General features: G+C 37.1%; 2 protein-coding genes across 2 annotated transcripts; both read right to left on the bottom strand.

Annotated features, from left to right (window-relative positions):
- Positions 1–18,583: 18,583 nt before the first annotated feature.
- Positions 18,584–24,804, bottom strand: LOC150099164 (uncharacterized). The gene is made up of 2 exons (XM_090403842.1): positions 24,661–24,804; positions 18,584–20,447 (listed from the first exon to the last, which is right to left on the bottom strand). The coding sequence occupies exon 2, from the start codon at positions 20,348–20,350 to the stop codon at positions 19,220–19,222; it is 1,131 nt and encodes a 376-aa protein (XP_090259968.1). The 5' UTR covers positions 20,351–20,447; positions 24,661–24,804; the 3' UTR covers positions 18,584–19,219.
- Positions 24,805–45,894: 21,090 nt separating this feature from the next.
- On the bottom strand, positions 45,895–71,780 carry LOC150099163 (uncharacterized). The gene is made up of 2 exons (XM_090403596.1): positions 71,682–71,780; positions 45,895–48,926 (listed from the first exon to the last, which is right to left on the bottom strand). The coding sequence occupies exon 2, from the start codon at positions 48,813–48,815 to the stop codon at positions 47,448–47,450; it is 1,368 nt and encodes a 455-aa protein (XP_090259722.1). The 5' UTR covers positions 48,816–48,926; positions 71,682–71,780; the 3' UTR covers positions 45,895–47,447.
- Positions 71,781–72,089: the final 309 nt, after the last annotated feature.

Here is a 72,089-nt window from a genome sequence, read left to right as displayed (position 1 = left end):
TGTGTCCAGAACTGGCAACAAATCAATGATTTTAAAAGTGCGTACCTGACTTGTTAAAAGTCAATCCTCCATGTTTGTTTTTCGATTTCCGCCAAGGACATAGTGACGCTAGCGACAACACCGGATGCGATTTCATTGTTAATCTCTACACCCGACTGCAATCATGCATGGTAGTTAAGTGCAATTTGTGATAATGGTCACACAGTAAAGAGTACGGACAGAAAAATCGCGAATTTTTTGTTCTTCATGGTTAATTTAAGTAAATCAACGAATATGACAAAAAGACTGCAATTTCGGAAAAATAATTATAATTCGGCTTTGAAATAATGCTGGATTGTATATCCACTTGATTTTTACAATTTTGGCATTGCCAACTGAAGCCTTTTAGCTCTTTGTTTTAGTAAATGAAAAATATAAACCAGTTAACGCCTTCTATTCCCTAATAGGGAGTAGGCGAGGCTACTATTGAACTACCCTATCTAGTTTTTGGAGACCGAGTGGGCAGTTCAATATCCACTGGTAGCCAATCAGAGATAGCTGGCATATGTCTATCACTAATTATAGGTGGCTACTGATGAAGAGACCAGCAAATAAGTGCCGCCATCTCTTGGTGCTTAAGCCTAACAGGATATGTTTTTGTCTGAAATAATGTGGGTACTACAGTCGATTTTCTTGAGTTTACGGGACGAAAACCCAAGTTTCTGGGAGGAAAAACCTGCCTGCCCGTGCCAGAAATCGACTAACTCGGGAACCGGTAGAAAAAAAGGATTAGAAAAATTTCCTCCAGTCAGCGACCAGACTTAAACCTAGGTCTAACTTTGAGCAGCCAAGCACAGAGGATGCAAGTGCCACTTCCACTGAACTACACAGGCCTTTTTTAGTAAACGATTATATATTTTTATTACTTACCTAAAGTATGTAATACATAGAACAATAAATAAATAACAGAATATTCAGGAAACCTAGAAATAAAATTAAATTACTTGAATTAGCTCCAGTCAAATTGGGTTGAACATGAATTTAAACATAACGTAAGTAATGATGAATGACAATTTAGTAGCCAAAAAGGAAGACAGAGAAGTGGAGATGGTATATACATGTTTATCTGGAACAAATCCTAAAAATTAAGGATGGACAAATAAAAAAAATAGGAAAGGATACAACCAGGTTGGATGCTTTTTGAGATACTATTCTGATTACTTTGAAGAGAAAACTTTCAATCAGTATCCTACAGGTAATTGTATATGGAATATAAAGCCTGCAACAATATAATTCAAAATATGACCCACAAATTGAAACTTGTGCTGAGAGAATGACAAAGAATATACTTGGATTGACACTTAAAGACAGGATATCCTAATTGATAAGATCGAGAACAGGGGTACAGGACATCATTTACTTATGCATTGAAACTGGAGATGGGCCAGACACATTGAAAGTTATAAAAACAAAAGCTGGTCTAAATTATTGAACAAATTGGAGAACTGTGGATGGCAGTAGGCAAAGAGGAAGAGATGGTAAGATGGAATTGTCAAGATTGCTGAAATGCAATTTAAGAGAAAAGTTGAAAATAAAATGGAATGGAAAAAAATATGGGAAGACCGTAGTCGAGTATCACTGATACAGATTTTTACTAGAGGAAGGTCTTAAGAGATTATTATTATGTTACAACTTCAAGGATTCATCGTGGAAGAGCATTCCAACCAACCTGCCATGTAACCCTCCATCTACATAATGCATAATCCAGAAGTTATACATCGAGATCTACCGGTACAAATAGTACATTTTGTATGAAAATCGAGTGTATAAGAGGGTCGATTTATTGTATGTGAAGAAGAAAAAGAAAAAGCGTTTCGGGAGGTGGGGTAAATCCTGCTGTCGCTTATGAGATGGACGAATTCATCTTCACTTAGAAAGGTCCACATAAATATTCTTCTCATTATGACGAAGATCGAAGTCAGGTCTTTTCCAATCAAAGGATACAATGATCCATCATTGTATCCTTGCTGCATCCATTAAGCATAATACTCCCCCACACCTAACCCAAGCACAGCCGTATTTATCCCATTCAAGAACATTCTCGGATTGGTAAGCAGTACTACTTTTATCCTATATCAAATGTTTTCTAGAATCGGAGGAAATACTAAAAGGACTCCGATCTATACAGAGTGCATTAGCACATTGGTGTCTTGTTCAATTTTTATATCCAACACCACTGTGTGCTGTGGAAAAAAGGGACGTGGACTACATGCTTTTTGGCATATGTAGGGAGTAATAATAGGTGTCTTGTCAGATTTTGTCGAGATCCATGTACCAGTGCTGAAATGGAGCTGACTTGCTGTAATGCATCGATTGTGTTTTGCTGTTATAACCAATCTGTCTTCATGCTCCATAGTAGAATGAGGGTGACCTTTTAATAAACGGCAGGAACAAATTCCATTGGTTTGAAATGCTGTGCCAAAGCTTGGATATACTATGTGATATTCCAAACTCTTTGATAACATCAGCAATTCTGTACTATTGGCTTCACGAAGAGCTTCCTTCAAACACAATCAGCTTAGCAATAGATTATAATAATAGTGTGGCCTTTTATTATTATTACTCCCTCCATGGAGTCGGCAGACTCATCGTGGGAGGTTCATTCAACTGACATATTTATCATATAGAATCTTAAAATCCTTAACACCCCATGTATTAACATTCCAGTAATGCGTAGGATTCACTGACAATTCTCCATGTAAAAAATCTACTTCTCACACTCCTCCTTACACTTTTAAATAACTTCTGGTTCTTCCCCTCTCATCTTCTACTCTTTATAATCTGAATTAATCTGATAAAATCCTCTCATTAACTTAAACCTCTCTATCATATCACATCTTTTCCTCTTATCCACCCAACTCTGTAATCCACATTCAACCTCTCTCCATAGCCAGCATTCCAAAGTCCTGACATTGCCTTAGTCACTCACCTCTGCACCCGCCAATGTCTCCACATCACATTGAAAACCAAGTGACCAAATTTGAGCACAGTGCAAGTGTGGTATGACCAATGGCTTATACAGTGGCAGAATCACTTTATCCCTACATGTTAGAGTACTTCCTATCATAGCAGCACTACGATGTGCAGCATTTGCAACACTAGCAATATGCCCTCTAAAGTTGTCTACTGCCAACCATCATTCCCAAATCTCTAATATCATCCACTTCTTGCAGTATGGCATCATCGATATAGTACACAGCCTTATATTTCTGCACTCCAAAATGCAACACCTTAATACTTATTGATATTAAAACTACGCCACTCCTTTGTTCATTAAAGTTTATTCAGATCTTCCTGAAGGGAATTAAAATGAGCAGTGCTACTTATAATTCTTCCTAACTTTGCATCATTTTATCCTGTTGAGTGCTACATCACCCTCTGCGTACGATTCGAAAATTTGAATGAATATCCTCTTTCCACTCGAAATCGTCAATTATAGAAATTACCACAAGCTGATTCGTCTGAAGTTGCAGTTGTAACCTTCCGAAATAATGTTCGTCCTTAGGTTTTATACACCAGTGTAGTAGAAAGTTGTCATTATCATTACAGAGCCTCTTTGACGTGAAACTCATTGTGACATGTCTGAAATATGAATAGAAAGTACATGACACTGTAATTTCTATAATTTCTATTCCTGTAATTTCTATTCCCATGGCTAAAAACACCATCCCTGGAATGTTTTGTCCTAACCGAAGAAATAGAACACAATAAAATTATTACTTGATACCTCCAGTGAGTCCAGACTCATCGAGGGAGGGCATCTACTGTACAACTCTGTCATACCACTCAAATCCACCACCACTAGTATTTATACAGACAATCACAAACATCCATGCCCACGGCAGGTTTCGAACCCGCAGCCTTTTGGCTGGAGAGCAGATACACTGATCACTAGGCAACCAATCTGGCCCAGAAATAAAAATACTTAAGAGTTCATTAAAAGGATATTCATATTAAGAAAATTCACACTGAATAAATGAACTCAAGCAAAAGAAACAGAGAAATTATGATTGTGTTAAAGAAAATTCATAAACATGCATAAGGATAAGTAACCAACAAAGATGGAAAGGTCAGACTAACATGGTGGGAGGATTACAGGTGACTCACTACAGCAAACTTATCCCAGGGACAGTTTCTTAATGTGGATATTTTCCTATAGTGAATTTCTTAAGTCCATGTGGTTAGCCTAGTGGCTTTGCGCTTCGCAACCATATGCCTGGAGAAGGAGTGTCCTAGGTTCGATTCCCAATGGTGACGTGAGGAGCTGAAGGATCTTCCTCAGCCATAGCCAAGTTAGCCAGTCTTGGGCATGGACAGCAGGGTTTTTTCCCCAGTTTATTCTGGGGTTTTTCATCCCGCAAAGCAGGCAAACTGGCCTTGAGAACTTAACACTACAGGCCATAGGATATACAGGGGCATAGGGCTGACCACCTTATCCTGTAAATGGATTGAGGTCCGATGATCAATGGACCCTTGACACCGCAAGGTAAAAGAGGGTATAAAGAAGATGAGATGAGATAAGAATTTCTTAAAGAAATTCACTATAGGAAGAAGCTTGGTTATTACTTGTAAATGTAGCAATCATTTAATTATTCTATCATGCTCGATTTACCAGTAAGATTACTGAGAGTTTAGGTTAACTAAAGGTCCACTTAATAGTGCTGCTGTACAAGAAGCAAGCTAGCATGCTAACCAAAGCAATTCAAGGATTGGTTAACTAATAATTTAGTTACACTGCTTGGAAAGAAGTTAACAGATGGCATGGATGCCCATTTTCGGCCCACCTTAATAGATCCTACATCCTATTAAGGTGAACACCATAAACAGCCATGGTGCCCACCTTAATGGGATGCAGGACCTCATTTTACTGCAATGACTGCAGCAATCCTACAGGGCATTCTTTCCACAGGTGCATGGTACTGATCAATGAGAATTTTGGACCATTCTTCCTGTAGGCATGTAAAGAGGTCCTGAGAGTTCTGATGTTCAATAGGGTTGGAATCAGGGTTCTGTGGAAGCAACGAGTGTGTTGATATTCATGTCTGCAAACCAGTTACAGCAGCAACCTTATGATGCAGTGCACTGTCTTACAGAGACAATGGTCAGTTCTGTAGAAATGCCACAAAGTAGAAAGCAAGGCATTATCTGGAATGTTGAAATATTTTCATAGTTCAATGTTCAGTGGCATCACAAGCAGAGGCCAAAGCAGGACCATATCACATCTCCACCTCTGAATTTCATAGTTGGAGTTATGCACTCTGGTAAGAGGCATTCACTAGGCATTCCTAACACCCACACTCATCCATCTGTTTGGTAGAGGGTGTAGCATGATTTGTCAATCTATAGCAGAGCTTTCATGTCCCACTGTACACACTCTTTGCACCACTGAAGATGATTTTTTGATTCAGGTAATGTGGGGCTTGCATATTGCAGTCCTATCATGGAAACCCATGTTGTGAGCATCAGTTCTGAATGTTTTTGTGTAGATTCATGTTCCAGTCGATGCCTAGAACACATTCAACATGTCAGTCGATGAATGGCAGTTTTTACATATTCTTGCTAACAAGAATATATAAAAATGGTCATGTTCAGTGATTGTGGTGGATTTTCCACTGTGGGTAGCATTTGCAGTTGACTCCTTCCACTTCCATTGTAGTATGATATCACTGATCGTTGACCTGTGATGTCCCAATTTGTCAACAATTTACCAAAGATAGGCTTGCAATATGGCACCTATCATGTCTTTTTCAAACTGTCAGTTCCCCTCTCTGCAGCCATTTTATCTGGACACAGTTGCACTGACTTGGGAGCATTATATTCTCCAATATATACCTGCTACAAATACATGACTTGTTACATGGCACAATGCACCTTGTCCATGGGGGTTGTCTGTTAATTTCTTTCCAAGCAAGACAATGAGGATTTAATTAAGGGATCATTGCAGTTTGTTGTAGTGAGTGAGTTTGTTATTGCCAGAGTCAACTGTACATGAATATACTGATTATTGTTAGTTGATTTGGTGTCTAAGAATTGTATTCACATGTTGCCTATCTGGATGACTGTTCTGAATGACTGTAACACATGCAATATATCTAAATTTACAATTCAGTATTGTATTCAAAGTGCTGTGATCCAGCACAACTAAGATTACTACTGTTTTTAACTTTGAAATCAATGAACCAATGACTATATTCCAAAGACTTTTATTAACAAATTATAAACTGATCAAACACTCAATATTAGATTCGAGAAATACTTTATTATGAGGGAAACAGGTCATTACTGTTACTACTCTAACCATTAGTTATCTCATTACTGAAAGCTTTTACAGATACTATTATGTCTCACCTTAAATCTGTCATACCATAACTTAATCCACGATGAGTCTCTGACTCCATGGAGGAAGTCAGATGTTAATAATAATCAGTGAAAATGAATTTATGATTAGAACAAACATTTAAATCAGTAAAAGATAGTGAAGACACTAACATACTTAGTAGAAAATACTAATTATTTAGCATAACTATACTTAATATTAAAAATTACTATTAAACCTCATGTGTCACAAGGATGTATTGAGCTAAGCTGGCAATAGTGTATTCTACTAGCATGGACTCTTAAGTCAGACAGGATGATACTGAGGAACCAGGATAAGAGGATTTCTGAATGGACACAACAGTACTCCAGAGGAAGAACATCCTAAAACAGCATCTGCTATCCATCGGAATGGAGAAAGCTCACTTACTTGGTAACTCAGACAGTGTAGGCTGGGTAGGAACAGAGGCAGTTTACCTATCCTTATGGATGGCAAAAGTGATAATATCAATGAAGGCATTCCACAGCTCTAGTTAGATGGGATACTGCCAATCCTCTCCCAAGTCGATTTATCATCATGAGAAAACAGAAGACAATCCCAAAACAAACAAACATGAATATGCTAAATACAAGAAAGAGCCTACAGTATCTGCCATTGCTGGGCTTACAATTCCTAAAGAAGTTAGTTCGGTAGAAAAACAGAGCTATCAGAGACATGCTACTTCAAAACAAAATACTAAAAGCAAGTGTAAGAAAATGAATATCATTATTGCTATATGCAACTTAAGAACATTAGTAGATGATGAAAAGATAGAAAAACTGGAATATGAAATAAGCAAAATGAAATGGGATATAATAAGACTAACTGAAGTGAAAAGAAAATCAGAAGAGTGCATTACACTAAAATCAGGAAATATACTTTACTGAAAATGAACAGATAACAAGACAAGTAGGTTTTCTTATAAACAAAAGTACAGTATAGCAAACAAGATGACTAAATATGCAAGAATATTAAATCGGGTAGCATATATCACAATGCAAACATCTGAATAGAAAACTATTAAAATAATACAAAGATATGCACTAATATAAAGAAGTATAACAATTCCATGACACACTGGCAGCACAGTCTACACAACAGTGCTGGGAGACTTTAATGCAAAACCGGGAAAGAATAAAAATGAATTTGAAAATTAAAAAGGAAAAAATGGCATAAGAGAACAAAATGAAAGAGGAAATATGATGCTGAACTTTATGATAAGGAACCAGCTGAATGCCATATTTTATAAGAAAAGACCAAAGCAAAAATGGATATTCAAATGAACAAAAAACATGAAATACATTATATTTTATCAACTCATGTAAAAATATTTAAAGATCTTTCAATGATTACTTCACATAGGCATAGGGAGTGATCACAGAATAGTTAGAGGGAAAATAACAGTAGAAGAAAAAAATTACAGGATGAAACAGAATAAAATAAAATATGTAAAGATAAATAATGATGCATTACTAGCCAACAAAATTGCAAAAATTATACAATCAAAGAAATAATGTGAATGAAAACGGAAATCTAGAAATGGATAATATACAAGAATCATGAGTTTTTATTCTTGTCAGTTTTACAGTTACGCATAATTGTGAGAGTGTTTAAACCTATATGTTAGTGCCCTGAAGAAGCCAACAGATAAGTGTGGCGAAACTAGTTGGTCCAGTTAATTAATTAAAATATTGATCAACACTTGATCGGTTAACCAAATATTATTATTTAATATACAAGAATATCTAACTTCAATCATTATAGAAAACACACATAAGATTGCAAATGATTAAAAGGTTAAAAACCTCTCACATGTTTTTATTTAAAATTCTTTAAATAAATAAAATTTAAATAAATTTTAAAATAAATAAAGTAAATAATAAAAATATTAAAGAAGATAAAAAAAAGGAGAAGATGAAATGATACCAGAAACAATCTCACACCGGACAAAAAAAAGAAATATTAATATTAGAAGATGAAAATGTCCGCGTGGTTAGCTGCCTCTTCAACCCAAAAAATCGTGGGTCAGCAAGAGTAAACCATGCTCCTCCATGCAATGACACCATAAACATCCAAACAGGTCACCCTCCAGATCAAAATACCTCACATTCAGCAACACAGGAAGGCACTCGACCTTCATCCATGTCCAAATCTTATGCAGAGGTGGCACGAACTCAGATTCCTTCATCTCAAGAGCAAACAAGCTCCAAACTAACATCAGCTCTAACCGCCTCACTTGCCACAATGCTGTATGAATTCAGCAAAGTGAGCACCTCACCATCTTCCAGAAAAAGATTTTATCTAGAATCCCAATCCATATCGACAGCTCTCTATAATGTTTAAAAAATTCAAACCAAACTCCCTCATGATTATAGCATGGAATGCTAATGGATTAACAAATAAAATTCTTGAGCTGCAAGAATTTGCAAACAGATACAATCCGGACATAATCTTGATCAACGAATCCCACCTCAACAATCAAACAATGTACTAACCAACCCCCAAACTTTAAACCTTGAAGTGACAAGTGTGGAGGTGCACACAAACAATGCAGGTAAACATAAAATCTATGCAGCATACAATCCTCCCAGCATTCTACTATTGACATTAGATTTAGACTCCATCCACGGATTCCATAATTATAGCAGGAGACCTTAACTCCAAACATACAGCTTGGTTTAGTTCGTCAATCAACTCCAAAGGCCGTACTTTATTTAACTACACATCACTCAACTCATCAATAGTAGCTGGACCTACTGAGTCCACCCACTACAGCTCCCATTAGGAAGTTCTGATGTACTAGACAGAATTATCTTATGAACATCAGATATCAATATCAGCTGGAGACATTAGTAGAGCTTAATTCAGATCATAATTCCATCCAAATCAAGCTAGACACCCAACATCAGCTCTCTACTCAACATTCTTTTATAGCATGGGATAAGCTCTCTAAGGTTCTCCCAGATCACATCGGCCCATCTCCTGTCATTCACAAAAAAGAAGACATAGACTTAGCAACCTAACTAGACAAATCGGCACAACAATATCATCAGTCACACAAGCCACTGTCTTCTACACGTCCAGTCGGATTCCGGAAGAGATAATGGATCTGATTAGGGCTAAAAACAAAGCCAGAAAGCGATACCACATTAGAGCCCCGCAAGATAAAACAACCTTAAACAACTTTGAACAAACAGCTTTGAGAAGCTCTCCAGAAATATAGGAATTCCAAATGGGAATCTAAACTTATGGAAATCAACCCAGAAGATAACTCCATGTGGAAATTTCTAAAATCTCTTCGTACCAAAAGACAACCCCTTCCCCCCATGAAGACCAAACTTGGATTTGCATACTCAGATGAAGAAAAAGTAGAAGCCCTAATTGATAATCTGGAAAATCAATGCAGCCAATACGAAAACTTAAATATTAATCTCATTTATAAAGTTCATCATCAAGTCAGAAAAGCCTTAAGACAGCCTAAGGATGATTCAGAAATCATCACCCCCACTACTCCAATAGAAATAATCAATATTATATCCCAATTGAAGAATAAAACGGCTCCTGGCCCCAATGGCATCACCAATAGAATAATAAAATTACTCCCAAGGAAGGCCATAATTCATCTAGTCAATATAGCCAATGCCATATTAAGATACCAATACTTTTCCACAGATTGGAAAATTGCTGACATCATCCCTCTGAAAATGCCTGGTAATAACCCACAACTCTCCCAAAGCTACAGGCCCATTAGTCTTCTTTCCTGCCTCAGCAAAGTAACAGAAAAGGTCATCCTAACAAGACGACAATTAGTAGTGGGCAAACATAAAATAATTCCAAATGAGCAATTTGGTTTCCGCAAAACTCACAACACAGTGCAACAAAATTCACTGATTAACAGAACACATCACCCATTGTTTTAACTGGCATCTTCACACTTCTGCTGTGTTCTTGGATGTTGCCAAGGCCTTTAATAATGTCTGGCATCAAGGCCTTCTCTTCAAACTTATTGAAAACAACATCCCAATTAAGCTAGTGAAACTTATATACTCATACCTTAGAGAAAGATACATGCAAGTAAAGCTTAACGGAATTGTTTCATCAAGACGCAAAATTCTAGCTGGAGTACCTCAAGGCACTCTCCCGGTCCCAATACTTATCACAACTTACGTATCAGACATCCCTCTTAATTCAGGAGAAGTCTTGGAACAACCATTATGGCCCTTTATGCTGACGATACTGCTATTCTAACAAGGTCTCTCAGCCCTCGCCTAGCAATCACTAGACTCCAAGGAGGTATCAACGCACTAGAAAACTGGCTCACCAACTGGAGGATTCAAGTAAACCCCCTCAAAAGCTCATCCATGCTGTTCTCTAGAAAAGAGGTCTGCATTAAAGCAGACATCTTGCTCTATGGTCAAAAGATCCCATGGCAATCAGAGACCAAATATCTTGGGGTATTACTGGATAAGAAACTCCTTTTTAACAAGCACATCAATCTCAATGGCTCCAAGACTTCAAAAGTCACAGCTCAGCTCTACCCAATGATCAACTGCAAGAGCAAATTGAACTTACAAAATAAATTACTACTTTACCAGATGGTCATAAGTCCAGTTATTACCTACGCCTCACCAGCATGGAGTCATACTTCACGATCAAACATTTCAAAATTACAAAGAATCCAAAATAAGTGCCTAAGGATGATCCTAGATGCTCCATGGTTTATCAGAAATTCACAGATTCATCAAGAAACTGGCATTCCATACATCTCCTCCCTTCTTCGTGATCTCACAGAAAAATTCTTCGTCAAGTCAAGTTCACATTCAAACCCGCTCATCGTACAAGCTGTCAATTACAATGAAACAGATTACTACAAATACAAAAGACCGAAGGCTATTCTACTACCAACTGATCATACCTAACACAACTGCCCCCAGAGGGAGAGCTTAATTGCTCACAAAACTCCCTTTCCCAAATAACTCTTATTACAGACACAGGGGAATATGAAAAGCACTTGTGCTTCACCCATCCTGACAGTAGCGTTAATGGTAAATGGTTAGCCTAGTGGCTTTGCACTTCGCAACCATATGCCTGGGGAAGGAGTGTCTTACGTTCAATTCCCTTCGCTGACATGAGGAGCTTGAGGATCTTCCTCAGCCATAACCAAGTTAGTCAGTCTTGGAAGTGGACAGCAGGATTTTCCCCAGCAGTTTATCTGGAGTTTTTCATCCCACAAGCAGGCAAACTGGCCCTGTGAACACACACAGAACTCTACAGTCATAAATACTTAATCCTCCCCATGAGGGACTCAACTCATCCCAATAGAGGCAGAGGAGAAAAGGGAGGAAACTCCATATGCATAAATAAATAAGAAGATGAAGATGGACAAGATATCAAAGATTAAAAAGACACAGTAGAAAATGCCAGACAATTTTTTCAGAATTGTATAACAGCATGAGCATTGTTAAAAACACTATTACATGGAAGCCAGAAGACATGAAGAAGGAGAAAGTATTCCAGAAATATAAAATTTTGAAATTGAACAAGCAATGAAAAGTATGAAAATTAATAAAATGCCAGGAGAAGATGGAATTACAACAGAAATAATAAAAGCAGCAGGAGAAATATAGATAGAAGAAATAAAAAATCTACTTAATAAATACTTAAAACAGAAAAACATACCAAACAGCTGGAACAATACCACTGCGATACTCTTGTTCAAAAAGGGTAATTAAGAAAAAGAAAATTACAAACCTATAAGCTTGATATCCAAGTATATAAAACATTTGTTATTATTATAAAAATAATAAAGAGAATAGCAAATATTGGATGAAGCTCAAACCTAATGAACAAGCTGGATTCAGAAAGAGGTTTTGAACAACTGATCATCTGCAGACATCGAATCAGCTAAGAGAAAAATGCAAAGAATACAATTTACCATTGCAACTTGGTTTTACAGATTGCCTTCGATTTTGAAAAACAAGCAATCCTAATAGCAATGCAGAAACATGGAGCAATCCAAAATTATATACAGCTAATAAATAAAATATATGAAAAAGCAATTGCTAGAATCCACAGCAGTCCATTCTAAATAATTAAAGGGTTACACCAGAGAGATACTATTTCACCCCAATTTCGCTATTTCTTCTTGGCCTCAGTGAACTAGATTGAAGCGACAAAAGATTAATATTATTATTATCATTAGTCTTATTATTAAGAGAGACCTCCAGGAAATCAGGAACTCATCAAGGAAGGCCGAGTGTGTTCATTGAGAGCGTTCATTCTCAAAATCTCATGATTTTTTTTAACCATTAATATGATATTAAAAAAAAAGATGATGTAGAAGGAATATTGCATGCATAGGGATAAAGTGCCCCATCCTTTCACCACACTCCATAAAATGAAAAATTCCATTTACTGCAATTCTGTATTTGAAATTTGCAACTCTCAATCATATCACCCCTCTTACTCCTGTTTGCTAGTATCTGCAGTCTACAAATTCTGAATCTGTCTTCATAATTAATATTCCACAATCCTGACACTCTCCTTTGCATCCAATATATCAGAATCACAATGGAGACCAGACCTGTGCACAATATTCAAGTGAGGTCTTATCAAGGCCTTGTAATGAGGCAAAATGACATTCCTTATATTTATACGTGAATGTTCATTCCAGCAGTGCAGTTATCTTTTGAGTTGTATTTGCAATCTATGCTACATGGCACCTTGAACTTCCTTTTTTAAACACTACTTTGTTCTCTCTTCACTGTATCAGAATCACCACAGAAACCAGGAGATGAGACCTGCATGCAATGGTCCAAGTGAGGTCTTATGAATATATGTCACATGTCCAATACTTTCCAAAGTTCATTTATGTCCAAACTGAACAACAATGGATCAATGACTGATCCTTGAGGCACACCACTGGTTACCTTAAATTTTGCAGATTCACACCCCCATATACCACCTTTTCATGAGTGTCAGTCAGCCATCCACTTATCCATGCTAATATTCTATAACCCAAACCCTCCAATTTACGAGGATGGTCTGAAAAGTTCTCAGCCTAACAATGAAAAAACGAATTTATAATTTCAAAATTATTTTTATTTTTCAACATAATCTCCCTGAACACTAATACGTTATTCCAACAATGCTCCAACACTATTATCCCGTCCCTGTAGTGGTTCTCAGTAAGATCTGCAAAACACCCCTCTAGAGCTGCAATCACCTCTTGATTCGAAGAAAAATGCTGACCAGTGAGGAAGAGTTTGTTTTGGGAAGAGATAGAAGTCAGAGGGAGCCAAATCTGGGGAATAGTGTGGATGTTCCAACAATTCATAGTGCAGATCCCTTAATTTTCCCATTGCCAAAACACCTTCATGGGCAGGTGCATTGTCCTGATGAAAGATGATTTTTTTTCTTCTGCAAACTGGGTCTTCTCATGAATTTTTTTGTCTAGTCTGGTTAAAAAATTGGAATAATGTTCCCCAGTTATTGTTTTACCATTTCAAGATAATTAATAAACAAAATGCCTTTAGCATCCCGAAACACTGATGCCATGACCTTTCCTGCGGATGGAACCAACTTTGTCTTCTTTGGCACTGAACAACCAGCTTCTGTCCACTGTTTTGATTGCTGTTTGGATTCTGGTGTGTAATGGTGAATCCAAGTTGCATCCATAATAATAAATCGACGCACAAAATCAGTTTTATTCTTGTTAAAACACTCCAAACACTGTTTAGAAATTTTCATGCAAGTTTTTGATCTGCTGTTTAGAAAGCACGGCACCCTTCTTGCGCAAAGCCTTTTCATTTGCAATTCTTCATGCAAAATATGCCTAAAATCTCAACAATTTCATGCACTTTGACTCACCGGTCATCCAATACCATATCATGCATTTGATCAATGATTTCTGGTGTTATTACACTTTTTGGGTATCCTTCACGTGGATCATCTTTAAGGCTGGTACAGCTACGTTTAAACTCGGGAGCCCATTTCTTAATTGTCGAAAACGAAGGAGAAGAGCGCCCATGAACTTTGAATGAATTTCTTTTGACGTTAAATCTTCTTTTACAAAGAATTGCATAACCACACGATACTCAATTTTATCTATTTCAAGGGATACAGACAATACTTTTGCTTCCAACAGCTCTATAAAACAAACTACTTGATAGAATGACTTGCAATTTCACGTGGATGTTTATGACAGATGTACCAACTTCAAAAAAAAAAAAAAAAAAAAAACTTGCTGATAGTGTTGCCATCTATGGTCGAGGCAAAGAACTTTTCAGATCCCCCCCCTCATATGCAACAGTCTACCACGCTGTATTCTGTCAATAGCCTTAGCAAAATCGAAAAGTATCATCGTGTATCCATTCCCCTTGTCTAGTTCAATTAACATAATTATAGAATGTGAGCAAGTTGCTAAAACATGACTTTCCCTTAGTAAATCTGCTGTTCATTGCAAAGCAGAGATTCTCTATCAACCCATTTCTGAATGTAAGCCTTAACCTTCTTCTTCTTCAACCTTTTGGTTCTATCCACTGCTGAACAAAGGTCCCCTCCCCCCGTGATTTTCCAGATCACTCGATTTTCTGTCTCTTCCATCCATCTCACTCCTGCAATTTGTTCCAGTTCATCCCTCCACCTTCTTCTCAGTCTTCCTCTTTGTCTTGCTCCATCCATTGGTCTCCACTCTGTTGTTTTTCTAGTCCATCTCCCATCACTGCTTCTGGCAATATAGCCAGCCCATCTCCACTTAGCCTGTTTAATGTATTTTACAATATCCATGACACCTGTTTGAGATCTTATCCAGGTATTTGTCTTCCTATCTCTTAATGTTATTTTTAGCATACGTCTTTCCATGTGATGTTGTGTTGTTCTCAGCTTTTTGTTTACGGCTTCTGTTAAAGTCCATGTTTCTCCTCCATATGTGAGGACAGGAAATATGCACTGGTCGAAAGCTTTCCTATTTAGACTCATACGGATGTCACTTCTGAATATGTCTCTCATTTTCCCATAAGCCATCCATCCAAGGTGAATTCTTTATTCAATCTCTTTTCTTTGGTACTCCTCAAAGGATAACAATAGCCTTAACCAACTTTTCCAAAATCTTCATCACCACCTCTGAGATAGTGATTGGTCAACAGCTGGATACATTGGTCTTTGCACCACTCTGTGCAATGGGATTACCATACATTCTTTCCACGCCTGTGGGATCTTCCCTGTTCTGAGACTCAAATTATATAGTCTCGTCAAGGAAACAGACAGTTCATCTGAACACTCTTTTCTCATCCGTGCTGATATTCCACCAGTTCCTATTGCAGAATTATTATTCAGTTTGTGCAAGAACTCTAGTACTTTCTCCTTGTTCATGAGTTTCCTCATATGGTGAAGAGGAAGTGGCGAGTTCAATGTTGCACATACCAGGTTGACAGCGTTTAGCAAAATGGCTGCTCATTAGTTGAACATCTACATCAATCACCTGCATACCATCTGCATTCAGTCAAGTTATTCTTTCTTTCTTTTACATACAGCATAAAAACTCTTTAACTTGCAGAGCCAGTTTCTTTTCATAATTGGACTTGGCTTTCTGTAAAACACTTGTGACTCTTCTGGCCTGCTGCTTATGATTATCATAACTGACTTCATCCTTATGCACGCAAGATTCTTGCATCATCATCATCTTTTTTTTACTATCATATTAATGGTAAAAAAATCATTTATGATATTATTATTCCTGACACCACCAAGGAGTCCGAAGACTCATCGCAGGAGAACACGTACGCTGATGATATTGTAGTAACAGCAAACAACAAACGAGAACTAGAATAAATGATGAATGAATCAAATGCAAATATCAAAGGAAACCAGATAACAGAAGAACAAACAACAATAGACAATAACAAAATAGAACAAGTACAAGAATATGTATAACCTTAAATGAACTTTTTCATTAGGAAAAACAAGCATTTATGAAGAAATTAAAAGAATTCAGCTAGGCTAGAGCTTTTTTTTTTTTTTGCAAACTAAAAAAAATTCCTGTGCAGTAAAATAAAAACAGAAAATAGAGCCAAATAATTAAAACCAACACATCATCCCAATTATGACACATGGATCAGAGATATAGCCAATGATAAAAAAATACTGAGCAGAATGAGGAAAACTGGAGTGCAGAATGGAGAGAGTCATGCATCAAACTACAAGACAAAATAATTCTAGTAGCAAGGCTTATACGTTGGTCATACATAGCTGGTAATTAGTTTACTGAATTAACAACGCATATAAAGTATATTAATTAAAGGCCTCTTAGCCCTCTCTTTGGAGACATGCTTATGCCTCCAAAGAGAGGGCTAAGAGAGTATTGTACATATGTTCACTCAAAAGCATATCAAACCGACTGAGATTGTTAAAATTAAGTAAACTTTGGAAATCTGTATTTAGAATTGATAATGTGTGTGTAAAATAAGCAAAGGGAAATTGTGTCTCAGGACTGAAATTGTTATTATGAAATGTGCATGAGAGAACTATGTATTAGAACCACGTCAAAACAGTTCGGAGTTGGGGTGACCAATCGGCCGTGGCTAAGAGAATGATGTAGTCACCGAGAGAGGGTGCTCGCATTTGTAATATAAGGCGCGGTGCGAGACTCATACTCTCTTCTTGTTTTCTGCCTGTGTTCCCGTCCAAGTCCTGGATAGCTACGGAAGCTTGCCGCTGGTGCGCAGCAACAATCTCCCGGTTGCTGTTGCACCGTGTTGAGTAAAGTCATCAAAAGAATGAAGTCAGAATTCCAGTAAAGAACTGTTGGTAAGTTAAGCCAACGTAAAGTCAGCGAAGGGCAACCTTCGAAGATAGTGAAAGTAAATCACAGATGCCATGAAAGCATGTGGTGAGAAAATACGGAAGTGAAGTCAGCAAAGAGCAACCTTCGAAGATAGTGGAAGTAAGTAGCTGATGCCATGAAATACGTGGTGAGAAAATACGGAACTGAAAGCGTGGAGAGAAGTCATGGGAACGCCATGAAAAGAAAAAGTACAATTATTCATACTCATTATGGAATTGTAATCGTAAAAAGGAATAGGAGCCAAGGAATTAAGGAGCTCCACACATTAACTTAGCCAATAGTGCCTAAAAGACTACTTGGACTGATTTGTCTGTGTCAAATAAGCTGGTGCCACTCTAAGCTTGTGCTGAGAAAGGAACCTAACTTTCGAACTGTTTGTCAGGAAGATGCCATATGATATAATGTTAGATATTAGCCTGAATTTTAATTAAGTTGTGGGGGGGATAGAGCTTGAGCACGTATTAGAATATTTTTCCATGTTAAAATGCAAGACGGGATATGTCTGACATACTTTGTATAACGTCTGTATATAATTGTACTTAGAGAATGAGCATTGAGTAACCCTTTATGGAATAGTCGAGTCTGAACATAATAATATAACTGAGATATAGGATTGATTCATTTAAACATAAGAATTGAAATTTTGGATATCTTAACCTAAAGAGGGGGGGGGGAGGAGTTCAGAATCTCTAGCATTGAAATTATTATATAAAGTGTATCTATGCAAGTATTTATAATAAATGTATTTCTTTATGTTAAGGTTCATGAGTCTGTTGTTTCTGAGATTGAATTACCACTTATAAAACTTTTGGACCTGTATGAGTGAAGGGGGAAGCAATTTATGTAAGAAAGAAAAGGGGGGCGCCACGACTGCATATCACATGATCCCTTGTTGCTTAGCGTTATTTATTTGAGTATCAGAATTTAGTTGCCAGCTGGCGCAGTCGTTCTAAACAAATATAAATTTGTCGGCAAAACTAATTTTAAGATGATAAATAACAGAAGTTTTTCCGTAGTGATAATTTGTTCAAACACGTTTCAGACCACAGAGATTTCTTTTGTATTAATGCTCTTCAAGGTAGTTTCTTGAGTATTGAAGAAAACAATGTAATGTCATATTATAACAACGTACCATAAGATATATCATAATGCAAATGATCATGCTTCATTTTGGAAACTTTGGATGACTTAACCCCCTTACTGACCTTGACATATTCACACAATTACATAGATGTGAAGTGCCACTGAAATTGAAATAATATTTTGGTGACACTGAAATAACATGGATATGGAGCATAAATTAATCAATTTATTACATCTATATGATCATTTGATGGTTACTGCAATACTGCAAAGTAGAATAATCTGGACCTCCCTACAGGCAATATGTTAACTTCAGGTTTATGGAAAATATCAATACATCAATATCAATATTATAGTTCTATGGAAAATATCAATGCAATTGCAGAATATAGTTTATACACAAATTTCCACATTACGCTCAAATAATATTTGTTGCGGTCATACAATTAAGTATACCAAACATTTATACTTGAATTGGAAGTAATGAAAGATGTTCAATCCTAAATGAATCTTATTTCAATGGGTTTATTTACTAAAGTCTGTGGCTAAGAAAGGTGAGAATCTCCCTCTGAGATAGGTATCTTAATAACATTTTGTACAAAATTTCTTGCTATATGCTGTCAAATTTTGGCAACTTCCATCAATCTTCTAACTTTCCTGCATGCAGGTTCTGCACTTTCCCAATATGGCAACTGGCTAAATATAGCAAATTCAGCAAGACCTCTTATGAAATGATTCTTGTGCAAAAAATAAAACATCATATTCCAATGCTTTCTAAAAGTATCCCAGATAGCTTTATAATGTTTTTATCACATAAAGGTTCCTTATTAATATGAAAATTTTTAGTACATATTAAGATTTGAGAATTGGGAAAATAATTCACTCAATAATCATATATATCACAGACATAGATTTTTGTTAACGTGAACTCTACTTTTATGAGCTCTAAGATTGCAAGCTAGTGAAAATGATTTTCCACAGGTTTCACATTTGTAAGGTTTTTCATTAGTATGGATTTTTTTGTGAGTTTTAAGATTGCAAGCTTGTGAAAATGATTTACCACACATTTCACAGTTATAAGGTTTTTCATTAGTATGAATTCGTCTATGAGTATTAAGAGTACCACTTTGTGAAAAAGATTTACCACAAGTTTCACAATGGAAAGGTTTCTCATGGGAGTGATGTCTTGCATGGTCTTTCAGACGAGACAGCTGCGAAAATAGTTTTCCACAAGTTTCACATATAAAGGGTTTTGCATCACTGTGAATTCCCCTATGTGTTAGAAGAGTAGAAGACTGTGAAAATGATTTTCCACAAGTTTCACAGATAAATGGCTTCTCGTTTGTATGAATTCTGACATGTTCTTTAAGAAGTGAAATTCGTGAAAATGATTTGTCACAAGTTTCACATATAAAAGGTTTCTCATTGGTATGAAGTCTTTTGTGAGTTTTAAGACTACAAGCATATGAAAATGCTTTTCCACAAGTTTCGCAGACAAAAGGTTTCTCATTACTGTGAGCTATTTTATGAGTTTTTAAAGCTGAAATTTGTGAAAATGATCTACCACAAATATCACACTTGAAAGGTTTCTCATTAGTATGAAGCATTTGATGAATTTTGACACTTGATGCATGTGAAAATCCTTTTCCACAAGTTTCACAGAAAAAAGGCTTCTCATTAGTGTGCACTCTTTTGTGCGTTTTAAGAGTAGAAGCTAGTGAAAATGATTTGCCACAGGTTTCACACATAAAAGGTTTCCCATCAATGTGAAGGCTTACATGTCTTTTAAGATTGTAAGCTTTTGTAAATGATCTACCACAAATTTCACAAGTAAAAGTTTTATGAACAGTAGGAAAAAATACTGATTGCTTCACATTTTCATAATACTGGGAAGATATCCCAGATGTATCATGCACAGTTGTTTCATGAGTTAGATCTGTTGTAAATTCATTCCTGTACTCTGGACAGGAAACTGAGTTAGATATTACATCATCACTCAAACATTCCTCCATATTAGTTTCCCATGTCATCTGAAAATGTAAATAAAAGATCTCATAGATTTTAAGAAATATTTTCTCCAATATGAGAGCTGGAATGAACACCCATGTTCCATCTATGAGCTGTGATCTGCTCTAAAACAAAAAAATATATATTAGTTCACACAATTAAAAGGAAATAATTATATTATAGTAATTTCATACAGTCAAAGACTTTGAACTTATCTTCTTTAAGGACCATACATGAAAAAGAAAAAACATCTGAAAACATTAACAGTGAACCATAAATTATATATTTAGTTTAATCCTTTATCCAAGTGTAAGCAAACAAAGTTTGCACCTGAAGTATCTTCAGGACTGGGGAAAAAGTGGACTAAATTTTCATCACTTTCCTTAGTATCCCATAATGCAAAGTACAGCTCCTTGCAGACATGTATAATGCTATGCATTATGGGAAGGAGTCACTACCCAGACTGGTTTCAACCTTTATTGAATGTTCAAGCACAGGTCAAACTCCAAAAACTCAGCGTTGTTCCCCTCAGTAACAGGCTCACCCTGTCACTGAGAAGAACTCTCAGCGTTGGCTCTACCAGCTGGCAGACTCGCCCCACCACCTAGCAGAGCCGCTCATTTGCTCATATGTCATCTGAGGTGTAACAGCATCAGCCGTGCTTCAGTTAACTTCATGGGCTACAGCATTGCCATTCATTACCCCCCCCCCCAGGACCTGAGTGACAGCAACAGCCAAGTTTCAGTTAAAACTTCATGGGCTACAGCATTGCCATTCATCACCTAAGTTTCCAACCGGTTTCGCCCTTTGAGGTTTCATCAGTGGAAGCCAGACCTAGAGGTGATATCAAGGTTGAAGCAATGCAGAACTCATATTTCCATATGCCAGTTGCCAAAAGGTGTCACACCTTATTATTAAATTACACTGGATTAGAGAAAGATGTTGGAAGTTTTTTCCACTTTGTTAGACTATAAATTATATATTTAGTTTAATCCTTTGTGGACTAAGGAAGAAATTAGTCCACCTTTACCACAAGTTGCCCCAGTCCTGAAGATACTTCAGGCACAAGTTTTGTTTGCTTACATTTGGATAAAGGATTAAACTAAATATATAATTTATAGTCTAACCAAGTGGGAAAAAACTTCTAACATTAACAGTGAACCATTCATTATAATTACCTCTGAGCATAAAACTTTGAATTCAACTTTGACTGGAAGTCAACTAGTATATTCCATAGTAATATGGATATTTCTGTAATAGTGTTTTGCTATTATAGGTCCTCATTTCCTTTTTTATTTGTCGCCATTATCAGTGAATTCTTCCTTCAAAGGACTGATAGAATACTACAATAGTGCTGTAGTATATGAAATTTTTGCAGGAAAAGTTGACAATTTTTCAAGTTAGTCTATTACCTGTCAAGTCTGCGCGGTTAGCCTAGTGGCTTTGAGCTTCGCAACCATATGCCTGGGGAAGGAATGTCCCAGGTTCGATTCCTGTCGTAGACGTGAGGAATGTGAGGATCTTCCTCAGGCATAGCCAAGTTAGCCGGTCTTGGGCACAGGCAGTAGGGTTTTTTCCGCCAGTTTATCTGGCGTTTTTCATCCCGCAAGCAGGCAAACTGGCCCTGTGAACATATGCCTCTACAGTAAAAAATATATCCCCCCCAGCGGCAGACCAGGCGACAGGTCGGTTGGGAGTAGTACTAACAAGAAGTCGCATCTAAGTAACATGCGGACCCTGCATAGGAAGCGGGAATAATGCGTAGTGAAAGAAGAAGAGAAGAAGTCTATTACCTGTCAAGACTCTGGTATCATCAGATATTATATTTCAGTCTTTTAAGACACTTCTGACTGCATTAATCTATGTAGAGCTTGGTGTTCCTCTGGATTTTTTTCCTGCCATCACAGTAAGAAACACCTGTTCTGCTAACTTTTCCTCTCCCATTCTGATTAAGCAACAATCACCTGATATTAGCTGTGATTACATATTCCTGTATACTAACCATGTCAAGTTCTTTCCTAAGATATTCATTTTTAATATCATACAGCCATTCTGTTCATCCTTCCCAAATTTTCTTACAACTCTCATATCTAGTCTTTGAACAACAATTTTATTTCTAACCAGCTTTCAAATCCTTAGGTTTAAGATTGGTTCAAACACCATCTTGTACAGTTTAATTTTGATGAATTTCTCTCTTATTCCATTTAAATTTATTCAACTGATTACTTAGGATATTAGCTTTTGGTCATTCTCTTGTCTATTTCTATATTTAATTAGCATCATTACTAAAAACTCAGTCTGAAAAGTTTTTATGTTAAAGATATCAAGTAATTTTATAACTTTGGTTTTAATCCTTTTTCCCAAGTAAGCAAACAGGTAGTCTGTTTGTTCTCTATACAGAAATAATATCAATTATATTGTAAATGGAGACTACTGTCATGGTCCTTTTATTGCTGATTTCAATACCATATTTCTTACAGCAGTTATTCTATTTTGTTAAGGAATTCTGCAAACTTTTACTGAATTTATTTAAGAGTATAACATCATCTGCATAAAGCAGAGATAAAATTAATAGCTCCAATTATGATGTTAAACTTAATAACACTTTCTGTTTAATCTGCATGAAGAGAATGCAGAAAATGTGTTTATGGATTTGATCTTGGGCAGTGTGTCAGAGTGAAATGTTTTGTTTGGTTCCCACTATTATGTATGTGAATATCAGGTGAAAGCAGGATGTGTAGAGAGAGAAAGAGATCTGTTGAAAAAGGAGATGGAAGGCATGAAGGCTGAGTTTAGGGAGGTGAATGAAGAGATTAAGTGATAAAACAGTGCAAGAAGGTGAGAGAATTTGCCAAAACCCCCAATCTATTCTTTATATATACCAAAAAGTACTTTTCTGTCGATACACTTAACGAGTATCAATTCTCCCATCAGACTCCTTCCAGTTGGCATCCATAAGCTGCTATCAAACTTTGTTGTATTCAGAATCCTGTTTCACTCCTCAGGTAACAGACCTATTGTTCCATATTTTATCATGCAAAATCATTAAAACAAGAACCATTGTTGACCAACACCCTTTTACAGTCCATCTTAAAACTCACCAAACAACTTCACTGCCTCCTTTTTCATTTTCTAATTCCATCCTTTGGAACACTCTCTCACTCTGCCTTCCCCAAAGATTACAATCCTCAGCTGTTCAAGCAAAATGTGAACAGATTCCTCCTTTCTTCTATTCCTCTTGCCTACACACACAGCACTAATGTGCTATAGGTTTTGTGGCCTTTCATGCATGGATCAGATTTATATATATATAACTAAATCACCAACTGCTTGACCATTCCTGCTCTGACCACATGATTTTAACTAAATCATTATTGTCCTGGTCATTCTTGTCTTCTTCTCACATCATTTGAAGAGTAATTCTTCATGCTAATGATGGATCCTAAATTCTCAAACTTGCTGTCCACTTCAATCATTTTCCATATTAAGTTACATTTCCTACAAAAGTCCTTCTTCGACTAGATAATTTTTTTTTTTTTTCAAGTATCCAGATTGGGTAAAAGTCTCAAACTCTCATTAACGCTGTTCAGAATTAGTTCTAGTTTTTACCAATCACTACAGAATAGTACTGCATCTAGGGCCGACTCTACCGACCGTGCAAGACGTGCATTTGCACGAGGTGACAAGTTTTTCTGGGGCGGCAAAGTTGGCATAAACTATACGAAAAATAAGGGAGAAGAGGCCGCAAAATATGCTACTGCACGTGGCGGCCCTGACTGCATCATCACCGTATCTTGGGTTATTGACCTGTTTGACATTTATTCTAATTCCAGGCTTCAGCTCATCCAATGCATGAGAAAGACTATTAACTTCTAACAGGTGAAGTGAAAGTAATCTTTCTTGACTGCTCAGTTGTTTTATAATTCTCCACTGGATACTCAAATGTTAATAATGCCCGAGTAAACATAACTTACCTCCATACCCAATGTGTACTGTGATAAGGGTAATTCTCTACATTTGCTCAGTACTAAAACCTTTCAAAAGGATACTTCTAAGGAGTGTTCTCTTTATTAGCTTAATTGGTTAATACATTTTTGTAAGAATAATTATTTTATTCTTTCTCTTCATGATTATTCGTCAAGATACTATATGAAAGAACCTATTACATCCGCATACGTAAACAACGCGCTCTTTTCGAACTAATTTTTTTCACTTATCTCCACAAATGACGATGTGTTGATTGCATTCGATAATCTGAAAAATTACCAGACCTAACCTTCGGAATGTTTTTACCAGTAGCACGGATCAGATAATCCAATGAAATACTGCATACCTGGGTACAAAGCATACAAAAATTACCACTCGATTCTCAAATAAATATATTAAAAAACCATTTTACATAAGCTGACTCAAATCAATACTCGATAGACGTCACCAGTGCTTGACTACACTTTAAATAAGAAGTAAATAATCATAAAGAGAAATAATTGGCGATACTATATCGTCGAAAGATAATGCACAGGCCAAGAGCGATTCGTTCAGAACAAATTAAAAACAAAGACTGAAAAGCAATATAACCATCACGTTCAATGAGACATGCTAAGCAACAACAATTCCAGGAGAAATAACGTGATCTGCCCAAGAAAAATTATTATTATTATTATTATTATTATTATTATTATTATTATTATTATTATTATTATTTGACTCATATCATAGCTATGATATGAGTCAAATAATAACAAATAAAAAAGATATTTCTCTTTATGAGACTGTGAAAGAGTGCATGGTGGCCACGGAGTGGGAATGATGAACCAGGAAGGAGAGAGGGTTGTGGACTTTGCAGTAGCGTTTGATCTGGCAATTGTGAACTCGTTTTTCTACAAGAGGGAAGAACATTTGATAACATTTAGGAGTGGTAACAACAGTTCAAAAATTGACTACATTCTGACTAGAAGAAAACATCTTAAGGTTGTGACAAATTGTAAAGTAATTCCAACAGATCAAGTGGCACAGCACCGACTGCTGTTCACAGACTTTAAAATAAGATCGAAGATAAGAACCTCTGCAAGCCATGGGATGAAGACAATTAAGTGGTTTCGCTTAAAAGAAGAGAATGTGAAGAATCGTTTTAGGGAGAGGGTGTTAGAGAGGATTTCGGATGTACTGGAAAGTGTACAAGATTGGTAGAAACATAATTCAAAAGTAAATTTGAGCTGTGCAATCGAGGTGCATGGTGAGACATCTGGAAGATTAGAGAGCAGAAGGAGGGTTGGTGGTGGAATAATAATGTACAAGTGGTAGTGACAGCTAAGAAGAACGCAAAGCAGAAGTGGGATGAGTCAAGAGTGGAAGAGGACAGAGAGGTGTACAGAGAGAGAAAGCAAGAAGCCAAGAGAGTTGTGGCACAGGTGAAGGCCATGGCATATCAAGATCTGTATGATCAATTAGAAACAAAGGAAGGACAGAGAAAAATTTACCAACTAGCAAAATGTAGAAATAAAGCAGCAAAGGACATCTTACATGTGAGGCAGATCAAAGATGCTGAAGGAAGAGTATTATGGACGGATGAGGACATAAGAAACAGATGGAGAATATACTTTGAGGGACTTTTGAATGAGGAAAATGCAAGGACTTACAGAGAAGATGGGCAGCCTTCTGAGGAGATGGTGCAGTACATCAGTAGAGTGGAAGTGATAGAAGCCATGAAGAGGATGAGGAATGGAAAATCAGTGGGCCCTGATAGGATTCCAGTAGAGGCATGGAAGGCACTGGAGGAAGAGGGAAATGACCTGCTATGGGACCTGTTCATGAAAGTTTGCCAACAGGAAAATATACCTCAGGAATGGAGGGAGAGTACTCTTGTTCCCATCTAAAAGGGTAAAAGGGATGCACAAGACTGTAAAAATTACAGAGGAATAAAATTGATGTCTCACACAATGAAAATCCTAGAAAACGTTCTTGATGGAAGATTGAGGAAGGATTTGGAGATTGCAAATGAACAATTTGGCTTCATGCCCGGTAGATCAAAAACAGATGCTATCTTTGGGTTATGGCAGATGATGGAAAAGTTTCGAGAGAAACAACGGGAGCTACATCTAGCATTTATTGATCTGGAGAAAGCATACGATGGAGTGCCAAGGCAAGAAGTCTGGAGGTGTCTGAGGAAGAAGAAGGTTCCAGAGAAATATGTCAGGTTGGTGTGAGAGATGTGCAGAAATGTGAGACAAGTGTTCAGACCTGTCTGGGGCAGAGAGAAAGTTTTCCAGCGACAGTTAGCTTGCATCAAGGGTCAGCATTAAGTCCATTTCTGTTTGACATTGTGATGGAGGTGGTGACGGAGGAGATGAGAAGAGATGTGCCTTGGACAATGTTGTATGCAGATGACATCTTGCTGTGTGTAGATTCAAGAGAAGCGGGAACTAAACTGGAAAGATGGAGAAAAGTACTGGAAGAGAGAGGTATGAGACTGAGCAGAAGTAACATGGAGTATATGTGTTGCACAATGGGCGGCGGCCAGGACACAGATATGGAGCAGGAAGGAAATATCATCAGGAAGGTGAGGGACTTTAGATACTTAGGTTCAACAATGGAAGAAGATGAAGGAACTGAGAAGGAAGTGGGATGCAGGATACAAGCAGGTTGGAGGAACTGGAGGGAGATGGCTGGAGTGTTATGCGATAAGAGGGTGCCGATCAATTTGAAAAGCAAAATTTGTAGGACAGTAGTGAGGCCACCTTTAACGTATGCTATAGAAACTGCGGCCCTGATGAAAAATAACATCAGCAGGATTGAAGTAGCAGAGATGAGAATGCTTAGGTGGATGTGCAGTGTGACCAGAAAGGATCATCTGAGAAATGACTATGTCAGGGGAACAGTGAAATTTAGGAACTTAGGAGCGAAGTTACAGGAGGCAAGGTTGAGATGGTTTGGTCATGTGATGAGGAGGGAGGACGAATATGTGTGAAGAAGAGTCATGCAGATGGATGTGCAAGGAAGGAGGAGGCATAGACAGACAAAGAAGAGATGGAGGGAGCTGGCAGAAGAGGACTTGAGGATGAAGAACTTGGATGTGGTGACAGCCCAAGACAGGAGGATGTGGAGGAGACACTCATCATCAACAGTGACCCCACTTAAGTGGAAGAAGCTGCAGAAGAAGAAGAAGATGATTATCATTAATATTATTATTATTATTACAAGAAACTACGAGGAGTCGATAGACTCATTGAGGGAGGACCTAACATCATGTCAAACACAACTACTTGACATTCACGAACTATCTATCATACCTCGCCCTGAACTCATTCAGAGTCATGGCACCCACAATAGATTCTGGCAGCTTATTCCACTCATTCTCCAATCTCCAAGTAAAAAACCTAGCTCTAACACCCTTGCTAACCACACTCTTGCCCAGCTTCTATGTATGGCCCCATGTCCTCCCACCACCAGTCCTATTCTAAAAAATATCTTCTGAATAAATCTTACAGAAACCCTTCACTAATTTGAATGTCTCAATCATATCACCCTTTTCTACCTATCAACCAATTTCTGCAACCTACAAATCTTCAACCTGTTCTCATAATGTTCATTCCATAGACCTGCTCTCATCTTGGTCACTCATCTCTGGATCCTCTCCACCTCCTTTCCATCAATAAGAAACCCTTGCACCCATATCTGGGCAGAGTAACCTAGATGGGATCTTAGCAAGACTCGATACAGAGGAACAGTAACCTGTTTATCTCTGCTTGTTAAAGTATTTTTCAGCAGACAAGTGATTTTGATGAGCTGATTTAGCCACTTTTGCGATGTGTCCCCTAAACTTCAACTCCCTATCCACCAACACTCCCAAGTCCCTGGCCTCGTCAATCTCCTAGAGTATGGTTCCACCAATGTGATATACTGCTGCTAATCTTTTCACCCCAAAATGCATAACCTTACACTTTGCAACATTAAATAGACATCCATTCTCCTTAGCCCAGTCCTCCAAACTATCCAAGTCATTCTGCAAAATTTTGACATCCAGTGCACTCACTATTGTCTGCCCAACTTTGCATCATCAGCAAATAAATGAACACTTCCTCTCAGATCCTTTCCTATATCGTTAATGAACAAATTGAAAACAGTTGTGGTCCAAGAAGAGAAACCTGCATCACACTGCTAGTCACAGGCCCTCTTTTGGAGTTCACTCCTGAATAAACCATTCTCTGATATCTCCCCATCAACAACCCTCCTATCCATCCCTATATACATCCACATTTGCCGCAGTTTACTGATTAGAATTTCATGTGGTATCGTGTCAAAGGCCTTGGCAATGTCCCATAGAATCACTCTAAACCCATTACCCTTATCCAGTTCAGCCGTCACTTCGTTATAAAACGTAAGTTACTGAGGCATGATCTACCCTTCACAAAACCATGCTATCCCCCGTACAGTATCCCATTTTCATTTATCCAATCCTGTATTTTCCTCTTGACTATTTTCTTTAAGACCTTGACAACAACTCCTGATATGTTGATCGGTCGTTAATTTACAACAGCAATCTTGGAACATTTTTTATGCAGTGGAATTATTTTTGCCACTTTCCACTCCCTCTGGACTAATCCAGACCCGAGACTCAAATTAAAGAAAAAGGTCAAAGGCATTGACAATTCTTTAGCTGCTTCACATACGACACAATCTGGTATACCATCCAATCCCACAGATGTATTGAGGGTTTGTAAGAGACTTTTCACCTCCACTTCATTCACCATGCTTAATTCCCAAATAAGCTATTGGTTCATTCATTCCTGCAATTTCGCCACCTGGATGATATACTCTTGCAAAGTGCTCGCTCAGTAACTCAACTATAGTAAGTGATTCGGTTACCTCCCTACCACCAGCATTCTTTAAAATCATTCTCTCATGTACATTTTTTCTTTTACTTGCAACTTATCGAAAAAATTGTGTGCGAATCTTTTTAGCCTGTATGGATAATGTTCTTTCTTAATCCGCTTTTGATTTTCTTACCACACTCGTTACCCTTCTGGCCTGCACTTTATACCGTTCATGTGCCTGCCGGTCACCTTTCTCCTTAAATTCCCTTTAGAGTTGTTTCTTGTTTTTTGCAGTTCAAACTTAATGGTGTTATTCATCCACTTAACCCCTACTTGATTTATTATTCGGAATCAAGGTATACAGTCAGCCATTGATAGCCTGCAAACATTTCTTAACCGCCTCCCATGCACTATCAACATCCAGCCCTTGCAGGTTTACATGCCATGGCACAAAACCAATCAAACTCCTAAGCTTGTCATACTTACCAACCCGATAATTCCACTAACTTCCACACCTTTAGCCACCTCCCAAGTCAAGACCTTATGATCACTCTCACCAATTGGTGGCAACGTGGTCAAATTCGTTACAGCCAAATTCTCAGATGCAATTACTAGGTCAAGCACTCTCTGACTCCTAGTATTTTCCATTACATGCTGTCGCAGATAGTAATCTCTAACCGCATAAATTCCAATTCCCTCCTCCCATGTGTCCTCTCCTCCTTCCAATCAATGTTACCATAGTTGAAATCTCCCATAATAATTACCCTCCTTCCACTCATTTCTTCTATTTGCTTATGCATACTATCTCCACCATCTATTTCATAACCTGATCTATAGCAGCACCCAAGAGTACATTTTGTTCTGCTAGTCTCAATCTCACAAGAAACAGCCTCAAATGTGCTCTTTTCTCTATCCTGCAATTAAATTTCTATTCTTCTTGTCTGCAGCTCATCAGCTATCATCAACAATACTCTTCCCCCCATTTTATTCTCCCTGTCTTTCCTGAACACACTATACCCCTCACATTCAATCCTACTAGCTATATCATCTTCTGTCAGCCATGTTTCGCTAATGCCAATAACCTGTGGCTGGAAGTGCCAACCAAGGCCAAAAATGCTTCCTTCTTGTTCCTAATACTTCTGGCATTAGTATACATGAATTGCAGAAGCCCATTTGTCCCATCCCTATTTTGATGCGTTATACTAACTATCCCATTCTGATTTGTTGTCCTCCGTACTAGCTCGGGCATATTACACATATTCATACACTCAACTCTCACTCTAAATTCTGCATATCTACTCCCTTCCCGCCCTTAATAACTCTAGTTTTTCAGATTCTACACATCCACTTTCACTTCATTCAACAATACCTTTTCAAGTCTCCGTAGACTAAATCCATTCAAATGTAAACCGTCCAACTTATATAAATTCTTTTGCCCATCGAACTCACTCCACACGTCCACAAATTCCACACCACTCCTTCTGCATAATCCGCGCATAAAGTCATTAGCAATTTTGGCCCTCCTTCTATACTCTTCACTGTGATACCGTGGTAACAGATTCACCATCCTAACTCTCCCACTCTTCTCTTTTGGTACCTCAAGTAATTACTTCAGATCCTCTCTCATAGTCATTTTGTCTCCTTTCAAATCATTCGTTTCTGCTAGTACTATCAATTCTTTCACCCTCTGCATTTGTATTCTAATTGACTCGCCTACATCCTTAACGTTCGCATCAGGTTGATACGATTTTGTCAAACTCTCATCTATCACACCTCTTACAAAAGAATCTCCGTACAACACTCGGTTGAGGCAGTTGATTCGAACATTAATAAGAAAATAAATCTCCTATGTGAACAGAAGTCATTAAACAGGAACAGTCTCAGAAGTAAGGAGATAAGGAAAAAATAGTACCACTGCATAAAGGAGAACCAAATCAGTGGTATTAAACTATAGGCTAGTGTACGATATACATATCAGGTGTAGCGAGAAGGTGTTAGTGAGACTGGTTAGAGACAAAATACAAACCCTAATTAAGAATGGAAATCATCTTACAACAGATTGCAGTGTGGTTTTCGGTTTTGCTAATGGGAGGTCTGGTTGCAGAAACTTGGCTAAATTTCATGGCAGGGCGATTACTGTATTGAAAAGAGGATATTCTTTGTAGATTTCTGGTTTTGAGACCACGTGTTTTAAGATAATTAACGAGTTTGTCGTCAGAATTGTATCGTCAAGGGTATTAGTAAACGTTGTACTGAAAAGAAACAAGAATCAATTACTTACACACATTAGATGTTACCAGAACTTCGCAATGCGTAGCTACACCGCTTGGACAGAAGTCAACGGACACCAGGGGCAAATGCTGGTATTGAAATTCCTTGTTATTTCAGGGAGTGAGAGGTGTGACCAGGGGCCAATTCTCCATGTTTGCTATGCTTGCTGTGCAAGCTCATTACTTGGAGAAAGAAGTAATATTTATTTGTTAATAAATGCATGCATTTTTAAGCATTCCATTTAGGCTTTTATTTTTGTAGACAGAAGACGTCTGAAGCTTGCGTGGCAATAATTGAGCTTTGCCTTGTGTACCGAAGACCAATGCTTGCTCGTCTAGTCAAAGCTACCTTGGCTTGCTCGGTTGTAGGATCTTCCAGGTCCTCGCTGCAGCACTGTGATTTCATGCGCGTGCATAGCCATTTCCGCTCCATTCACGTCATCTTAAACACAAGGCCACACGCAGTCAAATTAGCTCTAGTCAGTTCTTTCAGCCAGCCTTTACAAGTGTGCGTGTTGCTTGGGAAAATTAAGTTACAACCAGCATTTTATGACGATGTTATTGACCACTTCATTAAGAAGAGCTGTAGGGTAGAATTTGTATTCAAGTAGCTAAACTGAAAAAGATAGAATATCATTTGTAAAATAAATGTTGTATTTGTATGATTAAATGTACATAAATTTCTAAATATATAGTTTTAAATTGTCAGTAATTCATTATTGACTGAATGATAACAAGAACAAGAGTGAATTTCAAAACCAACATTCGCCTCTGGGTGTGATTGAAGTCTGATTAGCGGAATAATGAATTACTGACCATTTAAAACTATATATTTAGACATTTATGTACATTTAATCATACAAATACAACATTTGTGTGATAAAAAAACAACAGAACGTCGCTGCTATCACATTCTGTTCCATCTCGCGTATCGTATCCTAAGTCGGCGGCAGTTAAATTCACATTGATTCATAGTATTTCAGAGGCTTCCTTGAACTTTTTTGTAAAACAATTATGATTAATGCATGGCGTTTTTGTTTGCCAAATATCTGATGACCTGCATTTTTTATTTTTATTTTTTTTCAAGTTTTCAGACATACGGATCTCCCAAGACCTTCCCGTTTGGCCTACACTGCAAATACCACAAGAGCAATGAATCCTACAGACCTAGTTTTTTCATGGAATGATATGAAGATTTTGGCAGTTATAAGAATTTGGAGATTTAATGTCAAATTAGAGGAATAATGAAGAAATTTTAATGTTGTAGCATGAAGCATACTTTACACTTTGTCTCTGACATTCTTGATGTAAGGTAGCGAGGTTGCATTCTTGAAATCCTATTTAGGTACAGGAGCTGAATGAGGTGTATTAAGAATTTACTTGATCCTTTTGTACAGTGATTCATGGGGATTTTGCTGAAGAATCTGACAGAGTCACTGATAAACTATTGTTGGAACCGAGCAGGAAAATAATATGAAGTAACAAATAGCGAGTTATAAGTGGGGATGAAGTGTTCCGAAAACGGAAGTTTATGTGTGTAACATTACAAAGTTCTATTATGGGACAAAGTTATATTATGGGAGTATAATTAATTAAACCATATATAAGTTTAATTAATTATATACAGTATATATCAATAATGAACCTCCGTAGCTCAGTCGGTACAGACGTAGCTCTTTGGTCGGAAAGACCTGGGTTCGATTCTCGTCTCTTTCAATAAATGGTGAGTTAGCTGGTCACATATGGTAGAAGAGGGTTTTTTCGCCCGGAAACTCGTGTTTTTTTCCTCCCCCAGAACAGGAAAACCGGCCCCGTGAACACACACACATCTACAGACATAGAACTCACCTGGAGGCATAGGGCTAATTACCTTATCCTCGAGTTACGGCTGTACCTCGGCACCGTAAAAGGTAGACGAAGAGAATTAAGAAAGAAAGAATATATCAATAATACAGTTAAAGGAATGAGACGTTCATTAAATTCACAATAAGAAATAAAAAAAGCAGAACATTTATTCCACGTGATGAATTGCCACAAGGATCTCTCTTTGTCCCAACTCTACTCAACTGGTACACAAGCAATATCTCTCCAACAGTCAGTAAAAAGTTTTTTACTCTGATGATAGAGCAATCACACCTAAGATAATACCTTCCAAGGCCTCGATGAAACAATGAGAAAAGATCTTATGTGTGTAACATTACAAAGTTCTATTATGGGACAAAGATATTATGGGAGTATAATCCAACAGTCAGTAAAAAGTTTTTTACTCTGATGATAGAGCAATCACACCTAAGATAATACCTTCCAAGGCCTCGATGAAACAATGAGAAAAGATCTTAGCTCACTGCAGAATTACTTTGAAAGCTTGTGACTATCTCCTAACTCCAGCAAAACTGTTTTTATCAGCTTTCCACCTAAATAACCAGGAGACTCACAGAAAACTAAAAGTAACTTTCTGCAACAGGACGAATCCATGAAAGTAGCCTTTGCTACCTTGGTGTTCACAGTTGACTGCAGCCTCACATACTGAAAACATTTGGAAGAAAAGTATGTTAAAGACATCTGTCAAGAACATCATAAACAAGCTGACAGGCACAACTTGTAATGCTTTGACTCCTAGAAGAGAGGTCCTGGCTCTTGTCTTTCCGATGGCAGAGTTATGCTTGCCAGCTTGGAGCAGAAGTTATCACACGACTCTTATGTACACACAGCTCGATATAATATAATATAATAATAAGAACCATCTGTGCTACCTTAGAATGTACTCCTCTCCCATAGTGGCCTGTTCTTTTCCACATCACTTCTTCATGTTTCAGAAGAGAAGCTACCATGAAAAAAGAAATAAAATCAAAGTAAAAACACGAACCTTCCTATATATTAAGATCTCTCTCCACCTCCAATCTTACCTCCTGATCTCCCACCTGGCTTATGGAAACACCACATGATGGTTTCCAGGATTGGTGGAGAAGATTCTGGAATGAACCACAAACAAGTACCTGATTACAGATCCAACTGCCAAACCTCCAGGATGCAATTTAGATTTCACAATGGATTTCACAATGGGCGATTTCACAATGAACAAAACTGCTATGCCCACTAACTACACCCAAGGGATATTTAACATTCACTTTTGTGTTTCGGAAGAGAACCTCGGAAACTTGCATTTACTCCCAAATAGTGTTATTGATTGGTTAACTGAACTTTTAGTTTTGCTCATTAATCTTATTTATTAACCCCGCGGAGGTAGCGCTGATCTGATAGATACATTAAATTTATATAAATATTCTTACACATATTCAGTGTATAATTTGGAGATCATGACTAGCTGCGCGTCCGTATGTTACGAGTGATATTCCGCACTGTTTTTTTTTTTTGCTGTCAGTTTGGTTTAACACGTTTGTAATATTTGACAGTACGCAGAACACAGAACGTTACTGTCTATAAGGGTGAAGCATAATGCTTTTAATCCCTGCTATCTGATAGGCTACTGTGTAGGGAAAAATTTATGAGCTACGTGCTCAGCCCTAAGTTGGGCAAGTTATAGATCTTGAAAGGGAACTAGGATGGCCTTAGGTCGTCTATATTTGCATAATTCCGATTCGTCATAATTTGCTGCTTGTTGGACTAATTCATTTGGATGTGAGGACGATTTTGAGAAGTACTTTACTGCGAAAGATTGCAGGAAAGAGTAGATATAAGGGATATTTGTGTCTCGATGAAGTTGAACATTTCTAATTTACTATGGTGCATTTAAGATCATGCATAAGCATTTGTTTTGCAGTCGTTGCAGTTTAAGGATATTTGAGCTTGAAGTATGGCTCCAGGCAGGGGACGTATAAGTGATATTTGGATTAATCATCAACTGGTAGAGGAGCAATGTGATTTTAATATCTAGTTTGTTGTTCCTATTGATAAGAGGATAGAGCTGAGTGATAACTTTTGATGCCTTTGCACATAAGGATTTTATGCGGACTGAAGGTTAGTTTTCTATGTAGAAGTACGCCGACATATTTGGCTTCTATCTTGATGATAAATAGAAAGATGTCCTCTTTGGGAGATTTGAATTTTTTGTGAACAGAAGAGCACTGCTTTTTTGAGGATTCCCTTGCAGTCTCCAAATAGAGAACCAGTGTTCCGGTTTAAGCAAGTTATCATGTAGTTTCTTTGTAACAAGATGCGGTCTAAGAGATCTGGCCAGTATTGCTGTATCATTAGCATAGAGAACAATGATAGATGACATCGGGTTATGCGGGATGTCTACGATGCAAATCGAGAAAAGTATCGGCGCCAGGAGGGATCCTTGAGGCACTCCAGCCAAGGTCCGCCGCTGGGTAGATACCATCCCATTTAGTTTAACTTGCATGCGTCTGCCAGAAAGAAAGGACTTAATGAGGTGGATCAGATTCAGTGGAATGCCGGTTAAAATCAGCTTATAAAGGAGTCCAGAGTGCCATAATTTGTCGAAGGCCTTTTCCAAGTCAAGAAAGACTGCTCTGCTGTATTGATGCCAGTTGAAATTGGTGGAAATGTGTTGAATTAGTCCATGGATCTGTTGAGTAGTGCTGTGGAGTTTGCGAAGACCAAACTGCTCTATAGGTAGAATATTTAGCTTGTTAATAGAAACTTGAATTTTGGAGATGACTTTTTCAGCGATTTTGCCCAAATTGGAAATCAGACTGATGGGGCGATAACTTTGTGGCAGCTGTGGATCCTTACCAGGCTTATAAATAGGGACCACATCTGCCAACTTCCAAGTATAGGGGAAGTATATTAATCTAAGCATGGCATTTATTATTGTTGTAAGAGGTACAATGGCCTTTCAGGGCAGCATTTTAATAACTTTATTAGGGATGCCATCAGGTAAAGGAGCTTTTTTATTTTTAAAATTTTTTTATGATGTAGATTTCGGCTGGAGAAGTAGGTGTGAGTTGGCTGGTACAAGGATCACACTGTTTTAGTTCGTATTTGACGTGGCGGTGGATTTTATAAATATGATTGAAGTTCAGGTTTTCAAAAATGGGCTGCACAGCTTTTCTAAATTCTTGACTATAGTTTCGGCTTTTTCAGCATCTGAGTGAACTATGCCTAAATCCGATCTGAGAGGAGGAAGTTTTATTTTTATTTTTCATATTTCTTAACAATTTCTAAAGGTTTGATCACCGGATGAAATGGAAGCTAATTTACCTTCCCATAGTTTGTTTCTGTGGGCCTTCAGTGCATCTCTCACTGCACTATTCAACCGGATGATTAACATTTTATTCTGGGGAACCCTGGTATTAAAGTATCTTTTTCTTTGCCTTATTCCCCCCCCCGATTAAGTTTGTATCTTCTGGAAGTCACTTAGGCTTAGAACTAGGCGTTTTTGAGATGATAGATGATAAGGCTGCATTGATTTGTTCAGTAATTTATTGATTGTAGAATCAATTTCTTCTTTAGAGTTAATATGAGGAACAGGACCAAAGTAGTTTGGGAGCACATTGGATAATTTTTCCCAAGGTATGAAGGTGTGAGCGGGGAACAGTCCATTCTGATTGCCTAATTGGAGAAGAACAGGGTTGTGATCAGAGGTTAATTTTTCAAGTGAATCCAAGTTGTACTCCAATTTGACATTTTGGAGGATAACTATATCTAGGACGTCGGAGGAGCCAATTGGACTGAGATGAGTTGGTATTGAAGGACCAGCCACAGCTATGCAATTGGAACTTGAGTAGTTAAACAGTATGCAGCCATTTTTGTTGGTAGATTTACTGTTCCAGGCAGGATGTTTTGCAATGAAGTCTCCAGCGATGATGACTGGTCCTTTTACTCCAAGGATGGCATTGTAGGCAGCAAACACTTTTAGGTTTCCAATTGATTTTGTGAGAACATTAATGCCTGTGATTTCGAGGTTGGTGGTTGTAGGGTTGGTTATTGAATGATGGTTGATATAGTTTTTGATAAGGGTGGCTGCACCTCCACCTCTATACCCAAGTCTGTCGTTTCTGTAAATCTGATACCCACTGATTTTTAGGTTGTCAGCAGGCCTCAGGTGAGTTTCATTGATTAGAAATATATCTACGTTATATCTATTATTGAAATTCCTGGATTTCCAACACTGTTTTTGATACCGTTGGCATTCCAAGCGAAAATCCTAAGCGAAATGGGGTGATTTTTTCCCTATGCATTGGAGAGTACAGATAATATGGATTGGGTTTGCTGTAAGAATCTTTTTGTAACACTTAATGATGGATTTGAGTTGCTGGAATCCTGCAGTATATTTGCAAGAGAAGAGGTGATAATAGCTGATAGATTTGAATGTGGATTAGCCAGGTTCTGGGTTTGTACTATCTGTTTGGAGCAGGCCACATCAGCATATGTCCTTGCTTGATGTTGAAGATTCATTTTCTTAAAGGGCTCAGTTAATGGTGGGCGAGCACCTGTTGTCATGTTCTCACTCCTGGAGGACTGAGGAGCTTGAATTTCAGGAACTCTCGCACCAGATGACGAGGTAGGTTGATTGTTTGGATCATTCCATCTGTTTTGGGGGATGTATACACCCTCTATAATTAGTGGGGTGAGGACCGCCACAATTAGCGCACTTAGCCAGGGTGGATTTTGGCTTGGTGCAGGTAGGGTGATTCTTGCCATATTTTTAGCATCTGTGGCACTGCCCAGAAGGTGCTCTCTTCCTCAGCGGTTCTGGAGTGATTTTAAGTTCACAGATTGATTTTAGATTGTGTCTTTGTAAATATTATGAATCTCTACTAAAAGTAGAGGCATAGGTGTTATTTGATCTGAACATTCTACTGACCTTTATGAGAGGTAGGTCCCGTAAGTTGAGGTCAGTGACTATTTCATCCGTGTCAAAATCCTCGTAGGACCACTTTCAGATTTTTTTTTCGGAGCAAGTGAAAATGTGTGATATTGTGTTCCTCTGTGTCCGGCTCCTTTGTAAGATTTCTATAATCAGCCACCATGGCGGGCTAAATTTTTATGCCCTCATCTACACTTTTAGCCGATCTATAACTTATTTGTAAGTTAGCCATGGTGGTTCTTAGTGTTGTCCATCTCTGCTTTTCCCTTAGGATAATCGGTGGCACCTTTTCATTGGGGGAGGCAGAGTGGTCTGAAATGGGAGCGTCTTCGTCCATACCAACATTTGTTGGCTCAACAGTGAGAGTTTTTCGCTTCTTACGAGCATGGATCTCTCCTTGATCAGAAGGATTAGAGGCAGAGACAACTAGATTGAGTTTTTCCTCCATTTGAGGAGAGTCTTCATTTTCCTCATCATCAACCTCGGGTGAAGAATATAAGTTTAAGTAGCTGGGCCATTCTCGTTCAAATTTTTTTTAGAAGCTTTTAACAAAAGTGAGTGCTAGCCCTTTGTCGATTGACTCGATGATGATGTCGGGGTCGATCATGCTAGTAGGCCATTTCAGCTTGAACTTCTTTTGAAGTTTATTAATGAGTATAAGAGCCGGCTCTTCATCGAGCAAATCAGTGACGGCGTCTAGGTTAGGCACGCTCATATCGATTTAATCGTGTGTGAGCGTAAGTAGAAATCCCCCAGGTCTAGAGACCCGCCAGCAGAAATTCTGTAGAAAATCCCACAGCCGCAGATGACTGCCAGCAATACCAAGCGTTGGCTAAATACGCGAAGCAATAACAATTAAATTGCATTAAAAATAAAAGTCTTACTTTGTACTCAACTATCAGTGATCAGATGAGTGTTTTCATCTTCAATCCCTTATTTGACAGTAAATTGTATCTGAGAGATACCGAGAACTCCGATGTCAGTATAGTATTGGTTTAGTTGTTTTTTTTTTTTTTTGTTTGTTTCTTTGTTCAATAATTTCTAGATTGTAACTGAAAATAAATAAACTATCGTGTATTATATTTGCAATTTTTTTTTTAAACTTTTATCGCATTTTAGCACATACTAGTAATGAATATATCTCTCAGATACACGCGACCTACACTGCAATTATTTCGACCGCGATCTCTGCAGGGTTAATTTATATATTCTAAATAAATAAATTTCGTTCTTTTTCCTATGCACTGAGTTTCTGACTTACTATTCGTGTTTTAAAAACTGTTCTCATAAAAATATTGTGAACATCAAGCACATCAACAGCTATCTGAAGTGAATCTCATGTTCCAATCATATACCTATGATATTATCAACCTATAGCCGAAAAACAAAAAACAACAACAAAAAAAAACTTCATAAACTCAAACAACTATAATCTTAGTGAGATAGGCTTTTACAAACATCCATACCTTATACAAAATCTAAACTCTTTATAGTTATTAGTGAACAAGCTGAACTTTTGATATCTGAGAGCATGTCAGAAAGTATCCATGCTTAATACACAGAGCCAGAAACTTGAGATCTCATTAATGTGAAATTGCTGCTTGGTGTTACAGCCAAATTAACTAAAGCTATGAGGCTAGTGTAATATACCTCTGTAAATTTATTGCATGTTTTAACTTGTTTGCCTGTTCTGTGGAAGGAAAAAATCCCGAGTTTCTAAGACGAAAATCTTAAGTATTTGATCTTGACTAATCAACTGAATGATCTATGAAAACATGATCACTCAACTGACTACATGCACCTAAGAACAGAATCCAACAATTTGATTTTTCCAGAGAAAACTTTAGTTTTTATTGGTATTATGAATATTACATAAATGATATTTATGTTTTGAAGGATGGAAAACTCAAGTCTCCAAAAGAGAAGCCATGCTATCTCTACAGCAACTAATGCCTTCAATGAATAAAACCTTTAATAAACATCCATCCTTTTCTGGATAAGAATCAAATCCTGGATTTTCTGACCAAAGGGCAAAGGCCACATTGTCCTCTACTGCACTATAGAGGTGACACTGAAGGTAGATGCATAAATTCATCAGATATACAGCCAATACTGCAAAAGTAATTTGATATAGCAAAACATAGATGCACATGTTCAAAAACAACCATACAGTGACTGATTAAAAATACTCAGTGCTCCTCATTCACACCTATGAACAATAGGAGGGTGATTATCAATGACAAGATATATCAACTAGTCACTGTTTTGCTTGTAGTCACAACTTATATTTTCATATTGGCAAAATATGCTCCAAATGATTCAGGGATGAACACAAGCATACCACTACCAGCATTATAAACTTTAGAGGAAATAATACAGTTTGCAATCAAAACAGATACTTTTTTCCTCTATACAGGAAGTTTGAATGACAACCATTAATGTGAAATGTGATGGTAAGAATTGTCTGGGTTTCACAAGGTCCAGTCCAAGAATATTATGAAAATGATCAGACAAGCCCATCAACAGTCAAACTTACAAAGCTTCCACAGATTGCCTCCTCTTGATCTCCATCTCTACCCGTTTTATGAAAAATCTCATTCCTATTAATCTGGAAATTACCCATTACTGACCCATATCTTGATCATCCTCACCCACCATTCTCCTCCTATCCACTGCTGAAGGTGTCCTCCATTCTCTCTTATCTTCATATTTATTCATGCTATTATTTTACATAATGTAATGTACATTTGTTATATTATCAGTAGAGTGGTTCTGCCTCTTATTTCTCTCTCATTTTCAACTTGGTCCTTCTCCCTAATACTATTAAGTACAGTATTGAGTGCAGGGAGTATATCTTTCCTGTCTTACTGAACTTTCTTCTTCACTAAACTGGGTGTTTGCTATCTATTCACTAGACTACAATTTGCATTCCCTCAATCTATTCCTCTTAGTCAACATTTTAGAGACGAGAAACCGCCTTAAGTCAACCTTCTCTGAACCCTTTCCAACATCTCTTCATTACGCACTTATTTTAATGAATGTTATAGACAATTTATCCTGATGGCTGTCTCCATTTCCAAAAATCTGGGATTTCTTTTCTGCTCTCCGGATTACTAATCTTCCTGAACTGGCCTTACTTTTTTTTAAAAAAAATTTTTTTTGTACATCTTCACATAAATAAAAAAATCTATTTTTTATTTATTTTATTTTATTTATTTTTTTTTTTGCTTGGAGAGTTGCTATTGGCAATTAGCCAAGCTTCCCGTTTTCTGAAAGAAGATTTTAGTGATATTTTAGTGCTCTACCCCAATCTTCTTTCAGAAAACGGGAAGCTTGGCTAATTGTCAATAGCAACTCTCCAAGCAAAAAAAAAAAAAAATAAAATAAAATAAATAAAAAATAGATTTTTTGCTTCATCAGTGCATGTAAAATTCTGAGAAATAACCTGTTAATTTCTTGAAATTCTACATGCTTTCATCTTGTTGAAAGTTTTCTACTTGGTTATGCTATAAATTAAAGATACTAAGAAATTATATACTTGGTTTAATCCTTTATCCAAGTGTAAGCAAACAAAGTTTGCACCTGAAGTATTTTCAGGACTGGGGCAACTCGTGGTAAAGGTGGTATTGACTTCATATCCCGTAATGCAAAGCTCTCCTTGCAGACATATATAATGCTATGTATTATGGGAAGGGTCACTACCCAGACCAGTTTTGACCTTTATTGAGATCTCATCAGTGGGAGCCAGACTATTTTTGAAATTATCCTTGGTATCACCTTTGGTTCTGGCTCCCACTGATGAGACCTCAATAAAGGTCGAAACCGGTCTGGGAAGTGACCCTTTCCATAATGCATAGCATTATATATGTCTGCAAGATGTGCTTTGCATTATGGGATACTAAGGCAAGTGATGTGAAATCATACCACCTTTACAAGGAGTTGCCCCAGTCCTGAAAATACTTCAGGTGCAAGCTTTGTTTGCTTACACTTGAATAAAGGATTAAACCAAGTACTGTATATAATTTCTTGGTATCTTTAATTTATGCTTTCGTCTTATTGCATTATGGTTATCTTGGCCAACAAAACAGTTATATTTTTCCAAGGTGGGCAATAATAATATTATTAGGTGGATTGCTTTGGACACAGCTGACAAGTACAACTTTGATAACTAAGACATGTGTGGAAACTTTGTTCCATCACAAGTTGGGTATATTTCTACACTTGGGAATGAACATTCTTGCAAAGTAAGTACCTTAATGTAGGCTGCCAGCTCTTAGAATAATTCATTCCCCAAAAATCTGATCGCATTTCTTAATGAGTTGAAAGGAATATCTCATTCCACTAATAAACAAAATTTTAATGACTGTCTTACATCCATATTAACATGAATACACAGACAATACATTTTATCAGTTAATGCACACATTCTCTATTAGTGGTTTGCAGGAAGAAAAAAAAAAACTGATACCTCCATTTCAAACTAGTTATCGAGCCTCTGCAGCTCAGTCAGTATAGATGAAGCCATTTGGTCAGAAAGACTGGGTTCAATTCCTGTCAGTGATGTGAGGAATCTTTATCTGGTCTCTTTCGACTAAAGATGAGTTAGCTGGTCGCATATGGAGGTAGGGGGATTTTTCATCTAGAAACTCAAGTTTTTGTCCTCCAGAACAGGCAAACCATCCCCTGAACACAGTCATGAATACATCCCAGCCTAGATAAAATTGGGGGGTTGGGGAAAGCAATGGTGAACTACCCTGTAGAGATCTCACCAGAAATACTTTGTGGGCAATGCCTACAAAGTCACCTATGGTTGAAAAAAAAAAAAAACAGCAGACTATCTCAACTTTGACAGAAAGATGCACATAGAACTTGAATATTTGAAACGATTTTAAATTAAATCCTTCTTATAATTTCTGATGTAAATGTTTTCCAAAAAAAATTTTTTTTTAGATACAGTACGGTGCAAAAAAGTAGTGCCGAACTTTAACACACCCTTTAGTACATGCAGTATAAAATATGCTGTTCGACTGCATACACATTAATAGAAGAGCCCGTGTAGAGTCTATGCTATTACATTAGCAGTAAAAATGGCGTTGAAGTTGAAAAAAAAAACACATTTATTGTTGGGCATTATTTCCATTCATATGGAGTTGGTAGAGCAAATGTTCCAAACCTCTTGTTGGTTCTGTTAACCCAGGATCAGGATTTGCATAGGATGTGTCATGCAAAAACATTCCATTTTGTGCACACATATTCCAACAGGATGGAGCAATCTGTCACACATCCAGTGGTTCTAGAGCCTATTTATCAAAACACTTCCCCGAGAGGTTCATTTAGAAGTTCATTGAATTCCTGTACTCTTCACGTTCTCCTGATCTCACACTGCTTGATGTCTTCATTTGGGTATGTTGAAGGAATGGGTATTCCACAATGATCCGCCTTCGAACCTTGATGAACTAAGGGATAATCCTTCACGATATGTCCAGCAGATGTCTGAAATGTTGTTCTCCAAGATGACAGAGAACCTTCAGATGCATTACGAAACCTGTCTTGAAAGACAAGGTGCCTATTTCGAACATGGAATCTACCATCGTTAATGCTTTATTTGACAAAGATTACACTGATAGTCGTAGTATAGATCATCAGTTGTAAACACATTTCTTTGTTAATAAACCTGTTCACTCTATAACAAATCTTTTAGGAACATTTTAAAGCAAATTAAATCTGCATGTCTCATCAAGTACAATTTCCTGCATTTGGCAAAACTTTTGGGAATGGGATCATGGAAAATGAAACAAATAGCAACAATAAATGTTAAACCTACAAATATTTCTGTTACTAGTAAGCTAGTAACTGCTATTATTGCTATTATAGAACCTCTGTGGAGTCAAACACATTGTGACAAGTCAGCTCTAAGTACTACACTATAAAGCTTATCACTGAAAAACCTCAGAACTCATTCATCATCTGCATTTGTCACACCTTCTCAGTCAAGGCATTGCACACATTGACTTCCTGCTTCCAATACAAAACACCATTCTGGAAAGTTTTGTCCTATACTAAAGAAATACAGTAAAAACATCTAAGAGAGTCCATCAAAAGGATATCCATATTAAGAAATTCCTACTGAATGAATGGACTACAGCAATGGAAACAGAAGTAAAATTAAGAAAGATAAATTCAGATGGCATAAAAGAAAATTCATAAAGCTATAGAAAATGGATAAGTAACCAGCAACAGATATGGAAAGGTCAGAGTAAAATTATGAAAGAATTAGTCATTCTCACTACAGCAACTTATTGGAATCCCAGGAACAGTTCATTAAAGTGGATAGTTTGCTATAATAAATTTCTTTTAGCACTAGATTATACCTATGAGGCTGTGGTTAGGACTTGGAATTATCCAATCATTTTAGATAGTCAATTTACACAGTGAGAGTTTGGTTCACTAGTAGTTCAGCTGCTACATGGTGTCAGCTGACATGCTAACCAAACCAATTTAAGGGTTGGTTAACTGAAAGTTTAGTTATATATTTGGTTTAATCCTTTATCCAAGTGTAAGCAAAGTTTGTGCCTGAAGTATTTTCAGGAGTGGGGCAACTCATGGTAAAGGTGGTATAAGTTCTGATCACTTGCCTTAGTATCCCATAATGCAAAGCACATATCCTTATGTATAATGGTATGCATTATGGAAAGGGCCACTACCCAGACTGGTTTCGACCTTTATTGAGGTTTCGTCAGTGGGAGCCAGACCCAGAGGTGATGATACTAAGGTGGAAATAATGATAGCATAGCCAAGTGAAAAAACTACCATCAACTATCTCTAATCCAGAGAATTTTAATAATAAGGTGTTGACACCTTTTGGCAACTGGTATATGGTGATGACTTCTGCATTACTTCCCTTAGTATTCACCACCTCTGGGTTTAGCTCCCACTGACGAGACCTCAATAAAGGTCAAAACTGGTTTGGGTAGTGACCCTTTCCATAATGCATAGCATTATACATACCTATAAGGATGTGCTTTGCATTATGGGATACTAAGGCAACTGATCAGAACTTATACCACCTTTATCACAAGTTGCCCCAGTCCTGAAAATATTTCAGGCACAAACTTTGCTTACACTTGGATAAAGGATTAAACCAAATATATAATTGGTAGCATAGCCAAGTGAAAAAACTTCCATCAACTATCTGAAAGTTTAGTTATCTGAAGGTTGGATACTTGAAGGATCATAGTTTGTTATAATGAGTGTGTTTGCTACTATAAGAGTTGACTGTGTATCAATAGACCAATTATGGTAAGCTGATTAGATGGCTAAGAATTATTATTATTATTCGTGACACCTCCAAGGAGTCCAAAGACCCATCACGGGAGGACACCTACAACAGTCTCCACCACTACACCGAACTTCTACTACCAATCATATCCATCACAACTAGTATTTTTTTTTCTGTAAATTGCATGTGTTCTGAAGGGCTGATTTGTCTGTATATCAATTTGTCTTTATTTGTTCGAATTATATTCAAATATCGTCTAATTTCTGAATGACTATTCCATAACACATGCAAAATCTAAATTTACAACTAAGTGCTGTATTAAAAGTGCTGCTAATCAAAACAACTAAGATTACCACTGTACTTAACTTTGAAATCAATGACCCCATGACAGGTATATTTGAAAACACTTTTATTAGCAAATTATAAAAAAAAAGCACTCAATGTTGAATTCAGCAAATATTTTATTATGAGGGGGAAAATTATGAATCTTTGTAATTTTGGATGACTAGTTTTCAAACAGGCCACTCTAGTGACTATAATCATTGGTCATCTCTTTACTGGAAGCTTTTACAGATATTCTTATGAGCTCTGACCCTAACTCTGTCACACCACAACTTAATCAGTTAACTTATGAATTTATGACTGGAAGATTTATGAATTTATGATCTAAGAGATAAGTACTGAAAAGAGGTCACTGAATTTGGACAAAAGGCATATGATTTTGCTCCAGTCATAAACTCACATTTAAATCAATAAGAGAGAGAGCTCTAACAAACTTAGTATAAACTGACAATCATTTAGCATAAGTAAACTTAATATTAAAAATTACCATTAAATTGCACACTACCAATAAGATAAAGAATGATTCTCTTAAACATGACTAATACTGATGACTTTGGCAACCGCTGTAATGGGATCTTCTAATTACATGGGAGGTAAAGCAGTATTGAAATCAAAAGACAGAAAAACATGATATAATTAGTAGAAAAATACTTTTAGTTAACTGAAATGTTAATATATTTTTGATGCTCCACTAAAAAATTCATTTCACGAATTATAATCCAAAGAATTTTCTCAGTAGTGATGATTGGTTCACAAGCACATCAGCGCATGGTGAATTCTTCAGTATTGACCTGTCAATGTTCTTCAAGAAAGTTTCTTCAATTAGAAGACAATGTAATGTCATATTAACTTTCCATAATTTCTGTCATAATGTAAATTATTATGCTTCAATTTAGAAAACTTTATATGACTTAACCTCCTTGACATGCCTGCACAATTACATAGATGTAAAGTGCTACTGAAATTGAAATAATATTTTAATAATATTAAAATAACATGGATACAAAGCATAAATTAATTGATTTATTACATTCATATGTCATTTGGGTGGTTAATGCAATGCTACACAGTAGAATAGTTTGGACCTCCCTAGAGACAATATGCTAGGATCCTGTCAAGTACTTATAAACACATTTTCCACATTTTGCTCAAATAATATTTGTTGCAGTCATGCAATTAAGTATACCAAACAATTATACTTGAATTGTTAGTAATGAAAGATGTTTAATCCTAAACTAATCTTATTTTGGTAGGTTTGTTTAGTAAAAACTTTGGTTCAAAAACAAGAATCCCTCCCTGAGATAGATTATCACATTTTGTACAAATGTTTTTTATTATAAGCTTGCCAAATTTTGGCAGCTTACTTTAATCTTCTGACTTCTTGCATGCATGAGCCTACACCTTCTCATTATGTCAAATGACTAAATATAGTCAATTCTGCATGACCTCTCAATTTGAAAAGATTCTTGTGTAACAAATTAAAGAAAAAAAATTCCAATATCTTCTAAAAGTATTCCAAACAGCTTTATAATTTTCTTAAACATATTAAAGTCCCTCATTAATATGAATTTTTTTAGTACACATTAAGAGATTTCAGGTTTGGGATAATAAGTTACTCAATAATCATAGATATGGTTCCTTTTTAATATGAACTCTACTTTTATGAGCTCTAAGATTGCCAGCTAGTAAAAACGATTTTCCACAGGTTTCACACTTGTAAGGTTTTTTATTAGAGTGGATTTTTTGGTGATTTTTAAGATAACAAGCTTGTGAAAATGATTTACCACACGTTTCACAGATATAAGGTTTTTCATTAGTATGGATTTTTTTGTGAGTTTTAAGATAACAAGCTCTTGAAAACGACTTACCACATCTTTCACAGTTATAAGGTTTTTCATTAGTATGAATTTGTCTATGAGTATTAAGAGTATCATTTTGTGAAAAAGATATTCCACAAGTTTCGCAACGGAAGCATTTCTCATGGGGATGATGTTTCCTTGAATGGATTTTAAGACGAGACAATTGCGAAAATATTCTTCCACAAGTTTCACAGATAAAGGCTTTTGCATCACTGTGAATTCCCCTATGTGTTCGAAGCGTAGAAGACTGTGAAAATGATTTTCCACAAGTTTCACAGACAAAGGGCTTCTCATTAGTATGAACTCTGAGATGATCTTTAAGAAGTGAAACTCGTGAAAATGATTTGTCACAAGTCTCACATATAAAAGGTTTCTCATTAGTATGAAGACTTTTGTGAGTTTTAAGACTACAAGCATATGAAAATGATTTTCCACAAGTTTCACATATAAAAGGTTTCTCATTAGTATGAATTCTTTTGTGAGTTTTGAGACGACAAGCAAATGAAAATGATTTTCCACAAGTTTCACAGACAAAAGAATTTTCCTTACTATGAATTAGTTCGTGAGTTTTTAAATTTGAAACTTGTGAAAATGATTTACCACAAATATCACACTTGAAAGGTTTCTTATTAGCATGAACCGTTTCATGAATTTTCACATTCGATGCATGTGAAAATGCTTTTCCACAAATATCATACTTGAAAGGTTTCTCATTAGCATGAAGTGTCTGATGAATTTTAACAATTGATGCATGTGAAAACGCTTTTCCACAAGTTTCACAGAAAAAAAGCTTCTCCTTAGTGTGAACCCTTTTGTGAGCTTTAAGAGTAGAAGCTAATAAAAATGATTTGCCACAGGTTTTACACATAAAAAGTTTCCTGTCAATGCGATGTCTTACACGTCTTTTAATGTTGTAAGATTCTGTAAATGATCTGCCATAAGTTCCAAAAGTAAACGTTTTACGAATAGTTGGAAGCAATACTGATTGCTTCTCAGGTTCATAATACTGGGAAGATATCCCTGATGCATCACACAAAGATGCTTCATGAGTTTGATCTGTTGTAAATTTATTTCTGTACTCTGGACAATAAAGTGAATTAGATATTAAATCATCACTCAAACATTCTTCCATATTAGTTTTGCATGTGCTGTACAATGTGAATTACAGATCTCAGAGATAAAAAAAAATTTCTGCAGTATGGCAGCTGGAATGAATAACCATGTTCCATCTATGAACTGTGATCTGTTTTAAAAGAAAAAAATATATATATTAGTAACAACTTTACATAGTTGAAAGGAAATAATTACAGTATATTCATTTCATGTAGGTATTATCCATTATTTTTTCATTACAGCAAAATTTATTGTTTAAGGTGCACCCCTATTTATAATGCAGTCACAGTGTGCTAATTGCTGTTAATACAAATTTTAAAATTGTGAACCTATATATCAGACTGCTGCAGAAAAGAAAAATTTTCTTTTTGAAGAAACACAAAAATGGAAAGAACATTTTTATACAATTTTCATGTTAAGCAAATTGGAAGCTAAGCTCTCTGAATCAAATTGTTTGTCTCGTTTGGCCTAGTGGAGAGCATATATGCTCTCCAACCAACAGATTGTTGGTTAGAAAGTGGATGGAATTGCATTGTTGTAAAAGCCTACTATGAATGACCTCATATATGATACCTTCTTGAGTTTATAAGGTTTGTCTTTACGAGAGAGAAGTAAGGAGGAGGCAAAAGCATTACATGCATGTTTTATGCAGATAGAATGGCTTGAGGTTATGATTAATCACATTGCCGTCAATATAGATAAAATAATTCACTCCTCACATACTTCGTATCCATCATATATTTCAATGTAATATCAATGGTATTACAATTTTAACATGCACTTCGCATCCATGGTAACTTTGATGTGTATACACATCATGGCCGGTTGGGTGGTTAATCACAGGCTATGAGAATAGATGTATCATGATTTTTAACTACCTGTGTACTCTGCAAATTTTATAGAATAAAAAACAAATTAAAAGTTTTCAGGAAGAAAATCCCAGTCACATCTGTATGAGACAGATGGAGTTGACAATTTTCCAGGTTAGTCTGTTATTGGTCAAGACTATTGTATAATATCACATTTCAGTCTACTAAGACTTCTAACTGCATTGATCCACTTGGAACTTCTTCTTCTGTCATTTTTCTATCATCATGACAACAAACACCTGTTTTGCTAACTTTTCCTCTGACATTATTATTATTATTATTATGGCTTGTATGGGTATCTCCATGGAGTCAGTAGACTCATCGCAGGAGACCCAAACTATCAAAACAATATCTATCATATCTCTTCTTGAATTCATTTACAGATGAAGAACTCACAACTGAGTCAGGCAATGCAAAAAACCTCATTCTCACACCCTTGTTAACCACACTTTTCCTCAATTTCCAGGGATGACCTCTTGTTCTTCCATCACTATCACAGAGCTGAAACATTTCCCCTGAACCAATCTTATAAAAACCTTTTAGTAATTTCTGCCTATCAACCAATCTCTGCAACCCACAAGCTCTCAATCTATCAACGTAGGGAGCAGTTTTTACATCACTCACCGACTTAGTCACTCTCCTCTGAACCTTTTCCACAACCTCCTCATCTCCAAGGAATCCAGGTGACCAGACCTGAGTACAGTAATCCAAATGTGGAAGTATCAATGCTTTATAAAGGGGAATAATAACCTCTTTATCTCTGGATGTTAGTGTGTTCCTCAATAACCAAGTAATCCTATGTGCAATCTTGGCCACCTTAGCAATGTGTCCCTTGAACTTCATCTCCCTATCTACCAACACTCTTAAGTCCCTATCCTCCTCAATCTCTTACAGTACTATTCCATCAATGTAATACACAGCTGGTAATCTTTTAATCCCAAAATGCATAACTTTACACTTTTCCACATTTAACTGACATCCATTTCTTTTTGCCCATTTTACCAGCTTATTTAAATCATCCTGCAAACTCTCAACATCAGCTTGATTTTTTATTGCACTACCCAACTTTGTATCATCAGCAAACAACTGAATATCTCCCTTTAAGCCATTTCCTATATCGTTTATGTACAAATTAAACAACAATGTCACAAGCACAGCACCCTGAGGCACACCACTTGGTCACCTGCCTCATCCTGGATGTTGCTCCTCCATACACCACCTTCTGGTATCTCTCCGTGAGCCATTCTCCTTTCCATATCACCAATTTAGTATCCATCCCCATCTGCTCCAATTTGCACAACAATTTTCCATGGGGTATGCTGTCAAAAGCCTTAGCAAAATCCAGAAGTACCACTGTGTAGCCATTTCCTTTGTCCAACTCATGTCATTCTATTATAAAAAGGTCCTCTAGTAGGATGGAAGGGATTGAGACTTTTGTCTTGTTGATGGAGCGACCTATGACAGGAGCACGCACACGGTCAAGGTGGCGATGAGCCATAAGGCAAGCCGCCGAAAAGTAGAAGAGAAAAGTGAAGGAATAATGAAATAATAATAATATGAATGGCTGGTCTAGTGGTTAGTGTATCTGCTCTCCAGCTAAAAGGTTGTGGGTTCGAATCCTGTGGGCATGGATGTTTTTGATTGTCTGTGGAAATACTAGTGGTGGTGGGGGGAGGTAAATGGCATCGGTGTAGTTCCAGTTCGTTGTATTTGGTAGATTGAGTGGCAGAGACAGAGAGCCCTCCCTCGATGAGTCTTGGACTCCCTGGAGGTGTCACATAATAATAATAATAATAAAAAGCTAATAAATTGCTAAGGCATGATCGATCTTTAACAAAACCATGTTGGCCCCTATAGAGTATCATATTCTGATCTACCCATTCTTGAATTTTGTCTTTAACCAACTTTTCCAATACTTTTACCACCACTCCCGAGATGGTAATTGGTCTGTAATTAACTACTGCAGTTTTAGAGCCACCTTTATGCAAAGGAACTACTTTGCCTTCCTTTCACTCCCTAGTGACCATACCAGAGTTCAAACTTAAATTGAATAACCAAGTAAGAGACGTTGAAAATTCCTTTGCACATTCATGCAACACCCGAGCTGATATTCCATCTAAACCTACAGCAGTGTTTGCATTTAAATTTTGCAATATACTAAGTAGCTCTGATTTCTTAACTTCAATTCTCACATTAGTTATTGCTACAGGTACAGAGATATTCTCACTTGGGTGATAGACTTTTGAAAAGTGATCACTCAGTAACTCTACTATTACATTTGAATTGATCACCTCGATACCACCAGCACCCACTAAGGTTATCCTTCCGAAGTCATTCTTCCTTTTACTTGCCATAGTGGAAGAACTCTTTGGGATTATGCTTGATCTCCTTGGCTAAGGTCTTTTCATAATCTGATTTAGCTTTTCTTACTATGCTGGTAACCTTCCTAGCTTGAACCTTGTATGGGTGTACTGATTGCCTTTCTCCTTGTAAATTCTCCATAACATTTTCTTTTTTTGCAGAACAAGCTTGATACTACTACTCATCCATCTAATGCCTACCTTGTTTGTCTTCCTGACCATGGGGACACAATCTGATATTGCCTTCCTCAGATACCCGCTGATTTTATCCCATGCACTGCTAACATCTTTCCCCTGCAATATGTTCTGCCATGGGACTGCTGCAAGCTCACTCCGAAGCTTGTTATAATTGCCTAACCTGTAGTTCCATTTTTCCCCTAACATATTCATTTTTAATATGATTCTGCCATTCTGTTCACTCTCCCTAATTTTTCGCAGAACTCACATCTAGTCTTCAAACAACTATTTTATTTGTAACCAGTTCTCAGATGCTTAGGTATGAGATTGATTTGAACACCATCTTGTATAATTTAGTATTCTGATTAATTTGTCTCTTATTCCATATAAATTTATTTAACTGATTCCCTACACATCAACTTTTTTTGATGTGTAGGGAATCTATTTCCATATTTAATTAGTATCTTCACTAAAATTTGTGTCTAAATAGTATATTTTACTCATTTGTGTATTCTCCATTCAGAATATAACATCAGTTATACTGTGTATGGAGACTATTTTTTATAGTCTATCTTTTTATCGCTAATTTCCACACCATATCTCTTACAGTAGTTATTTAATAATACAGCATCATCTGTATAAAATAAGGAGCTAAAATGAATCTCTCCAAGGCTTAATTATTCTTTTCATGTGATCCATATGAAAACAATGTGGAACGTATGTTTATGGATTTGACCTTGGGAAGTGTGCCAGAGGGAAATGCTGTGTCTGGTGGCCATGAATGTGCATAATGAATATCAGGTGAAAGCAGGATGTGTGGAGAGAGAAAGATAACTGCTGTAACATAGAAGCCATGAAGACTGAATTGGGGAAGGTGAAGAGATTAAGAAAGTAGAAAGACAGTTTAGCTAGTGTGAGAAGAAGATAGAATGGGATAGAAAGAGAAAGGAAATAGATGAAAGTCATGAGTGTGGTAGCAAAACATAGAGATGAGAGAAAGAGGGGGGGGGGGAGAGTGGCAGCAGAAAGTGTCAGGGATACCTGTAAGACAAGAATGAATGAATCTGCTGGGAGTTGATTTGGAGTGTGAGCAGAGTTGCAGATCAGTGCTTGCTGGGAAAAAATAATAGAATGTGTGGCAAAATAATGCAAGGTGAAAATGTAGAGAAGATGATTTTAATGGATCGCACAAATGACCTGAGAGGTAATGTGAATTATGTAGCAAGGGATCTGAAATTTGAACTTCAGCCAGTGCAGCAGAAATGTGTCATAGTCAGTGTGCATAGTACATGCTACAGTAGCAAACAAATTAATTTGAGGACTCACATTTTAAAGAAAAATTTTAATTTTGTAAGAAAATAAGCACAATAATTAAACTCCAACTTTACCTAATTTATATGTGCTCCTCTCTCTTCTAATAAGTTCATTAATTTGCTTAGGCATGGACTCTACCAATGTAGAACACATTTTTCTTATTTCTGGATCTCAAAGCCATACTTTTCTAATAGATTGCATTTAGTTATCCGTTGTATCACAATTTAATTACCTAAATGTTCTATTGGGTTAATATCAGGAGAATTACCTGGCCACTGGAGCAATTGTATGTTGTGATTTCTGAGGAACCCTTTCACTTTTTGTTAAGTGTGGCATGGAGCAAGATCCTGTTGGAAGTTGAGTTCATTGCTTTTCTGCATTTTCTGGGACCACTTTTTTCTCCAATATTTTTAAGTATTGGTCACTTTTCATCACACTGTAAAAAGGCATAAGTTATCCTGGACCATCATAGGTAAAATAACCCCATCACATCTTTTTAGCTGGGTGTTTAGGAGCTTGTTGAAGGTGGGTGGTAGAAGTCTTCTCAGTCCATATTTGTGAACATAGGGTACTCGCTCTCCTTGGACAAAGAAATGGCTTTCATCTGAGAATATGACTTTTTCCACTTCTCAACAGTCCAATCTTTGCACACTTTTGTCAACTGGAGCCTCTTTTTCTGCATAGCCTTTGTCAACAGCTGTTTCTTTTTTGGTCCATGGGCATTCTTCTTTGTTTTCAACAATCTTCGATGGATTGTCATGTCAGGAACATTAATCCCACAAGCTGTCAAGTCTCTATTTAAGTCCACAGAAGACAATCTTGAGTTCATTTTACTTTTCCTAATTAGTAAATGATCGTGAGTAAGTGTAGTCATGATCATTTACTTTTCTGTCAGAAAAAAAAGGTACCTGTCTCCCTAAACCTCTTTAAAATCGCATTAACAGTACCCAAACTAACACTACACTCACCGGCAATTTGTCTCTGAGTCACTGATTTTTGCTGAGAAAGAGTACATATTTTTGAATGCTTTCTTGGAGATGTATAAATATTTGTACATTTATACATTTATAATACAATGAATAAAACACTTAGGGGGTGCTTAAGGGTCAAAGATGTATAACTGAGAGGAGACCTCCACATAGCCTTTAAAGGAATGCAGAGAACCAACCAGGGCTTCTGACCTAATGTCCAATCCTCACCTTCTCGTGGTGCACCCTGTTGGGTATCTACTTGGATACTAAACGAACGAGGATAGGCTGGCAATTTGGGATTTAGCCGACCAAATTGTATTCTTATTGGTTAAACCAAAATAAAAAATGATGGTACAACATGACAAAATTTCATGCCGGCTGGGACATCGCCCGGTTAAACAAGGCCCCCATTGTTTTCGCCAGGGAACCAGGGCGAACAGCGAAAAGTCAGCTACTGGAACAAATTTGAAAACACACCCCAACTTAATATCAACAGAGTTAAAGATCGGTACTATCAACGTAAGAAGCCTGAATGGCAAAGTAATGCTGCTAGCTGAGGAATTAGATAAGTACCAGATCGACATAATAGGGGTGACTGAAACAAAAAAGACCAAAACTGGTGAGATCTTTCTGAGCAATAAATACAAAATGCTATATTCAGGCAATGACAATTAAGGAAAAGAAGGAGTAGCCATAATATTCAACACAAAATACGAGGCTAATCTTCTTGAATGGCAGTCAGTCTCAAGTAGAGTAATGTGGGCAAATATGAGAATGCAGAACTGGACAATGAGACTTATTTGTGCCTATGGTCCCACAGAAGGTTCTAGGTAGAAGTGGAGGAATTTTTTGAGGCTTTAGAAAAATCAACTGACACAATGAAAAAGGAAAAGTTGATCCTTGTTGGAGATCTAAATAGCAGAGTGGGAAATGATTGTGAGACATACAAAAATATTTTGGGAAAATTTGGAGAAAAGAGCAAAGCTAATAATAATGGCAAATATCTGTTGGATTTCTGCTCAGGACATGGACTGGTTATTACTAACACCATGTTCCAACATAAAAATGTGCACAAATTCACATGGAGAGAAGAGGCTAGGAATAAGAAAAGTCTCATTGACTATGTTATTGTTGATAGTGATGTTTTCTCCCTGGTGCAGGACACCAGAGTGTACAGAGGATTTGAAATCGGAAGTGATCACTATTTAGTCTTGAGCAGGATAAAATTGAATTTCATATTGAAAAGAATAACATGTAAGAAAGTTTTAAAGTGAATAAAAGTTGAGCAGCTCTCAGATGTGAACTGTAGACTAAAATACACAAAGATTATTGAAAAAAAAATGAAAGAGTTTGAGAACAGGAATCAAACCTTGGAGATTCAGTGGCAAACTCTGAAGAAAACATTGATTGATTCTGCCAGAGAGGCATGTGGTGAGGTTGTCTGCAAGGATAAAAAAATCAGAACTCCCTGGTGGACACAGGAAGTTAAAGAGGCAGTGAAGGAAAAGAAGAAAGCATATCATTCCTGTCAAATAAGTCAGCTTGTGCTCTTAGAGAATATAGAGACAAATGCAAGAATGCTAAACACTGTGTAAAACTAGCTAAACAAAAGTCATGGGAGGACTTTGGCAAGAATATAGAAATTAAATATCAAGAAGGTGGCAAAATATTCTGGAGGTTGTTGAAGAAGCTTAGGAATGGAGGAAAGTGTGCTGTAAAAGGAGTTAGAGATGATAAAGGTGACATGAAAATGGGAGAAAAAGATATCCTTGAAGTATGGAGTAATTACTTTGAAAAACTGCTAAATGAAACAAACAGTGATGACAGCACAGTGGTAAAAAACACTGACCAGGTATGCAGTCAGGAATACATATCCATACCTGAAGTAAAAAAAAAGCCATCAAAAGCCTGAAATGTGGAAAGGCAGCAGGAGTAGATGATATTCAACCATCAATGCTCAAGCATGGAGGGTATAAAAGTCCTACAGTGGCCACTGCACAGTTCAGAAGGCCTGGACAGAGGGACAAATTCCAGATGATTGGAGTAGAGCATTCATAGTACCCATATGCAAGCAAGATCTATGCAAGTATACTTCAGAAACGGTTGAGAAGAATTGTGGAAGAAAAGCTTGGTGAAGAACAAACTGGATTCAGGCCAAATAGAGACTGTCAGGATCAGATCTTCACTTTACGACAAATAATCGGGAATATAATCTGTATTTAAGTTTTGTCGATTTGGAAAAGGCATATGACATCAATATGCTGCAGTTATATGGTGTCAATGGGGCATTATATCAAGCAATACTTAGTCTTTATTTGAGTTGTAAGTCAGCAGTTAGAATTGAAGAAAGTACAGGAATAAGGTTTAATGTTAAATCTGGTGTGAGACAAGGATGTACATTATCCCCTTTGTTATTCATTATCTATATGGATCACATTATGAAGGAAAGTGGTATTAAACATGATATCAAAATTGGAGATGTTAATGTCAGCTCTTTGCTTTATGCGGATGATGTTATACTTCTAAATAAACCCGCTACAAGTCTGCAAGATTCTCTGACTAAATTGAATAACTGTTGTAATAGATATGGTATGAAGGTCAGCAATAAAAAGACAAAGACAATGAAAATAGGCAGAATCATTGAAAATGTCAACTGTGTTGTGAATGGAGAACCTGTGGAACAAGTGAAACATTTCAGCTACTTAGGCACGATTTTTATTGAAGATGGTAAATTAATAGAAATAGATAACAGAATCAACAAAGCTGGTATGGTAGGAAGTCAATTGAATAAATTCATATGGAATAAGAGAGAAATTACTCAGAACACTAAATTAGCTGTATACAAGACAGTGTTCAAACCAGTTTTGACTTATGGATCTGAGAGCTGGGTCAGAAGTAACACTTGACCAAAGACTAGAGACTGCAGATATGAGAGTCGTGAGAAAGATTATAGGCGTGAATAGATGGCATCAATGGCAATATCATATTAAAAACGAGGATATTAGGAAAGAACTTGACATTGTCAGCATCCAGGAATGCATTAGCAGAGCTAATCTCAGGTGGTATGGTCACTTAAACAGAAATGGCGAGGAAAGATTAGCAAAACAAGTGTTCTCTGCCAGGTTGGCAGCAAAACGACCCAGAGGAAGACCAAGATATAGGTAGATTGATACGGTACAAAGTGCCTTAGACGATAGAAATATAAGATCTGATAATGTTTGAGTCTTGACAAGTAACATACTGATTTGGAGGAAAATTGTAGATAGGAAGTTAGTAATGATGTAGTTTTTTCATGTAGTACTATCATATCCTGTACACCCCTTGAGGGTACATGGCAGGAATTTGATGATGATGATGATGATGAATAAAACACTACGAATGCAACTTCTTTATGCTATTAAAAAGAAAGAAGTTATTTGTTATGGTGACTCTATAATAAAACATGCTGTAGATGAGCGAGTCATAACATCAAATTTTCCTGCAGCAAAGATTAAGAATATAAAAGAAGCAATTCTAAAACAGAAAAGAAAAGTAAACAAAATCGTAGTTATAGTAGGTACGAACGACTTAACTGCCAATAAGTTCAGTATGAGAGAGGACATGAAAGGGTTGTTGGAAGAGGCGAGAGTGAGAAAGTGAAAATCATCAGTATTTTACCTAGCTATGATAAAAATGAATTAAGAAGGGATATGATAGCAAATGATTAGAGAAATGTATAGGCTGTGTAGAAGGAATGGATGCGTTTTTGGATGTGTGGAGTGAGTTTGAGGGAAGATTGGATTTGTATAAGAGGGACGGCCTACATCTGAATGCGTTTGGTATCAGGAGTCTAGAAAAACTAATAACTGGTATGAGATCTAACACAGAGAGTCAGGGAAACTAAACTATAAAGGGAGGAATTGTGTGAATGTGAGTGTCAGAGCGACAATGTTATACAACTGTGTTAATGACAGGAATGGGCTTTGTCATGGAAATGTCGATGAGGAGAGTATGATTTCGGGTTTGTGTTCATCCAGTTCGGACTCATCAAATGTGTGCAAATATGTCTGCATGTGTAAGGCATTAGAGAAGAATATAGATTTGCAAGTTGTCAAACTGTGTCAGGTAGATAGCAGACAAGACAATACAAAAGAACAAACAGGTAGATGATTATGTCTGTACATGAATGCTAGTAGTGTCAGTATCAAAGGGATAGATTTTCTCGCCTTAGTCAACATGTTGCAATCTCAGATTGTAGGTATTAGTGAGACCTGGCAATCAAAATCAGACCTACTAAATGGCATTGAGTGTCAAGGGTACATTATTTTTAGGCAGGATAGAGAGGAAGAGGCGTGCTGCTAATGGTATCAGATGACTTGAATCCAGTTGGAGTTGAGACCTATGATTGTAGTACTACCACTAACAATATTTCATGTGGCAGTGAGTTTGAAGCCATCTGGTGTGAGGTGGAATCTGACAAGATCAATTACATAGTGAGGTATTGTTACAGACCTAGTGGATTAGTTGCTAGTGATGAAGAAATGCATCACTAAATAGAAAAGATGAGCATGAAAAGAGTAATCATAATGGGAGACTTTAATTATCCACATATTAACTGGGTAGCAGTAGAATCTCATGAGAAGAATGAAAATGCATTTATTGAGCTGTTGCAGGACAACTTCAAGCAGCATGTGACAGAAGGAACTCGAGGGCAAGAGTGTTAGATTTGATTATAGTGTCAGAGTGTTTCAGTTAAAGACATGACTATACTGCCTCTGATTGTGACAGTGATCATGCAGTATTCACTTGGGAAGTGACTAAATTTATGAATGTTCCATTCAGAAAAGGTTATATGCTGAACTACAAAGCAGGAAATTATGACCAACTGAGGAGTATACCAAGTTCAGTGGAATGGGATCAGTTGCTGGATGGAAAGAATATCAACAGTGCATGGGAAGCATTTAAACAATACTTAAATGATGTGATATCAGAATGTTATCCCTAGAGTTTAAAGAATAAATAGAGTAGGAGTCAAATGGATGAGTAATCTTATTAAGCAAGAGATTCGTAAGAAAAGGATGATGTGGAAAGAACACAGTGTGCATAAGGATGACATCCATTATGAACGTTATAAGCAGCCGGTCAGAATAGTCACAACTGTTGTATGGAAAGCAAAGTCTCAGTGAAAAGAACTGGCTCTGCGTGCTAAAGGCAATCCACAAGAATTCTATCGATATGCTGCAAGTAAAAGAAAGAATAACTGTTCTAAATCCTGATGGCCTGAGTGTTACAGATACAGAAGAGGTTGTTCAGTTAACGAGTACCCATTTTGTTAAAAGCTATCAACCTAGTGTACGCAGCATTGAGCTCACTGTTACCTCTTCACTAGATGAAGAAACGTAGGTGTATGAGGACAAGATATTAGAGCTGTTGCACAAATTGAATAAGAATTCAGCAATACAAACTAATGGGATATCAGCATGTGTGCTAAAAGAGTGTTCAGCTGAACTGGCCATTCCTTTGACTAGGCTGTTAATACGAGTCTCAGAACAGGGAATATTCTGCAGGAATGGAAGGAATGTATGGCAATTCCATTGCACAAGGGTGGTGCAAAGACTGATGTATCCAACTATTGACCAATTAGTATCCCAGGAGTGGTGGCGAAGATTTTGGAAAAATTGGTAAATTTCCCTTAGTAAACATGGGTTTCCTAAGGGAAGGCCATGTTTTAGCAACTTGCTCACATTCTATAACAATGTTACCATTGAACAAGACAAGAGAAAATGGATACACCATGATAGTTTTGGATTTTGCTAAGGCTTTTGACAGAAAACAGCATGGTAAACTGTTGCATAAATTGAAGAAAATGAGTTTAGGTTATAGAATATTAGCATGGATAAGATGGCTGACCGACAGATATCAAAAAGTGGTATACAGGAGATGTGAGTCTGCAAGATTTAAAGCAGATTAAAGGAGATTAACCCCTTAACGCACTCAAATGACTTAACTTGGGTCCAAGAAACTGAATTTTTTCCACACACCCGACTTAATACGTGTGACCGTGAATTTTAATTTCACGTATAAATACAACCGAATATACATGCTAGACAATTTTGTGCCTATTTCCTTTCAGCCGAGAAAAGTTGCCAACAGCATGCATTAGCTATTTCGTTTGCATTTGCACATTTTTTGTCCACTATTGCCTGCTGCATCATCACCTGTAAATGTCAATTCTTTGTTTTGCAATTGCGCATTTGTTCACTAGAATGCCGTTTACATCGAGACCGTTTATATTTTATAATATTTGTTTGTTATTTATTTTTACATTATATTTATTACCCTATCATGGATGGTGATCAAGACTGGTTATTTAGTTCAGAAGATGAAACTTTAGAACACAGTGGCACTGATTCAGAAGTTGATGCTATTTCAGAGGATGAAAGTACTGATGATGAAACTCTTGCTTCAGCCCAACAATGGTATCCAATACAACAAGATGCTCATCCACCATTCACTTTCGCAGAAGCCCCTGGTATAAAAAATATTGATGTTGGCAATTATAACTGCCTAAATTTCTTCGAGCTTTTTTTTAAAGATCAATTGATTCAACGTGTTGTGGATGAAACAAATAGATATGCGAGGAGTTGTACCCGTGGTAAAGAAAAGACTTCTTGGTATGACACAAATCCAAATGAAATCAGAGTATTTCTAGCTGCTGTACTTTTGCAAAGTATAGTAAGAAAATCAGAATACCATCATTAATGGACAAAAAATCCATTATTATATACACCATTTTTTCCGGATTATATGAGCAGGAAACGCTTCGAGGCCATAAAACAATTTCTACATTTTTCAAATAATGATGAATTTGATCCAGCAAATCACCCTTGCCCAAAACTCAACAAAATCTGGCCAATTTATGAAGATTTGAATAGAAAATTTGGCAATTCAATTATGCCAGAGAAATTGGTGACTATTGACGAAAGTTTATTGCTTTATAAAGGTTGTCTGGGACGGGTGCAATACATTCCTCTCAAATAGATTCGGCATAAAAACATACTTATTATGTGAATCACAAAGTGGATGTGTCTATAATTTTATAATCTATATTGGCAAGAATACCATTCTGGAGAGAGATTTTAGCAATCTTCCAATGTCTTCGCAAGTACTGATGACTTGGATAAAACCTTTATTGAATAAAGGTTATTGTTTGACTATGGATAATTTCTATAATTCACCTGGATTAGCGGATCTATTGATAAAAAATAAGACTGATGTTTATGGAACATTACGCGTATCACGAAAAGAAGTACCCAGCGAATTGAAGAATAAAAAATTGAAAACTGGAGAAGGAATTGGTTTTCAGAGAGGGAAAGTGTGTGTAATGAAATGGAAGGACAAGAAGGATATCTCCCTTATCTCTACCATTCACACTACATCAATGGTAGATATAGAGATGCGCAAAGGAAGAATAAAAAAACCGCAACTTGTGTTGGATTACAACTGTACCATGGGTAGTGTTGATCGCAGTGATCAACACCTGTCTTCGTATGTTGTACCCAGAAAGAGAAGCAAGAAGTATTATAAAAAGATTTTCTTTCATCCCTTAGACCTGGCACTGTGGAATGCTTTCATGCGTTACCAAAAATCTAGCGGTAAGATGATTCACTTTATTTTCGCCTCAAAGTAATCGAAATCTCCATTGAAAAATATAAAACTACAAGCATTTCAAGAAGTGTATGTCCATCAAATATCCCAACACCACTGAGATTATCTGCACAACATTTTCCATCTTTCATACCATCAACAGAAAAGAAAGAAAATCCAACTTGCCAGTGTTTCCTCTGCTCAAGAAAAAGGAATGAACACAATAAAAGGGTTCGCAAAGAAACAAGATATATGTGCACTGACTGTGACGTTCCTCTTCGTGTCATCCTGTGTTTTAGAATTTACCTCACAGTGGTAAATTCTGACTAAAACATTATTATTTTCAAGATTTTTTTGTTGCCCGAGTTAACTCAGTTTAGTGAAGTAGATGCAGTTTAGTTAAACTTTTTTTTTTTTTTTTGCAAAAAGAGACTTTTTTTTGTGTTTTTCCAAGATTTGTTAATGTTCTTTTGTGTATAAAGAAAATAAAGAATAAAAAAATTGGCAGAAAAAAGACCGCTTTCTGAGTTTTAATTGGTGCATTAAGGGGTTAAAGCAGCTCTTCCATCCAATTTCTGTGCCTCTGGACCTGATGACTTTCCTGCATCTAGGCTTCGGAAGGTGCCATTGAACATTCATCAAGACATAGTGGACATTCTCCTTTCCAGTAAAGTAATACCACCATACTTACGTGCTTCAAGAACTATCTTCATTCCGAAGAAAAAAGTTTCAAGCTGTGCATCAGACTTTTACCTATTACCATCTCCCCTGTGTTACTTAGACTCTATCATAAAATATTAGTTAAACGACTTCAGCAACATATACAGCATGATTATTGACAGAGAGCTTTTGTCCCTTTGGATGGCTGTGCCAAGAATATATATCTTCTTTCTTCTCTTCTCTCTGATTCCCGACGTCACCTTAATCCTCTATATATGGTGTCGCCAGACCTCCAAAAGGCCTTTGACAGCATCCCCCTTCCTGCTCTCCTTCAAGTGCTGTCTATTGCTGGATGTCCAGAATCCTTTCTTTCCTATATTATGGAGCTATACTTGGGTAGCTCCATCACTATCACTACAGGGTCCCGTGCAACTTCTATTCCTACAGTGTGACGGGTTCACCAGGGTGATCCTCTATCTCCCCTTTTCTTTAACTGCATCACAGATGAGTTTCTTCATTCTCTTCCTAGCCATACAGGCTACTCTCTAGGCGCTTCTTCCTTTAATGCTATGGCTTTTGCGGACAATCTTATTCTCGTAGCCTCTACTAAGATAGGCTTGCAGGAACTCCTTGACTGGACAGTTGACTACTTCTCTATTCAAGGCCTTTCTATTAATGTAGAGAAGTCCTGCTCTTTAGCTCCTGTCCCCTCTGGTCGTGACAAGAAGCTTAAGGTCGAGACTATAGAGTTTTCCCTGCACGGGAGGCCGTTGCATGCTTTGACCATCCTGGAATAGTGGAGATACCTTGGTATCATGTTCACCCCAAAGAGGTCTTCTGTCCCTTCTATCCTAGAAGCTGGGATCACTTCTTTGAGGAAAGCTCCTCTCAAGCCCCAGCAAAGACTGTTTCTCCTTTCCCACTATCTCCTACCTCGCTTTTACTACAAGTTGGTGCTTGGTAGGACATATATCTTGGTACTCTCCCGAATGGACAGGGCTATCCGTTCAGCCATGAGATCATGGTTTCGACTGACACTCCTACTACATATTTCCATGCAAGGGTGAAGGATGGTGGGCATGAGGTTCCATCACTTAGATGGCTGATCCCACGCCTGCGGCTGTCAAGAATCGTGCAGTTAGAACTATCTTCTTCCCCCATCTGCAGAGAGGCTTTCTATAGCCCATTAATACAAGAAGACTTTAGGCGTGCTAAAGGCTGGTCCCATTATCAAGGTACTTTAATCAAGTCAGCACCCTCAGAACACAAGAGATAGGCATCTCTGTTGCACTGTTCTGTAGATGGTGCTCCTTTAAAAGAATCATATCTGGTGCCTCCCCAGCATGATTGGGTAAGGGATGGCACCAGATTCCTCCCTGGGTTTGAGTATTTTGACCTTATCTAGACGAGGATCAATGCGCTGCCTACTCGAGCCCGCGCAGCTTGATGGGGTAGTGACAACTCCAACTGTAGGGCTGGCTGCCACTACAGTGAGACATTGTCTCATATAGCCCAGTGTTGCTTCCGCACCACTGGGTCCACATGAGGAGGCATGATACCGTGGTCTCCATTCTGAACAACCGCTTTAAGAACAAAGGTTGGGAGACTGCGGTGGAACCACATTATAGGACCTCCGCAGGTTTGCATAAGCCAGACTTAGTGATTAAAAGAGATGTTGACGCTTGGGTAGTTGATGCCCAGGTGGTGGGAACAGGGCACCCACTAGCCTCCTCTTCTAAAGTAAATTATAAAAATAACCAAGATCTAGTTAGTAAGATATGGGAGGAGCATGGGGAAACTCCGAGGTTTACCAGCACCACTATCTCTTTACATGGCGTATGGAGTGCAGATAGTTGTAAGGACTTAAAACAGCTTGGGCTTATACAGAAGGATATAAAGGTTCTTTCCTTGAGGGCCCTACAGGGCACACTGGTGACTAGCATTGCCACCAGAGAATGACTACAATGATAACTAGAACAGGCATAGGGTAAAACGGCTGTAAAGGCTTAGGCCTATATTAAGTCTGGACGAGATGTCTAGACATGATGTAGGGGTAGTACTGCCCGTAACCAGTACAAAGATTAATAAAAAAATAAAAAATTAAAAAAAAAAGAAATAAAATAACAAGTGGTATACCACAAGGATCAGTGCTCGGTCCACTATTATTCAATCTGCACATTAATGATATTGGGAAGGATTTGACAAGCGACATACAGCTATTTGCTGATGATGCAAAAATAGGTAGGGTAATCAGGAATGCTGCTGATATGCCACACTTGCAGAATTATTATATTTATGGCTATTTTGCCTGCTTCTGTTTAGGAGTGGCCCTCCTAAAAAAAGGGGCATTCCAAAATAGAAGCAGGCAAAATAGCCGTAAATATAATAGCTTATTAAGAGGAGTAACATGGGATTTTCCCAGAAATAATATCCATAATTTACTTGCAGAATGATTTGAATAGCCTGGAATTGCGGGCATGGGAAAATGGGTGTCAGTTCAATGTCAGTAAATGCAAAGTCATTCAATTCGGCATGATTAGATATCCAATGTTGTATTATATTGGTGAGATTTGAGCTAGAAGAAACTGATGCGGCTGGGGATCTTGGAGTGTTAATAGATAGGAAGTTGAAGTTCTGGGGCCATGTGGCAAAGATTGCAAATACAACTCAAAAGATAATTGAAATGCTGAAATGTTCACACATGCTGAAATGTTCACACACATTAAGGAGGTGTGTGTGAACATTTCACACACACCTCCTTATCTTGTGTGAAATGTTCACACAAGATAAGGAGGCTGCATACTCTGTTGAAGGAAGTGGGGGAGGCAAATGATCTGAGAGCAATGATTGATAGAAACCTGAAATTCGGGGAGCATACTGCAAAGGTGGTGAAGGTAACCCAGAGGATTGCTGCAATACTGAGAAGGATGCTGACCTGCAGAGATAAAAGAGTTGCCATTCCATTGTATAAAGCCCTGATCAGACCACACTTGGACTACTGCTCATATTTGGTCCCCAGGATTTGAAGGGATGGTTAGTAAACCTGTTATTTACAGAGTATATTTTGTTTATCCACTCCATTTCTATATGCAAGTTCTTACCATCTTCTCCAAATGCTATACAATTACTCCAGAGAAATTGACAGGGCTAGACACATCAGTCTTTGCACTACCCTTCCACTGAATTATCATACATTCTTTTCATTCCTGTGGGATATTTCCTGAGCTAAAATGTTAACATGTTCCTTTAGCACATGTGCGGATATCCCATCTGTTCCAACTGCCCAATTCTTATCCAGGTTATGGCAACAGCTCTAAAATCTCTTTCTCATACTGCTTTATCTCTTCATCCAATTTAGTAGCAGTAGCACCATGTTCTATGTTACATACATCAAGTTGATAGATGCTTCCTTAATAGTATCTCTACCTTGATGCAGTAAGGAGGCTTGCGTGCACCAATGACCTCAAGAGCTATGCCAGTGGTAGCTAGGCTACTGGTAGGGCCTCCCTAGTTGGACAGGTTACGAGGCAGGGACCAAACTCAGAGAGATACCGTGATCCTCCAGGTTGGGAGTTTTGCATAGGGCTGGTTACCTTACCAAGTAAAAAAATTTCTACAACTTAGATGCTTGAACTGGAAAATTCATTGGACTGAAACAACAGAAAATGACATAGTAAAAATAAAATTAACCGATTAGGAATCAGACATTTAAAAGTAGGCATGTGGAATGTGCAAAGTATAACAACAAAGGAATTAGAATTAATAAAACAACTAAAAACATTAATATAGCCCTGATAATGGAAACAAAAAAAGAAATTAAAGGGAAAAATAGATACAGATCGTTTTACTATGCTATATAGTAAAACAGCCTCCATGGAGTCTTTTGACCCATGGAGGCCTGAATCATCATAAAAATAAAGATAAGAATTTAATTTAGAGACTCCTATGGCCTTTATAGATTACAAGAAAGTTTTTCATAAAATACACAGAGAAAATCTATGGAATATAATGAAATAACAAGGATATCCATTACATTTGGTACAAGCTATACAAAGTTTATATAAAAATACAAAAAGACAGATAGTTAGGTAATAAATTAACAGAAGACATTGAAATGAATCAGGGCATCAGATAGGGATAACGATCATCTCCAACTGTATTTAATATATATATATATATATATATATATATATATATATATATATATATATATATATATATATATATTGATCACATTATTAAAATATGGAAAACAACAATAAAACAAGGTATCCAGTCAACCAGAAAAACTGTTATCAGTACAATGCTGTATACAGATGATCAGATTATATTACAAGAAATGAAGATGACTTTCAAAAGTCAGTTTATCAATTACGCAAAATAAACCAACAGTACAATTTAAAAATTTCACATAAGAAAACAAAAGTTTTCTTTTGTTTTCTGGAACAATTAAAAGGACACTGAATATGAAAAAAAAAAAAAAATTAAATTAAAAAATTTAAAAAAAAAAGATGAGAAATCCAACTAAATTTTATAAAGTAATGCCCACTCTACTATATGGTTCAGAAACATGGACAGTTAAAAAGAAAGATGAAAGTAAAATACAAGCTGCAGAGATGACATTTTTAAGACTAAATAAATGGGGGGACCATTTTAAGAAATGAAGACAGAAAAGATCTAGATATTTACAATGTAAATGAAAAAGATCAAGGAATATAGAGAGAAATGGAAAGAATATTATTTTTAGGATGGAAAGATATCAGCTACCAAAAGAGGTGGATAGATATAGACCAAAGGGAAAAAAAAAGAGAGAGAGAGAGAGAGAGAGGAAGACCAGCTGCAAGATGGAAAGAGCAATGAAGCCATAACAAGCAAATGCCTAATCTTTGAAGAGAAGAAGAAGGTTAATAGATCTTGGTGAAGTAAGAACTCATTATTTGAACTACCTCATCTGCTTCGGATACTAGGGTACCATCTGCATTCAGTACAGTTATTATTATTTGTCACCTCCAGGGAGTCCAAAGACTCATCGAGGGAGGGCATCCACTCTGCAACTCTGTCTCCACCACTCACAATCCACCAATTCACCGCAACTACACCAAAGCCATCTATCACCGACCACCACCACTAGTATTTCCACAGACAATCACAAACATCTACGCCCACGGCGGGATTCAAACCCGCAGCCTTTTGACTGGGGAGCAGATACACTAACCACTCGACCAGCCAGGCTGACCAAATTTTCTCTAGTCAGCGACTAAAATCGAAATGATGATGCGCTTTCTTCTGATAGTGTAGCACTGAGGAATGCAAACACCATTTCCACTGAGTCACATGGGTGCTTATTCTTCCACAGTAATTCTTTCTTTCATTTGCAGCTAACAAAATTCTTCTGGGTTGCCTCTAGCCTATGCAGCCAATTTCTTTACATACTTTAACTTGGCTTTTTGTACAATACTTATAACTTTTCTGGCCTGAGCTTTATACATACTTTATAACTCCACTCACTCTTATTCTCATGATATTCTTTCCACATCATCATCTTCTTATGGTCTCCTGTTTAAGATTGCACATCCATTTGAATCCATTCTATTTGTTCGTTGAACTCTAGAGACACATTCTGATACTGCATCATTTAAGCATATTTTCAAGATTCCCATGCACTGCTTCATGCATTCCTTCCCATTCAACAATTGCAGAATCAAATATAGTAGTTGCATGAGTTTGTCATAATTTCCAGATTTGTAGTTAAGCATATAACCTGTCTTGAATGGAACATCTATATAGTTGTCTACTTCCTAGTCAGTACGGCATGATGACTGTCACCAAGTGGTGGAAAAATAGTCATATCCTGAACTGAGACACCATTTGATGCTATGATCAAATCTAACACTCTTTGTCTTTGTGTTGCTTCTTTCACATGATGCTTGAGGAAGTTGTAACACACCATCTCAAGAAATTCTCCTTTGTTCTTAATATGAGTTTTCTCTTACACCCAATCAACATTCAGATAATTTAAGTTACCCATATTAATTACTCATTTAGTACTCATCTTGGTAAATGGGCATTGCATTTCTTCATTCCTAGCAAATGACCTACCAAGTCTATAGTAACATCCACCATATATTCCATCATGTTAGCCGCTGGTTCAGACCAGATAGTCTCAAACTTAGTGTTACATGAGAAATTATTACCATTATTGCTTTCATGTATTTCTATCTTAAATGGAAACAAGTCATCTAATTTCATTAGTAATATTTCCCCCATCTCTTCTACTCTTCTGTCATTCCTAAAAATACCATATCTGTTGAACTCAACTCCAGTTAAGTGTATGAATCTGACTGCCAGGTTCCACCAACAATTTTAGGCCACAACATATACACCACGGCAACTGTTCTCCAGCCAAAAGGCTGCGGGTTTGAATCCCGCTGTGGGCATGGATGTTTGTGATTGTCTATGAAAATACTAGTGGTGGTGGTGGTGGTCAGCGGTAGATGTCATTGGTGTAGACGATGAATGTAGTTATAAATAGTGGATTGAGTGGTGGAGATGGAGAGTTGTGGAGTAGGTGCCCTGCCTCGATGAATTTTTGGACTCCCTGGAGGTGTTATATAATAAAATAAAAACTTAACTGCTTTCTTTCTATACTCCTGGCATTTGTTATATGGTGGAAACAGTGTGAATGCAGTGAATGACAGTACCTGTATTTCAAAGCTGCTTCTATATTAAAAAAAAAAAAATTTAAATAAATAATTGAGGTTCTATTTGCCACTGTGCCAAACTAGCTATAACATGGTAAAAAACAGGGGCTCATTTTATAATCAAGGCTCACCTTGTACAACAACATTTGTAACTTCAAACTCTGGGACCAGAAATTACAGATGTTTATAATTATGTTATAGGAAAAATCTGATATCAAATAAAATGAGACATGTTTCATTATTTACAAACATTATTTGGAAAATATTAATATGAAAAAAATGTACAGATTTTATAGAGAAAATACACTTTGGTTATGTGATATATTGGCTTCACTTACTAAAAAGTCAGATTAGTTTTCAAAGGCCACAGCTAGAGATACTTATTCCTATGTGCATGCACTGCTGGTATTGACTTTGTAATATTTTCAAACAGGGTGATGCATTTATTATTATTACTTGACACCTCCAGGGAGTTCAAAGACTCATCAAGGGAGGGCAGGGCACCTATTCTACAGCTCTCTGTTTCCACCACTCAATTCACTGCAATGAAATGCCAATAACTGCAATGAATCTACCGCCAACCACCACCACCACTAGTATTTTCACAGACAATCACAAACATTCATGCCCACAGCAGGATTTGAACCCACAGCCTTTTGGCTGGAGAGCAGATATGCTAACCACTCAGCCAACCAGGCCAGCATTCATTGTCTTGAAAAGGTTAGGTTAGCTTTTGATGGCTGAAAGACAGAGGTGTTTGCTTCTCGGTAGGTGTGTTACTTGAAAACCAAAAGAAAGAACTAAAGAGATAAATTATACAGAAAAGCCAATACAAGTAATGTGTGTACTTAGAAACAAACACCTTAGGTCCATGGCCAAAGCTAACCTGACCTTTTAAAGTCAGTGAAGCCAATATATCACATAAAAAATATACAATTTCCTTATTACATCTGGATGTTTTTCATATCACATTAACATTTGTAAATAATGAAACAGATCGCATTTTATTTCACATCAAATTTATTCTATGATATAATTATAAACATCTGTAACCCCTGGTCGCAGAGTATGAAACCCTATAGTTTCTCTAACTTCATACTCTGTTTATAATTGTTATCAGGAAAATGTGATATGAAATTACACGTGATGTTTTGTTATTTGCAAATATTATTGGGAAAATGCGATGAAAAATATCCTGATGTTTAATTTGCAAATGTTATAGGGAAAATGCTACTTTTGTTATTATAATTATTATTTGACACCTCCAGGGAGTCCAAAGACTCATCGAGGGAGAGTGTGCCAAAGCATCGAACGATTGGGCCCCTTCCAACTACTAACCGCGCTCAAACTTACTTAACTGAGCCATTAGTAGCAGAGGCTCTACCAACCTTTGCCTTATGTGAAGTTAGAGTATATAAAACCGGAGTTTCTCTTTTAGCGATTACCGCTCGACGATAACCGAGCAGGAATAAGTTAAAATATCGTTTCATAATGTTTATTTTATTTAAAAATAAATGAGTTTTCATTTCTGATTACTTCATTGATACCTATTTTCTTCTACAACAACAACCATGGGTTCAACGCCCTAGGTGTCTGATGCCATCTTGATAAGATTCTTCCACTGCATTCTATTTTGTGCAAGATGACTCAGTTTGTGTATAGAATTTCCGCACCATTTGACAATGTCATCGCCCCATTCTCTGTTTGGTCTTCCTCTTTTGTTCTTTCCTTCCATCATTCCAAACAGCAACGTTTTTAATTTTCTCTCATCGTTCATTCTACATATATGGCCAAATATTTTCTTCTTGTACCAAAAAAAGGAAGATTTAAGTAATTTTTTTTCAAAGTTTTCCAGCTCAGGTTAAAAACTATGCTAGATAAAATTTAAATGTAAATTCGTGATTTTTTTCTCAATTTTATTGCAGTAGTAATTATTCACAAACGCAATCGTAAAATATTTCAAAAGACACCCAATAGCACTCATTGTTAATGCTCGGAATTCACGCGGTGTCATTCTTCATCAGAAACTAACACGTTGATAAACATTTTGACAGTGAAACTGACAGAACGTAATGAAAAGCAACCACATTGTAGATGATTTACGTGATTTTATTCGGTTATGGAAGGTATCTTTACATACCTTGTGTACCAATAGCAGAAATAATAGACATTGGCACTGTATAAGTATGAGCAACATGACTTCTTACCTATCAATTTAATCCTTGGGATGAAAAAACAAAAATATAATATATATATTGCATAATAATAACATAGCAGTTGCAGGCCGTGAAATCTCCTATATTCCCATGCAACAGAAAAAAAATATCGTGTTAGAGCTTCTCGAATTAATTATAGATGGCGCACAGAGAAAGTAACTTGTGAAATTTGAGAAGTCGAAGATGTGTAGTAGAACATGTAAATTATATGCTGAACGTTTTTCCTCTTAGTTATACTACATATTAAAGATGCCAAGAAATGATATTATTGGTTTCATCTTTTATCCAAGTATAGACAAACAAAGTTTGCGCGTGAAATAACTTCAAGACTGAGCTACTTGCATATAGCGGCTAATGACTTCACATCGATTGCTTCGGATCCCATAATGCAACACACAT

The sequence above is a fragment of the Typopeltis vanoorti genome, chromosome 14, assembly GCF_054136105.1.
Source record: "Typopeltis vanoorti isolate ZY-2024b chromosome 14, IOZ_Tvanoo_1.0, whole genome shotgun sequence".
Lineage (NCBI taxonomy): Eukaryota > Metazoa > Arthropoda > Arachnida > Uropygi > Thelyphonidae > Typopeltis > Typopeltis vanoorti.
The sequence above is the reverse complement of the archived record's forward strand: the minus strand, read 5'-3'. Positions and strand labels throughout refer to the sequence as shown.

Bases quoted from the DNA above. Each gene is read 5' to 3' on its own strand.
- LOC150099164 (XM_090403842.1), bottom strand. From the start codon at position 20,350: ATGACATGGGAAACTAATATGGAGGAATGTTTGAGTGATGATGTAATA.
- LOC150099163 (XM_090403596.1), bottom strand. From the start codon at position 48,815: ATGGAAGAATGTTTGAGTGATGATTTAATATCTAATTCACTTTATTGT.